We start from the raw sequence: 72,089 nt of genomic DNA on the forward strand, positions 1-72,089 counted from the left end.
CTGAACCAAATGCTTAGATTAAAGGTTTAGGAGACACCTGTCATACACATTGAGTGGCAGCTCTAGTTTTCAACCGGGTTCTTTAAGTTTGAGTTCTGAATCCAGAAATAAGTTTTACAGTCACAGACTAAGGTTCAAATCAGTCTGAGTTTGTTACCCGTAGGTGTAAAATTACAAAGTTATTACATGGATATTTTTTGCAAACAAATGCATAAAAATACATAAGTAGTACCCAATAACAGTCACAGGTAGTTGTGTATAAATCCAGCCAACAGTTGATAGATGAAAATGTTTTCTTTTTTTAAAGAAAAAAGAAGAAGAAGAAACTTATATATATATAGTTAAAATCCATGTCAACATTTCCTCATCCAACTGAAAAAAATTTGGGAAGCCTCTACCCTTCCCCTACCCCACTCATTCAGATCTTACCAAGGATACAATGAATCTTCCAATTTTCTGATTGTGTGAAATGTTTGTTCCATTTCCATGACTACTAATAATAGGCCTCATATATATAAACTAAAAACTACATCACGACTACTAATAATAGGCCTCGTATATTGCAACTAAAATCTACATCACAACTGCTAATAATAGGCCTCCTATATAGCAACTAAAATCTACATCACGACTGCTAATAATAGGCCTCCTATATAGCAACTAAAATCTACATCACGAATACTAATAGGCCTCCTATATAGCAACTAAAATCTACATACGATTACTAATAATAGGCCTCCTATATAGCAACTAAAATCTACATCACGACTACTAATAATAGGCCTCGTATATAGGAACTAAAATCTACATCACGACTACTAATAGTAGGCCTCCTATATAGCAACTAAAATCTACATCACGACTGCTAATAATAGGCCTCCTATATAGCAAATAAAATCTACATCACGACTACTAATAATAGGCCTCGTATATAGGAACTAAAATCTACATCACGACTACTAATAGTAGGCCTCCTATATAGCAACTAAAATCTACATCACGACTGCTAATAATAGGCCTCCTATATAGCAACTAAAATCTACATCACGACTGCTAATAATAGGCCTCCTATATAGCAACTAAAATCTACATTACGACTACTAATAATAGGCCTCGTATATAGCAACTAAAATCTACATCACGACTACTAATAATAGGCCTCCTATATAGCAACTAAAATCTACATCTCGTTTGAATAATTCAAGAGATACATGTATGCTACTTCCCTAGATTTAAATTTAGTTGGGTAGTGATATTCAAAGTTCAAGTTGTAGGTATGATGGGTGTGGAAGATACGCTGGCTTCCTTTAAAAATGATAGCCATTATTAGCATTTTGATAACGGAACACATGACAATTTATTTTTTCAAAATATTTATTTGATACATTTACATAACTACAGTATTATAGTTTAGAAAGTGTACTGATGGAAAGAAATAAGGAAAAATATAAACAGTAGCAGTAAATATTGTCTACTACCAGAACCTGCATACACAGTGTTAGGAACAGAATAGAATAGATGTTTAACGACACCCCAGAACGAAAAATACGTCGGCTATTGGATGTCAAACTATGGTAAAGCCTCAGCCACACTGTCAAGGATCAGGACGCCGGGTTAGCCATGGATACGATCCAGCATCATTCGTGACAATCCGTTGTGGTCCGTACTAAATTGTACCGATCCTTAGCGACCCGTGGCGCTCCACATTGCCAACTAACACCTATCCTTAATAATCCTTGGTTTATCTATCGAAAACCGTAGTTAAACCGTGGCGCACTGTAGGGGACCGCGGACAGACCACTATCCGGGGTCATCCGTGAGGTTTTCATCCGTCGTGGATCCGGCCAGACGATCCTTAACAGTGTGACCGGGACTTGAATGCAAACAAATAAAATGATGATCAACATCAATATAAAAATTCAACAGTTGCATAGTGTCAGGAAGTTAACCACGTTACCAACATTCTGTTAAAACTTAAAAAACTTTGTTTTGTTTAACGAAACCAGTAGAGCACATTTATTAATCAATTATCAGCTGTTGGATGTCCAACATTTCTGAAGTCTCTGAGGAAATCTGTTCCATTTTTTTTCATTAGTAGCAAGGGATCTTTTATATGCACTTTAAACACACAGGACAGAGCATTTGATATACCAATCTTGGGGCACTGGTTTTGGATAGGGAAAAAAACAATGAAAGAATGGGTCCATCGAGAGGATTCGATCCTTCGATCCTTCGCTCTACCGACTGAGCTAAATCTCACTCCTTGTCTGATATTCAGTGTCACAATACATCTCTGTATTTGATAGAGGCGTGACATAGCCCAGTGGTAATGTGTTCGCTTCATGCACGGTCGGTCTAGGATTATTTCTCGTTCCAGCCAGTGGTATATCAAAGGCTGTGGTATGTGCTATCCTGTCTGTGGGATGGTGCATATAAAAGATCCCTTAAAAATAATGGAAAAATGTAGTGGGTTTCCTCTCTGACTATGGATGTCGAAATGACCATTGCTCAACATCCAATGCCGATGATTAATAAATCAGTGGGGCGGGATGTAGCCCAGTGGTACAGCATTTGCTCGATGTGCGGTCGGTGTGGGATCGATCTCCGTCAGTGGGCTCATTGGGCTATTTCTTGTTCCAGCCAGTGCAGCACGACTGGTATATCAAAGGCTGTGGTATGTACTAACATGTCTGTGGGATGGTGCATATAAAAGATCCCTTGCTGCTAATCGGACAGAGTAGCCATGAAGTGGCGACAGCGGGTTTCCTCTCTCAACATCTGTATGGTCCTTAACCATATGTCTGACGCCATATAACCATAAATAAAATGTGCCGAGTGCATCCTTAAATAAAACATGTCTTTCTTTTTAATAAATCAGTGTGCTCTTTTAGAGTCGTTAAACAAAACAAACCAACTTTTTAACTACTTTAAAAGTGAATTAAATTTGATCTATCAGTATAGTCGTGTGTGATGTCTTAGGAATATTTTAGCAGATAGATGTAGCCAACTGTACAGAATAATATAGTAAAAAGAAATAATTTATCTCACAGTTAACGGTCACAAATTTACATTTATTAAAGATTGTGTTTACTTTACCACCAAAACATACTCACTTTCAATACTAAAAGTCCCATCTCAGAAATATATCTTAAAATATTTTAGCAATTGGAAGGAAGGAAATGGTTTAATGACGCACTCAACACATTTTATATACGGTTATATGGCATCAGACATATGGTTAAGGACCACACAGATATTGAGGGAGGAAACCTGCTGTCGCCACTTCATGGACTACTCTTTTCAGTTAGCAGCAAGGGATCTTTTATATGCACCATCCCACAAACAGGATAACACATACCACAGCCTTTTGATGTACCAGTCGTGGTGCACTGGCTGGAGCGAGAAATAGCCCACTGACGGGGATCGATCCTAAACCGACTGCGCATCAAGTGAGCCCTTTACCACTGGTCCATGTTAGCAATTTTAATAATAAATCCAGTCTTAACAGATAAAAGTAGTTTTCCCCCCAAAAAAACTTCCTAAAAGAAGGCTGCACCACTGGGGTTGGGTTGGAGGATATTTAAAGCCAGTAACCACCATCATGGTAACAATAGAATTGGTTCAGATACCCACATGCCTTAATTTGTCTATTAGGCTAAAAATATTCTTGGTTTTCCCATGTGAATATTGTTGTATGGTAATAAATATGTTTTGGTAAATGTTATGGTTTTGTTTTTACTCCTCTTTGGTAGCCCCCTCCCCTCATTTTGAAGTGGCGAAAGGAGCAAATAATAGCTTTATTCTGTAAGAAATGGGAAGAAGGGATTGCTGCTGGAAAGCCCCCTAACCCCTAACCCCTGCCTCCTGCAGGCCTGAAGATAATCAAAGCATGATAAAACAATTAAAAATTAATATCTAGCATTTGACAATTGCGTTGATTTACAAAAAACATAACCCCCTCCCCTCAAAACTAAAACTAAAATAATAAAGAAAGAAAGAAAAAACCCAAAACCCCAACAACAAATCATAAAGGATCTTCTTGAGCTACTCTATTAATTTTTTTTCAAAAAAAGAGAAAAAGTTTGTTTTGTTTAACGACACCACTAGAGCACATTGATTTATTAATCATCGGCTACTGAATGTTAAACATTTGGTATTTTACATGTAGTCTTAGGAAACCCAATACATTTTTCCATGAATAGCTAGGAATCACCATCCCACAGACAGGATACCACATACCACAACCTTTGATAACTTCTGTTGTTAGGCCAAGACACTGCAGGCCCATAACACAAAAACAAGACTTCAATTTAAGCCAATCCCACCACCCACCCCCTAATAAGATGAACATCCACGGATGCAACAACCAGTTTTGCCGAATCAGCAGAATTCTTGTTTATAAAGAGACATTCTGAAGCAACAAAAGATTAGAAAACACAAAAGACATGATTACAATATTTATTCTTTATAAAATGTCTCGCTGATTAAAAGTTGATTCTGAGCTGAGATTAATTATTTTAAGTATGCATACAGGAATACATGAAATCATTATGCTGAACTGAATAAATACTGTAGAAATATTATGCAACTAAAACCAATGTAATAACAAATGTAATTAGTATTGATTAATGGAAAACTTTGAATGTGTAATCATACTAGCAATACGGGATGATCTCTAAACAATTTTCTAACAAATCATATAAGACTACATGTAGCTAACGTAACAGATAAGATATACTGAGGGGATTCGAACCAGAGACAATCTGTGTGAAAGTTTTGTGCTCTGCCAGCTGAGCTAATAAGAAAATTCCAATAGCTGCTGCCAGTTGTAGCACTTATAACAACACTTCTACCACAGACACACATGAGTTACTGTACTTCATATGGCAGTTGAATGTGTTCATAAAAACACTTCAATCTGATCAAAATTAGCTCTACTGGTCTACCAGTAGATCTAACAGCATTGCGTGGACTCCCATGTCCAGGTGACATTTCATCTATAAATAACAATCTAAATATCGACCAATTACACTTTGCCTTTTATAGCATTATTCGGGAGCATACAAATTCTAAAAATATCGAGCGAGACTATTTATGCAATAGGCAAACTTGTTGGTCTATTACAACATTAAAAAAACCCAGAAGGGAAAGTGCAGTAATAAACTCTGGATTGTATATTAGTATAAACAGATTTTATGGCTATACCATCACGTTTTTTTTATTTTTTCATCTTGAAACAAATTTTCCAGCACTTCGTAATTCACCCGAATCATTTCGTGTACCCTCGGCATAATCCCAAATGTTTTCAAATTCTTTTCAAATCACTGGCATGATTTTGCAAGTAAGGTTTTGATTGGTTGAATGAAAGGTCAACTGGACATAAGCTCCAACAGGGTGCTGTTAGATCCACAGGTAATAGTAATTAACCAGTGGAGCTAATTTTAATTAGATTGAAAAATACTTGTATATACAATCACCTAAATTATAATCTTCTATTTACTAATACTTACTATAAACAAAAATGTTCTTGTAAAATGATAATATCGGTCAGCACACAACATCTACGACCATTCATCTGTTACTTAAAACTATCACAGTTTACTAAAAACAAAATCAGAATGTTAACACATATTATGACAAAATGAAAACTGTAAAAACATACATAAGATGCATTTCTATAATCCAAATACTGGTAACATAAATCTCTTGCTATGGAAAAGAAAAAAACCCCCCAAAACCCACACCCACCGATGGGTAACAAATATTACAGCATTTGAAAAAGAACCTAAACTACCGTAATTACCTGCATATTACCCATGGACTATAGGTTTTAAAACATATAAAAATAACCACTATAAATAACCGCTATAGAACCATCCAATGATGTGGGCTATGTGACCATTTCTCAAGGCTAAAACAAAAAACCATGTTGGCAAGATGCAATGCTTGTTTCGGACAGAAATTATAATAAAATAAAATTAAGTAAACAATGGTATGTCAACATTTATTTGAGGGGGAAATTACAGAAAAAAACAAGCATTCTGAGAGTACCAGGCCCAACAGATTTTGTATCTCCTAAGTTCTTGAGCTGTAACTGTACAATATAAATCTATACACAAAATTTCAGCTTAATACCTTGAAGCATTGCAAAACAAGGACTGGAAAACGATATGTGGGATAGACGGACAGACAGACAGACAGACAGACCAGTTGGACCGGTAGGGGACTAAAGACTCATTAGCAGTCAGATTATGTGATACAGCGGCCCATTTTACTAAACATGGTAAGTTTACGTCTGCTGCTAGCAGTTATACCGGTCGTGCATTTTTACACGTGTTTGGCATCTATTTCACGCAGAAAATCAAATCATTACGGAAGCTGAAGTATTTTAAAGACAAAAGAAAATTAAATATGTGTTCTTCTGACTATATTTGTTGAACTATGATAGCAATAAGAATTGTGGGTCAGTCGTAGATTTACGTTTATGTGCAAAACTAGGCTTATGAGGTTTTTTCGTGAAATTGAGCCCTGGTATGCAAACAGCATTCATGTTGGTCAAGTGATCGATTATCTTCATTCGATGTAGTGAACAACATGCAGGAAATTACGGTAGTGTCAATTCAAACAATCCAGATATTATGTTTACTTAGCCAACCATGTAAAAGGATTTCGTACACATCTCATCACTATTACAACACAATATAAGGCAGGATTTCAGACTTGTTATTAAATTCACTTTCATAAATGGGAATCAAACTTACATAAAATAATGATACATATACTACAATGGGTATTATATATATATATATATATATATCAATATATATAATATATATATATATATATATATATATATATATATATACATACACACACACAGTTGAATCCTGTTGGCTCGAACCTCGTCAGCGCTTGAGAAAGTGTTCGACCCATTGGGTAGTTCGACCTAACCATTCGGTTAACAACGTTTAAATGGACATCGGGTCTTCATTTTTGGATTGAGCAATGCAGTGTATTCGACCGTCCCAAGTTCGGCCCAACAAGTTTCCACTGGTTATATATATATATATATATATATATATATATATATATATATACCCAACCCAACAATTATAACATTCATCTCACATCAGTCAAATGTTCTACCACTACAGGCTTTAAGTTATCGCCAGCAAAATTGCCAAAAAGTGAATTAAAGTTGAACTTGACAAATATATTTCATTACAAATTTGCTAATTTCGAAAATTGTTTATCATTTATAGATATAGATATCGATATAGATATATAGATATTTGCTGTTTGGCTAAACGAAACTTGAATTTGGTGACAGATTTTACAAGCAAATTTACCAAATTGCTAATATTTCATTGGGTTCAGGCCAAACCTGGTCACTGAGGTTCATGTATGACCCATGCCATTTTGTACTGTAGAAAATAATATTGGTAACATTTTAAAGCACAACTTATCTGAAGACAGCTAAGGCAAATTGTTTATCTTAATGAGCACACTGTAGTATAGAATGTAGTATCTTGTGGATTTAAAAAAACCAAACACCCCCAGATAAACATTTAAATAAGCAATATTAACATACTAAAATTATAAGGATTTCAAACCAGAATTGAAACAGGAATTTGCCTTGTAACACAAACCATGTACATGTATATTTAAACAGATAAAATTTAATCATTAAACCAATAAGGATTTCGATACAAGATTAAAACAAACCATGTAAATATTTAAATACATATAATTTACTATTTATAACAATAAAAATGAAAAGAGAAAAAATTAAAACAGTAAATGTGTTTATAAGGCAAAGTAAAAATTTACTGTAAATAAATACACATATTTCCTCATAACAGCAAGGATTTCCAGACATAATAAAAACAACCTTTCTGTTTGTAAGGCAAATCAAGTGAATATTAAAACAAATACAATTAGCGACAAAAAAAAGCAATGCACACATTTTGGGTGATGCAACTGACAAGGCACGTTTCAATTTCAAAGTAACAGAAGTTTATCTTCCTTTAAAAAACCCAGTCTGGACAGAATCTGATTCACAGGTCACAAAAAAACAATTTACATTTAACAAGTTATCTGAAAAGATGTTATCACAAAACGTTGTCCCTCATCAAAAGTGTGATCGTAAGTATTGATACATTTCATTACAGCCACATGTAAATAGTGTGACCTATTTCTTCCTTCAAATCTACTTAAGCTGTAAAATGGACTATAGGCTGGTAGGTACAGGGTTCGCAACCCGGTACCGGCTCCAACCCAGAGCGAATTCTTAAGGGCTCAATGGGTAGGTGTAAGGCCACTACATCCTCTTCTCTCTCACTAACCACTAACCAACTAACAACTAACGAACTGTCCTGGACAGACAGCCCAGATAGCTGAGGTGTGTGCCCAGGACAGCGTGCTTGAACCTTAATTGGATATAAGCACGAAAATAAGTTGAAATGAATGAATGTAAAATGGAAATCAAATCAAGTTACACAATATGCATCTTATTACATGCCATCACAATGTTACTATAATGCCTGGAATTAACTAATGTATTCTATGTACATATGTATAACAAATGATCCATGCTAACCGTATTATATCTTTGAGTCAAAAAACTCAAATCTTGGAAGGCATGGTTACTCAAAGGTTTGTGCACTGTTTATCTGTTTCTACAGCAACCACACAATGATTGAATGAACACTCAAGAATTAACAGACATTATTTAGTTTTTATCGTCTAATATAGTGATTTAGTGTACCATTTCAGATGTCGCATTCTAAAAAACTACTCTTTCATGGGCTGTGGAATGGGGAGGAATATGGGAGTCATGCGTGGTCAGGGGTGGGAATTGGTGAACTGTAAAAAAATGAGAAAATCTAGAGGGGTCTCGGAAATTCTTGAAACCATAGGTTAAAATCTGTGCCATCTGACGGATTTTGGAGGAAAGGACGATTAAAATGCGAGGAAATGCAATGTTCCATGAGAGGAAAACAGCTGATTCGAGGAGAATTCCCACTCCTAATGGTACCTCATTTTACCCTGTTATTGTGCTGAGAAGACTGGAAATGCTGTATTTGAACACCTGAAATTCAAAATACTCTTGGAGGAAGCAAAACAAGTTCGGGGAAGCAAAAAAAAAGAAGATTGATCCCCTTGGCCACTGCACTGAGTCCCCCGCCCCTCCCCGCCACAAGCTCCCACTTTTGAATACACTCTGCTCGGCCCTGTCAATGGGCACTTTCAATTCCTGAATAAGATAGGTGACTAACTTTGTTACTTACAGGCATCATAGAACAGACAAACGATGATGGACAAATTTTCTGACTGACAACACTGAATATACATGTATGCATTAGAAATCTGGACGGCGTGTTAACTATCACGAACCATTATGCAAATGTTGATGGTGTCAACCTATCACGGTCTCTATTATGCAAACGTTTAACACACTGAGTGCATGAGTTACAAAGATTCATATCGCAGTAAAAAAAAATAATGAAATGTTCATGTTCATGTTCAAATTCACGAAAGGATACTGCATGTTAATACAAATTACAGAAAAGTTTATGTTATTATATAATCAAAAACATATGTCGCAGAGAGAGAGAGAGAGAGAGCATGGTTCATACAGACAAGAACCCATAAAATTCAAGCACTTTTCAAGGACCTACCTTATGTTTTCAAGAACCATAAATACAAACCTTAACCAGCCTTTTCAAACAATGTTTTAACTTGAATAACTGAGCTATGCTGAAGCTTGCAGTATCCACTTTGTTTTTTCAGTGTTTTTCGCTGTTTTCGTGCGATTTGAGTGTGCTCTTGCCCATGGCGCCAATGTTAATATCCTTGCGACAACAGGAACACACGGCCTTTGACACGTCCTTACTCTCTCTGATCCACGCATATTTTCAACACCACATTTTGTTAAAAACACACTTTCCACTAGGCATGTTTAAATTTGAACATGTGCTTGCAAAAACTTCAAAATCTAAGTGATTCCATGTCGTCTCGCCTAACTATTGTTTGCAGTTCTCAAAACAAGGCTATTACGCTCGTCAATAATCGGTAAATCTCGGCTGAGGCATTCAGAACATAGCATTTGTCGCGGAATGGGCCGAGTACATTCGGGTCGCAGAACGTCGCAAGTGCTGGAATGAAAGTGCGAACACGGAAGTAAAAATGCTAAATTTCTTTCGAGATTGTTCCGTAATGTCTGGTTAAAATGATGCGCTAGTCGCACTGACACGAAATTCAAGCACTTTTCAAGGACTTAATAAGAACTTTTCATTTCAAGCACTTTTATAGACTGTGTGAACCATGGAGAGAGAGAGAGAGAGAGAGAGAGAGAGAGAGAGAGAGAGAGAGAGAGAGAGAGAGAGAGAGAGAGAGAGAGAGAGAGAGAGAGAGAGAGAGAGAGAGAGAGAGAGAGAGAGAGGGTGGGTTAGGGAGGGAATGTGGGAGTGCAGAGAGAGAGGAGAGACAGAGAAAGACAGACAGACAGACAGAGAGAGAGACACATATTAGAGAATTCTTTATATTTCTAGTTAAACCACAGCAGGTTGTTAATGGATGGATATAGGTAATCTTATATAAACACATTATTCTTAAAATATGAAAGCATTTAAATATTTAAATACATATAATTTACTCTTTATAACAAACAAAAAAAAAAGTCAAAAAAAAGAGAAAGAATTGAAACAGGAAATGTGTTTATAAGGCAAAGTAAAAATTTACTGTAAATAAATACACATTTCCTCATAACAGCAAGGATTTCCAGACAGAACAAAAACAAAAAACTCCAAGGATTTCCAGACATAATAAAAACAAAAAACTCCAAGGATTTCCAGACATAATAAAAACAACCTTTCAGTTTGTAAGGCCGAGGACTGCATAACACTACATATACCTGTATAAACTATGTCAGTTACACATTACCCAGTAAATTACTGGCAATCCTTCGATATGCTCAAATACGGGACGGTTCTTTTGTATTATGTAAGGAGTGTAAATGCACAAAAACAATTGTAGAAAGTTACTAAAATTATGCTATGGATAATATGTGAAAATAAAACACTTAAAAACATAATAAATTATGCCTTTAAAAAAAAAAAAAATAAAAAAAGACGACCTCAAAATCCAAAACTTAATATTCAGTTCTTCAGCATCAATAATAAAATATTAAAGTATTATCAAATAAGTACCACAAAATTATCAAAATAAGCTAAAACTGAAAAAAAAAAAAAAAAAAAAAAAAAAAAAAAAAAAACACAAACATTTGAGACAACTTAAAATAATAAACATTCACTTTGTATTATTTTATAATGCAACATATTGGAAAATACTCTCACTAATATAATACATGTATATAAAAATTATGCAAATGGACGGTACAGAATAATTTCCAACGATAAAAACATTCTTTCTATTTCAATGAGTCTTGTATCACCATTTTGATGTATAGACAGAATAATATGCAAATGTTAACACCAAATTCATTCAATGATACAACTGTTAAAAACATTTTGATTCAAGTGGGAAAACAAGTAATTGTAACCAATGATTGAATAAAATATGTCATAACAATATGTAAAAATCTAAATGTATATACAATTTTAGTTAATAATATATTTAAGTAGGAACGTATTTCATAAATAACATTTAAAATTGTGAGTTTTAGTGTAAATTGGAATTACTTATTTGGCATTTATTAAAAATACCCCATAGCATCAGTTAGAAACTATTTCTGGATTTCATGTTGTCAGTTCTAATTTACAAAAACTCAAAACCAATATGTAAAAGATCTATTCCTTAAATTATAGTTACTCATCTCCTTGAAATAAGGTAGTTACATAAACTTTTACTAGATTCCTTAAAATAACATAATTAGTCCACTGCTTGAAAAAATGTAGTTACTCTATTTTGTGAAATAATGTTTTTGCATTCCTACAAATAATGCAGAAATATTAATTTTATTCAATGAAATAATGTTGCTAATTGATTCCTTGAAATAGTGTACTACTCTAATTAAAAAAATAATAATGTAGCTACTTGATTCCTGAAAAAATCAAGTCTATTCTTAGTGAAAATGTAGCTACTCGATTCCCTGAAAGAGTTTATTCTATTCTTTGAAATAACGAAGCTACTTGATTCCCTGAAAGAGTTAATTCTATTCTTTAAAATAACGAAGCTTTATTTCCTGAAAAAGTTTTATTCTATTCTTTGAAATAACGAAGCTACTTGATTCCCTGAAAGAAGTGGACTCTATTCCTTAACATATAATGAAGCTGATGAGGTTACTTGACTCCTTAAAAAATACAGCCGCTCCTCAATGTTTCAGAATTAGTGTATTTACTAGCATACAAATTTGACCACAGTAGTACACATTGTTATCCATGTAGATAAACACTACTGGAACCCGTAGACGTGTATTTCTGTTTCATTAAATGTTTTCCAAGTTGAGATCGTCGTCCTCGCTGACATCGGTAAACGAATTTCGACCTGCTAGTTTCTTCTCCCCAGATCGATCAACCGAACTCGCCACTGAGGAAGAAATAAATAAAGTAATTTAAAAATCCAGAATTAATTGAACAAGCATTCTGAGAGTACTGCTAAAGCAATACATGTCATCCTAGAGGGCCCAACACATTTTCGTATCTCCTAAATTCAAGGGTCATAACTCTGAGAAAAATGGGTAAACCTGCCACAAAAGTAAAACTTGATATGTAACAGAACATGATAAAGCTATACACAAAATTTCAGCTCAATAACTTGAGGCATTGTAAAAAAAAAAAAAAAAAAAAAAAAAATGTTCAAGGGCCATAACTCTTGTCAAAACTTTCAGCTCAATATCTTAAGACATTGTTAAAAAACCATGTAAAACTATATGTGGGACAAATGGACAGATGGTCAGACAGAGAGACGGAGATAAAACCTACAATCCCATCCATTTGGACCGGTAGGGAACTAATAAGTAGCTGCTAGATAGAGCCATTAATGATGAGTAAATTTAAGTGTAAAAAAGAAGCTAGGTTTCCATATGTGTGCAAAACATACCTAGAAGACTCATGCATTATGTGACAAAAAAACCAAAAACAAATTAAAACAAATATGTATGATTCCACATGTATGGATGCATGTGCGTCTTCATATGCAGCTGCTTTGAGTGACACGTTCTATCACACTGTGTAGTCATTTTCACACTGTGTAGTCATTTTCGCTAACCAAGCACACAAATTACATTGGTATCATCATCAGCAAAGAAAAAAGCATGTTGCATTAAAAAAACCCAAACAAAAACATGTAGTTTACCATATACGAATATCTGGAATCTAACAAACAGATCGTAAAAGAAAACCAGTAGATATTACCCCCTCCCCTTGTTTTGTTTAAGGACACCACTAGAGCACATTGATTTATTAATCATCGGCTATTGGATGTCAAACATATGGTCATTTTGACAGTCATAGAGAGGAAACCAGCTACATTTTTTTCCATTAGTAGCAAGGGGTCTTTTATATGCACCATCCCAGACAGGATAGTACATAGCACGGCCTTTGATATACCAGTCGTGGTGCACTGGCTGGAAGGGGAAATAGCCCAATGGGCCCACTGAAAGGGATTGATCCCAAACTGACCGCGCATCAACCGAGCTCTTTACCACTGGACTACGTCCTGCTCCTTACTGAAACAATGTTTAAAAGATCAAAACTTGCTAAAATAATATGACAGTAGCCCTTAACTAATTTTGTTGAGTACATTAGCGGACTAAAAGCTTATCGATGCCTCGGTGGTGTTGTGGTTAAGCCATCGGACTACAGGCTGGTAGGTACAGGGTTCGCAGCCCAGTACCGGCTCCAACCCAGAGCGAGTTCATAAGGGCTCAGTGGGTAGGCGTAAGGCCACTACACTCTCTTCTCTCTCACTAACCACTGACCCACTGTCCTGGACAGACAGTCCACATAGCTGAGGTGTGTGTGCCCAGGACAGCATGCTTGAACCGTAATTGGATATAAGCACAAAAAATAAGTTAAGATGAAATGAAATGAAAATTCTGAAATGAAATTCATTACCTTCGGTAGTCTTTGGTGTCATTTAATTAACTGTGGCTGTCAATCACCACGTCGTGCCCATTTGTTATTGATTTAACATGTTATAAACTAACATTCTGAGAGTATGGCTAAAGCAATGCGTGTCCCCTATCAGGCCCAACAAATTTTCTTATCTCCTAAGTTCAAGGGCCATAATTCTGTGAAAAATGGATAAATTGCCATGAAAGTTAAAACATGTTCTGTAACTGTACATGATAAAGCTACACGTATACACAAAATTTCAGCTCAATATCTGGAGGCATTGTAAAAAATAAGTATAGAAAATTTTTTCTTCTTTATATTCAAGTTCAAAGATCACAACTGTGAAAAATAGATAATTTGCCATGAAAGTCAAACTCAATCTATAACAGTATATATGAAGAGTTCAGATGCAAAAACAGACAAATCCATTTTGATCATTTTCTGTAAAAGAGGTTTTTTTGGTGTGCTTTCTAGGTTAAGCATATCAATTTAGTATAGGGTCATTCTGAATTGTTATAAGTGAAGTAAACCAAGGACAGAATTTCAAAAATATTAATTTATTAATAAAGTAGAAAAATGTAGTTTTTGATTCCGTTTTACGGCAAAAACAGACAAATCCATACATTTTTTTTCTTCAAATAATGGTCTAAACATTATATGTTTCAAAGTACACAAATATGTTAAAAATGGCAAATATTATGACTGTTATTCAATATTCAACATAAATCAGTATTAATCTAACAAAACAAGAGGTCCTGGGGGAAACAAACATTCATATGACTAGAAATCTAATCAGATTGATATTAACTACAAAGGAATAATCACCGCCACGAAGTTCCAGTAGGATATAATGTAGCACTAGCTTGAAACCAACCAATGACAGTTCAGTCCTCATCACTGCTTTCCTCGAGGTCCTGTCTGCCAATGTCACGCTGGCCGACATCGGCGAAGATATTCTCATAAAAGATCCGGACAGTGTCAGCTGCACCAATCTCATCAATAAGTTTGAGGACATCAACTTTCTTGGCAGGCTTCACACAGTTGACCATGGGAGTGATGGCTGGCTTGAAGTTCTCCCATTTTCTACCCTTCTTGAGAATAACGTGTTCACAAAAGTCACCACCACAGACTTGCTTGAAACCAACTTGATCCGAATTGATGCGTAGGACCTTGGCGTCGCTGATCTTGAAGGACCTCTGGGACTTGCAATGCGCTGCTGCAGCTGTCTTAAAATCGCGACATCGCCAATCTGATCAATACTCATGTACTTTGCCGTGTTTGTTTAGAATAGCAACATACTCATCAGGTAGGAGAATAGTATTATTTTTCCTAATGTCTTGCTCGATCCTCCCGAATGCCCTATCTGCTGGAAGAAAACTGTGGCCTCGGACAGGGAATGTGTATTCGATGCTCAGCTGTGGAAAGTTCTGTTTTCGCATAGCACACAGCATCGACAAAACATTGATGTTTTTATTTTGGCCATAGCAGGCGTCTGAAAACAAGCGCAAGTGTTGATTCCTTTTCAGTTGGTCCCCCACAACAGAAATGAAAAAATGGTTTAAGGCTGAAGCCACCATATTGCTATCCTTGCGGTTCTGGCTTTCTAGCGATATGTATAGGTGAATGTCATCTTTTCCCTGTGGAAGACCTCGGCCGCGGTGGTGAACTACACCAAAAACATAGAGGTAGAGCTGCCGAGAATAGAAGGTTTGTCCTATGGGAGATTTCGGAAGAACAAGATTCTCCATGATATCAAAACAAACGGTGAATGAATCCTCGACATTATTTAAACTGTCATAGAATCTCCTTGCCATACGATCGCCTGTGAAGAATGAACATGGCCGAACAATTCCGTTTATTATCATCTGTGATGAATGGGTCCTTCAGCTGTAGCCTGAACTTCAGGCATGTGCTGCATATATCCACAGCAGGATGACCAAAGGCCAAGTTGAAATCGTAGACAAAAACACTGTAGTATAGTGAATACGATATCTGTAAATTATTCTGATCCTGAAACATTTGGTGCATTTTGACGTTCAGGTCGGCTGGTAAGTATTTCCGGCCAGGGGCGCCACGCCGAGCATAATGGCTAGCTCGACAAGTGAACGTTGTGATGTGGTCACGAATGGCATGCTTTATGGCAAGGTTCCTCTCCACATTTCGCACACCTCCACGATGTTCTGGTCTCGCAACTCCATTCTCTGACCAATATTTGGCAATATTCGCTAACCGATCTGTCTTGACACCTGAAACAATAAAATGGAAATGAAAATAAGAAAATTATTAAAATAACAATACTGGAGCACATAACAATAAGCAGTTATCATTCGGCATGCAATCTGGGGAAGATCCACGATTTTATGAAGGTGGGTCCCACCTAAAGGCTCCCCCTGCGCACACGCCTGCCATACCAGGAAATATGGCCGTTGGAGCAAACAATTACATAGCCTTGGTCAGTTGGTGTGGCTAGCCACTGTCTGGTTCGGGGGCTAATATTAATTATCTCGCCTGCATGTAAAATACTTGAATTCCATTGATCATTTAGCCTTTGACAAAACCATTATACACTGGAAGGCAAAGCCAGCTTCTCTTATTGAATTGTATTCCCCGCCGAGATATAAATGACGTCATTTTCTAAGGTTTGACATCATTTTTGTTTTAGGTTTATGGAAGGAAAACATTAAGTTTTTCTTAGAAAAGTGTAAACCTTTAATCGCGGAAATTTGTAAATACATCATCATAATATATAGTCAAATGTCGGCCAGATAAATCCGTTGAAGAAGTATCTCTCGGGGTAAATGGATTTTTATGTACCGTACCCTCTGTGTGCTCTTTTACCCCGAGTCGAAGCACACAGAGGGCACATAAAAATCCATTTGCCCCTCGTGATGTTTCTACAACTTATAATACTTTTTTTATTTGCATGGCATTTTGATACTAATGAAAACTAGATCATTTATGGCCTAGGGTCTAGAACTTTATTACGCTGGGTACTATACTCACCGAAAATGCTCATGAATGAGGCCTTGCACACTGGTATCTTCTCTTTGTTTGCAGTCAAAGTGAAGTACTTCACTGAAATTTCTCTATTCCTCTTAATTTTAGAAAAATCGTCTATCCTTGGTCGCCTCCGCACACATTTACCGATATCCATGTAAGAAAGCAGGGTGGCATCCAGAGTAACCTTGTTTTCAGTAGAATATAACCGATCATGTGCGTAGGTTAAATCATCATTGGACAGGGAAGTCGCCAAGCACACATTACGTACATTATGTACACACGAAATGCTAGCAAGTTTTTCAGCACCACTATGTCGCGCGTTTTTTGCAAGGGAGCGTCCAGAATTGCCTGAATTGTTCTCCCGTTTACGCCCAATTGGTGATAATACCACTGTCTCGTCAATGTCATCAAAGTTCTTCATTATTAAAGAAAATGTTCGATAAAATACGTAGAAACTTTAGTGAGTAATGAGAGGGATCCTGGGCGCTGCCATGTTGAATCATGTGACTAATTACGGCGTATAGATTGGATAAATGGAGTTGTCGGTATTTGCGAAAAATGATACCCGTCACTTGTCAGTTTCTGAAACGAATCATGGAATTGTTGTGGGTTTTATGAAGTAGGTGTCGGCTTTTGCAAAGAAACAGATATGCTGTCAGTAAATACGCCACCAGTACTATAAACCGGTAAGTGCATGAGAAAGGTCTTAGTAGTGCAAGGATTTGTTCCGCAGAAAAATGTAGTACAAGAAAAAGCGTAAGCGAAATAGTCGCAGGCGATTTTCGGTATTCCGTGCTTTATTTTCACTTTCATGACGGAATATTGGAAGAATTGTTTTACTATTCCGTTTTGAAATTTACTATTTGCGGAATAGCGTAAAATTCGACCCCTGATATGACGTCAGACATATGGTTAAGGACCACACAGATATTGAGAGAGGAAACCCGCTGTCGCCCCTGGTGGGAAGGACTATAATTGTTAGTAAGAAAGCAAACCTTTGGAGGAAGAGCCCCAAGCACTAGTTCCGTAAGTATTAGTGGAATAGTCCGTCTCACCGTGACTCTGGCGAGTACCTGGTCTCCTGCAAAGATAAAATACAACATGAAATAAGCACTCTGGCAGTACTGCTAAAGCAATAAATGTCACCTACCGGGCCCAACACATTTTCATATGTCCTAAGTTAAAGGGCCATAACTTACGGGCATTTGTGGCCAGCTGTCCAGTATTTATGTCCATTATTCCCAAGGACAGTGGCTTTCTGACCTGATTTTTAAAAAAACGAACTATGATTCATATCCCAATATATGGTGATTTTCTTTGTTGATAAAACGATCAAATTTATTATCAAATTAGCTGTCACAATCAGCTACTGATCCCTGAAACTGACCGCGACGTGCAGCCATTGTTGTCAAGCGGAAATACTTGCCGAAAACCACTTTTTCAACTCAAAATTTCCTTGGAAAAACTTAAATCTAAAGACACAAGAAGCTGAGTTGTCTTTCGATTCCTGTTAATAAATCGCTTCTGGTGAGTGTCGTGTGCAAAACTGCGGGAAATATGAATTGGGGAATGCACGGTATACAGTGTACAGTATGTTGGGCGAGATATCTCACCTGCAGTAGCCAGTAGGTTAACTACACCACTAGAGTACATTGATTTATTAATGATCAGCTATAGGATATCGAACATTTGGTAATTTTGACATGTAGTCTTAGAGAGGAAACCAGCTACATTTTTCCATTAGTAGCAAGGGATCTTTTATATGCACCATTCCACAGACAGGATAACACATACCACTGCCTTTGATACATCAGTCGTGATGCACTACTAACCAAATAGGCTCACAGATGGGGATCAATCTCAAACCGACCGTGCATCAAGTGAGTGCTTTATCACTGGGCTGCGTCCTGCCCTCCAACACAACACAGATGCAGATGTGGAAATGAGACAACTACATCACTATTCATAGGAGCTGATTCACGGTCATTCCCTTTTAGGGCAAACGCAATTTCAATGCAGGATTTTCACCAAGTTTTAAAAATAAAAGTGTAGTAGTCACTGAAAATGAAAACATGTAATGTCATATCCTGTTATCCGACACCAACTTGACAAAATATTTTTATTATAAAGTTAACCTGCAAGTCATTATTACCAAACATCCTTTGAACACTGAGCTAGAATGATTTAGAGAGAAACACTACTGTACTAACTTGGGTGGTGACTTCTCTTCATCTGACGAAAGCAAGAAATCACTGTCGTCAAAATCCTCCTACAAAAAAAGGAAAAAAAAAGAAAAAGAGAGAAGACAATAACTGATTAAATTTTTAAAATCTCTGATTGACCCTTTTTATGGAGGTAAAACAAAAAATCAAAATGCAGGATGAAGCAAAATATCAAGTGCATGCAGCTGTAAAAGATATCATTGCTTTGACTATGATTTGTGAGAATTTAAAGACTTTTAAAGACTTTTATTACAATTAAAGACTTTCAAAGACCTAAAAATATATTTTTTTAAATTCAAAGACTTTCAAGGAATTCAAAGACTGCTACAAACCCTGTACATAGAATATTAAAAAAAAAACCCCAAAAAACCCCCAACAACAACAAACAAAAAAACCCCAACAACAACAAACAAAAAACCCCCAACAACAACAAACAAAAAAACCCCAACAACAACAAACAAAAAACCCCAACAACAACAAACAAAAAACCCCTGTAAATAGGAGATTTCATAAGGAGAATGTCTCACCAGTACATCTGAAGTTGGTTTCTTGGGCAGCTTTGTGGTCTTTGCGGTCTTCACAGTGTCTACTCCTCCAACGGGCTTCTTGTTCTCGTTACGTCTCTAAAACAAGAGGTTTCAATTTTCAATATCTCTCAATCCAATCTTACTCTCTAATCCACAGTGGATGTCTCCGCTTGTAGATCTGATATGAACCAATGCCAAATTGTGTCCAGGTGACATACCACTGAAAACAGTTATTCTGAATGCATTAAAGCTTCCCTTAGCTATAGGCACAATCACAACGCGCATTCTGAGAGTACTGCTAAAGCAATACACATCCCCTACTGGGCCGAACAATTTTCATAGCTTCTAAATTCAAGGGCCATAACTCTGTGAAAAGTGGGTAAACCACCATGAAAGTTAAACTTAATCTGTAACAGTACATGATAATGCTACATACAAAATTTCATCGCAATATCTTCAGGCATTGCAAAACAAAAGTCAGGAAAACAAGTTTTCATATCTCCTAAGTTCAAGGGCCATAACTCCATCAAAAATGGGTAAATTGCCATGAAAGTCAAACCTGATCTCTAACAGTACATGATAAAGCTATATGAACAATTTCAGCTCAATATCTGAAGGCCTTCTGAAAAAAACTTCCGGAAAACAAATTTTTATATCTCCTAAGGTCAAGGGCCATAACTCTGTCACAAATTGGTAAATCGCCATGAAAATAATATTTGATCTGTAACAGTACATCATAAAGCTATACAAAAAATTTCAGCTGAATATCTCAAGGCATTCTAAAAAAAAAGCATCCAGAAAACTATGTGGGACAGACAGACGGTTGGACGGATGGACAGACAGACGGACAGACAAACAGACAGACAGGACGGATATGAAACCTATAGTTCCTTCCGGTTGGACGGGTAAGGGACTTTTAACAAGGTTTTGATTGACTGAAATCAAATGGTTCATTGTAAACAATAGTTCCAAATGTTGTTATGGCTTACTTACAAGTAGTTATTGGCAGGGTTATGCCAGCATTGGTCAAATAGAAAGTCACCTGGACACGTACAAATAACACTGGTTTTTATCAATCTACTAATGCACATTTTCATGTTGAAGGGGCAAATAAAATCAGAGTTCATTTATTTGTTTATTTATTTATTTGTTTAAACTGAAGAAAACTGGGATCGTTTTCTCTTTTCATGAATACTTGAAGGCACAGACTCTAGTTTCAACTCGTAAAAATGGACACTAAGTTTAGTTAATCTACAAATCTGTAACACATTAAAAAAAAAATTGATAAAGTTACAACAGAATGAAAGCAGAGTCTGTGACGTTAAAACCTGAAAATATCCTAAAAAAATAGACTAGAACTCGAATCAATACCGCTACTTCTCAGACGCACATGCGTTTTAAAAAATATGATAAATGCATTTTGTGACATTAGAAACAACATGATGACCAGAAACACTTCAGTTCTACGGAAATGGATAATCTAAACAATAAAATATAAGTAATGTTTGATTTCAGTTATCATAAACGGCTCTAATAGTGAAAAATATGCCTTAGTGTTTAAAAACTAGGATCTGTCCCTTTAATGTGACTTCTGACCAATGAAAGCTTTTAGCCATGTGATTGGCTATTGGTATGTTCGGGTTAGTTCATGGGACAAGGGCAAAAATGCCATAGTTCAGAGGTCAGGTAATGTATGAAAAGAAAAATCTCCAGCATGTCTCAAGATTGATTCACCCTTTTAGGAGAAGAATTTAAGTCAGTAATAGTGAAAAAACACAAGAAGAGAGAATCAATTAGAGATCAAGTTCACGCTATAACACTCGATTCCCATTAACAAAAGGTAAAACACAATCAACTGGAAAACTCTGCAAGGAGAAGGACAGGAAATATTTTGGGGGTCACTAGGGTTTTATTTCAAAAATTTGACTTAACACCCATGGCTGCTTTAATCTATACCTGTACATGATAAATAGAGAATACTCCCCAAGTGTCTTGTGATATCATAATTTATCGGCACGAGTTGATAAAAGTATTCTTTTCTCAACGAAAAATAAAGTAAAGTTTGTTTTATTTAACGACGCCACTAGAGCACATTGATTTTTTATCTTATCATCGACTATTGGACGTCAAACATATGGTCATTCTGACACTGTTTTTTAGAGGAAACCCGCTGTCGCCACATAGGCTACTCTTTAACGACAGGCAGCAAGGGATCTTTTATTTGCACTTCCCATAGGTAGGATAGCACAAACCATGGCCTTTGTTGAACCAGTTATAGATCACTGGTCGGTGCAAGTGGTTTGCACCTACCCATTGAGCCTTGCCAGTGTTTCCCCTAAGATTTTGTTCAGAGGGTTGGCAAAATAATTTGACGTTAACTGAGCCCCCAAAGGGTGCGAAAATGCTAGTGAAGTTCGGGAGCATGCTCCCCAGTAATGTTTTTTTTACATTTTCAGTTGTTTTTAGATGCATTATCGAATACATGAGGGTGTCATGTACACTTATAGAAGGAGATAGTTTAAGATAGATTTTAATAATAATGTTTATTATTATTAAATATTTGCATAATGTCAAAACAATAATTTGAAAAAGAAGTATAAAAGTATTAGACTAAGCACAAACAGATAATACATGTTCCTGAATTACTGATTGTAATATGTATTATCTGTTATCTATCTATTTATCTAAAAGTAAAACCCAGGTCTTCTAGAATTTAAAAAAAATCCACTAACCATGGGATTGGTGATTTTAAAAATTAATTATCCATGATTGAATATTCATTAGCTAGCCCTACTTCTGTATGTATATCGGGGGTTCTAGAATTTAAAACAAAATGACTTCCCATACTGACCAGTGGATAAAAAATTTACTGGTCATGATAAAAAATTCACCTGCCAAATTGTAATCACTCAGTGACTGATAAAACAAATGAAAGTAATTTTTTTTTTATATATGTAGGTACATTTTAAAAATTGTGTTAATTCATCATATAATGCGCTTAAAAATAATTTCTTTCAAGTTTTGCAAATTTAATTAATGTAATGTTTAAATATAATTTAAAAAACAACAACACAAAAACAAAAACAGACCAAAAAACAAAAAAACATTTGGAAGTTCGTAAAACAATATGGTTATATACAACCTTTCAAAAAAAAAACCCTGATCTGACGAGACTGGTCACCGTTTATTTTGTTATGCCTGCACTGTGTTAGAGTAACACCTGTTTGGGTACCAGTCACTTAGTACCATGGTGCCAAAAAACTGCAACATTTTGTTAACTTGGACTTTAATAAAATTACATCTGTAAGTATATTCATTTCAGGGATGGGGCATAGATTACTGGTGATCACATATTCATTAGTGAAAGGAAGTCGAAAGTATTGACTTGTAGATCCGTTTTCCTTTTTACCTATGATCGATGTTGGTTGATTTTTTTTTTTCATTTGATCATCATCATGATGGTTTATTTGTTTTCCCCTCACTGGCCACCTGGCTCAAACAATGTATTTTTTTTTTTTATAATATCGGCGAATTAATCACAGATGTGAACTCGTCCCTTTTTTTAATAATTACAATTTTTACGGTCCCGGTAAAGAAATTCACGGGGTTGGTGCGGGGGTCCTTCTGGCCCCTAGGGGAAACACTGCTTGCACAGCACTCTCTCAGGGTTTGGAGTCGGTATCTGGATTAAAAATCCCATGCCTCGACTGGGATCCGAACACAGTACCTACCAGCCTGTAGACCGATGGCCTAACCACGATGCCGGTCTTTTTTCAACGAGTGCTGATAAATTATGATATCACAAGACACAAGGGGGGTATTCTTTTTATTATCCATCATCATAATTTTCATTTGCGACAGTTGTAAACAATGTCAGTAATGTGGGTTGAATGTTACTATATTTGGCAGAACAAGCAGAACGACAGTGGCGTGACGTCACTAATGATGGGTTTAGTGCTTAAACATACACAGTGACGTAACGAAAAGAAGCTATATCTCCTAGGAGAATATCACAAATTATAGTGCCAGCGAGGTACAGTGAATAAAAGCCTGGAAAACTAGATGTGGGACTGACAGACAGTTAGACACACAGTCAGTCAGTCAGACACACAGACAGACAGAAGGACAGAGACGAAACCACAGACCCTTCTAGGTGGACTGATAGGGGACTAATAAGATGGGAGTTCAAAGGAGATGAAGGAAAGAGGGGAATGGGAGAAAAACACTCCCAACAAAACAACAAACAACTTACACTCAACTGTAGCTCGATGGAACGTGTCAGTTTGGGAACAGACATGATAACCTTATGATTGCTGGGCTGTGGTTGTCCCTTCCTGGGACTCACTGTGCTGCAAAACAAACACCGCTCAGAGTTAAACAAAATTATTGTTGGTTTAATGACACCACTAGAGAACCCAATGGCTCTGCTGAGCAGGAATGGGACGATTCAGTTTTTTTAATTTTCGATTTGATTTTTGATATTTGGTCCACGGTTCGATTTATTCACGATACTTACCACAAGTAGTACAAGTATGCCAGCTATTATATGGTGCAGGATCCAAACTGGACCTACACATGTAGGGTCACCGTTGCCCATGCAAACAGGTGTAAGAGAATCGCGTGCTATGATTGGTAAAGTATTTTCACTGGTATCACCATCAAGGTGTGGAAACATTAACAAAAAAATCTGAATAAACCGCGGAACACAAATTGGAAAACGGTGCATCGAACCGTGGGCCTGAAACTGCAAATTTTGTAACCCGCGATTAATCGTCCCATCCCTTACTGCTGACGTGGTTCTCTGTTTAAAAAAATCTGCCACATATCCCATTACATAGAGAGAAACCTACCGTACTCAACTGGCTGTATTAAAGTTCCATAATGACAAAGATCATTTGTTATACCCAGCGTTGAAGCTGTAACTTGCCAAATCAACCAAATGGGAAATAAAGTTGAGTTGGGCAAATATGTTTCATTACTAATTCGCTAATTTGACAATCGTCTGTTGTTTATAGATATACTGTCATTTTTGCCATTTGGCTAAATGAAACTTGAATTTAGCGACAGATTTTGTTAGCAAATTTGCCAAATTCAGGGGTGGGAATTGGTGAACTGTAAAAAAGAGGAAATCTAGAGGAGTCCTGGAAATTCTTGAAATCCTAGGTTAAAATCTGACACATATTGGCAGAAAGGACTATTAAAATGCGAGGAAATGCAATGTTCCATGAGAGGAAAACAGCTGATCCGAGGAGAATTCCCACCCCTGCAAATTGCTAATATTTCACTGGCTTTAGCCTAAACCCTGTACACTCATTTAGAAATATAAAGCTGAAACGATCTTTTAACTTTAAAAAGCTGATAACGCTATACCATGTTTAAATAAAAAGTAATTTTTCAGCATTTTAGATCAAATCCAGTCTACTTCGTGTGAAAAAAGTTTAAATCAGCTAAATGTGTGAAAAAATCATATGGATCAGTGGCAATTAAAACTGTTTTGTTCAACGACACCATTAAAGCACATGGATTTATTAATCATCGGCTATTGGATGTCAAACGTTTCATAATTTTTACATAATAGTCTCAAGAGAGAAAACCTGCTTCATTTTTCCCATTAGTAGCTATTAGGGATCTTTTATATACACAGACAGAACAGCACATACCACGGCCGTTGATATACCAGTCATGAAGCACTGGCTGGAACAAGAAATAGCCTGATGGGCCCACCAAAGAGGATCGATCCTAGACAGATCATGCATCAAGTGAACACTTTACCACTGGGCTACGTCTCGGCCTACTCCTGGAATATGTGAAACCAAGAATCACCTTTCGGAATCAGATCGGGAAGAAATGACATGGAATTGAAAGGAGTAAAAGGAAAGGGAAAAGTTGGATAAAAAATATATATAAAAAAAACCTTTCGGAATCATCAAAGTCATCGTCGTCATCATCATCGCTGTAGTCTTTGAGGGGTTTTGCCTTGATCAGGGTGGGCTGGCCACGAGTGCGGGGTCTGGGACTGGGCGTGGGGGTCCTGGGTCGACTGCCGGGTCGCGGGGACGTTGCGGCGGATGATGGAGAGAGCCTGGCGACAGTGACGACGGGACCGGAGCCGCGAGGCTGCTTGTAGTCGTTCTCCTCTGAGTCGTCAGAATCCCAGTTCGTACTCGTCCACTCCGTGGTCGACCTGGCAATCAGAAGAAAGGAATGTAAGAAAGAAAGAAAAAATGTTTTGTTTAACGACACCACTAGAGCAGATTCATTTATTAATCATCCATGAAACATTTTGTTCAGTATCGTGTCGCGATTCGCTATGCAAGTTTCAGAGATCATTACACAATTTTAAAACAATAAACAGTAGCTGTCAATCAATTTTCAAATGAGCAGAAATGTCGATAATCAAAATTTTAAAAACAAAATGTTCCCTGTCATCAGCTATTAGATGTAAAATATTTGGTAATCTGACATACAGTCTTAGCGAGGAAACCCACTACATTTTTCTATTAGTAGCAAGGGATCTTTTATATGCAGCATCCCACAGACAGGATAGCACATACCATTGGATATACCAATAGTGCACTGACTGGAATGAGAAATAGCCTAATAGATCCACCAACAGGGATCGATCACAGACCGACTGTGTATCAAGTGGGCGCTTTACCAGTGGGCTACATCCCATCCGTGAAAGGAATGTAAGACTCCATAATATGCGGACATGTGGGATAGAAAAAGTACGCCAGAGGCGGTAGAAGTTTCCACCACCGACGGTGTACTCTTTCTATCCCACATGACCACATATGATGGGAGTCTTTTTCTCTTATCCATTCTGTAAATAAACTATTATTTTATTCGAACAAATATGGCTGAATAAGTAAGTTCTTTATTAAACAAGCATTTTGAGAGTACTGCTAAAGCAATACATGGCCCTAACCAGGCCCAAACATTTTTCATACATCCTAAGTTCATGGGCCATAACGCTGCCAAAAATAGGTAAATCGCCATAAAACTATAACAATACATGATAAAGTTAGACACAAAATTTTAGATCAATATTTTGAGGCATTGGGGAAAATATGTCCAGCAAACTATATGTTGGACAGACAGACGGGCAGAAGAACAGACAGAAGGACAGAGACAAAACCTATAGTGCCCTCCAATTGGACTGATAAGGGATTAATAAAAGACATACCCATGATATACTGTCTGGGACGGGGAGCGAGTGGGGGTGCTGAAGGGACAAATGAGTCCACTCGGCACAGAAAGTCCTTTGACCCAATTGGAAAGAAAGTTTGTTTGTTTTGTTTAACAACACCACTAAAGCACATTGCTTTATTAATCTTCGGCTATTGGATGTCAAACATTTGGTAATTTTAACCAAGTCTAAGAGAGGAAACCAGCTACATTTTTTCATTAGTAGCAAGGGATCTTTTATATGCACCATTCAACAGACACAGACTGGATAGCAAATACCACGGCCTTTGATATATCAGCCGTGGTGCACTGGCTGGAATGAGAAATAGCCGAATGGGCCCATTGATGGGGATCGATCCCAGACTGACTGTACATCAGACAAGTGCTTTACAACTTATATGTTTATCCAGTAGAACGTAATGTTGTAAGTTTACCTTGAAGAATGTAATGTTGTAAGTTTACCCAGTAGAATGTAATGTAACTTTACCCTGAAGAATGTGATGTTGTAAGTTTACCCAGTAGAATGTAATGTAACTTTACCCTGAAGAATGTAATGTTGTAAGTTTACCCAGTAGAATGTAATGTAACTTTACCCTGAAGAATGTAATGTTGTAAGTTTACCCAGTAGAATGTAATGTAACTTTACCCTGAAGAATGTAATGTTGTAAGTTTACCCAGTAGAATGTAATAAGTTTACCCAGTAGAATGTAATAAGTTTATTTAGTAGAATGTAATAAGTTTAGCCAGTGGAATGTAGTGTAATAAGTTTACCCAGTAGAATGTAGTGTAATACGTTTACCCAGTAGAATGTAGTGTAATAAGTTTTCCCAGTAGAATGTAGTGTAATACGTTTACCCAGTAGAATGTAGTGTAATAAGTTTTCCCAGTAGAATGTAGTGTAATACGTTTACCCAGTAGAATGTAGTGTAATACGTTTACCCAGTAGAATGTAGTGTAATACGTTTACCCAGTAGAATGTAGTGTAATACGTTTACCCAGTAGAATGTAGTGTAATACATTTACCCAGAAGAATGTAATTTAATAAGTTTATCCAGTAGAACGTAATGTAATAAGTTTATCCAGTAGAATGTAATGTAATATGTTTACCCAGTAGAATGCAATGTTTTTGCCGGGGACGCTGATCGCGGTGCTGGCCTCGGACCACCTGGACTTGACACTCGGATGGCTGGATTGCCAGCCGTCGTACTAGGGTAGCTTAAATTTCCAGCTGATGCACTCTGGTGTCCGAAACGCTGCGAATGGTGTCCGTGGTGAGGTGACGGAACCACAGGAGGAGTTGAAGCACTCAATGGATTAGGATCTGTAATATACACACATATATATTACACATGTACAAATGTAGTGACACATTTTACAACAGGGATTTATGTCTTAAAGGGACTGTCCTGAGTTTACAGCTATTGTACAGGAAGGAAGGAAGGAAATGTTTTATTTAACGACGCACTCAACACATTTTATTTACAGTTATATGGCATCGGACATATGGTTAATGACCACACAGATATTGAGAGGAAACCCGCTGTCGCCACTTCATGGGCTACTCTTTTCGATTAGCAGCAAGGGATCTTTTATATGTACCATCCCGCAGACAGGATAGCACACACCATGGCCTTTGGTATACCAGTCATGGTGCACTGGTGCCCACTGACGGGGATTGATCCCAGACTGACCGCGCAGCAAGCAAGCGCTGTACCACTGAGCTATATCCTGTCCTGCTATTGTACAGACATTTCCGACTAACAGTAATACTGATACTGTTATTCATTCATATCACTGTTCTTGTTGTACTTACACCCATGTGTGTGATTTATATTTAAACAGCACACAGCAGAACAAAATTTAGGTGGTGGTGTTTTTGTTCTAAAATGTTTGTGGAGAACAAAGTACCATTCTCGACTTTCTTGATACGTGGTAACACCCAGGTAACCAAAACGACTGTTCTCGACTTATTTCAAAGCATGTATAGGCAGTGTAAAATATTTCTGGCTACTACAAAACATTTGACCTTTTAACTTACACATTACTTGCATATGTTTTCTTAAATTATCAATTCAGGCAAATATAATGTGTTTCAGGTCATCCTGGAGTTTAAAGTAATTCAAAATTAATTTTATAAATTAAAAAAAAAAAAGGTTTGTGTATTTGAAACTAAAGGTCAGCTGCTTTAATGAAAGAAAATACTGTAGATCCCTTATGTATGGTGTCATGAATGTATTGCGATATGCCAACAGTAGCCCAAACTGCGTGTAGAAAGTATTGCGACATCAGATGTAGCTTACACAAAAAGTGTTGCGACCTTAGCTGGTACTCAACGATAATAAAAATAAAAACTCTCTTCAAAAGCAAACGCTTTGTGTCAAGTGTTGAACAGTTCTTACTGTTACACACCGCGTGTGGCATGTTGTGTTGCACCGGTGAGTTCCAGCCCATGGATTTATCAGTGAACGCAGATTTTAAATTAGCAATCAAGTGAAAATTTACAGAATGGTATGCTGACATTATGGCCAAGAACATAAAAGAAAACACCAACAAGCCTGCTGAATTAAGAATCAGTTTGATCAAACCGTTTCACGTCCGGTGGATTGTGGCATGCATTGACCCCGTTATCGAAAGACAAAGGTCTGCTTGCTGTGGTGTGAACTTTACTCTGAAGATAAACATTAGTGTAGTTTGTTAATTACACATGGTGATTGACAGCGATTCCTGTTTAGTTTTGTTCATTGAACGATAGATTGATAATACAATAAACCAATGTATTTAAAACTTTTGGTTGTTTTATTTGTAAGTAAAATCTCTATATTATTGCGTGGATAAAGTACTGCAATGATTAGTTGTCAGTTTTTGCAATACTTTGTTGTTTGCAAAACTTTCATCTTCTACAGTATATTTTGTCAATACTTACTGCCAGGCCGTGGAGATCTTTTCTGCATTCGTAGTTGTTCTTTAGCTCTACGAGTGGACAGTTCATCGAAATGATGACGCAGAGCCATAAAATCAACGTATTTCTGAAATTAAAACATCATAGACTATAACATAAACATTGACTAATCTTGGACCAATTTTACAAAACTGTCAGCCTAGTTTAACAATAGCAAAGTAAATATATCACTTCACAACAATTCTTATAATTACAAATAGTACAAATAAAAAAAAAAGTATTCTAATTCACTCTGCATATAAAGAGAAATTTGATTGGCTAATCAAATCCATTTGCAGCAGAATAACGAGCATGTACCTGTCGGAAATTTGGGGGATTCCCCAAGGGACTATTTGCATATTCATACACTACTTCTCTCTGTTTAGCACCAGTTGTTGTGATGAGTATTCAGAATAAATGAAATCGGTAATAATCGTTGGTATACATGTAGTTGTTAATAAAACAATAAAATATAAAAACGATATTAGAAGAAGCAGTTGTACTACATGTAAAAACATATTTTTTAGTCTGCTTGCGTTTTAATTATTTTATAAGGCGGATGGCTTCAAACACGATAGTAGTGACCAGGTTTTTGCTGCATTCATTCCGAAGAATAATTGTTTAAACAATTTTTAAAAATAAAACGCATTAACTGAATTAGAATGGGGATAACTATGTTGTATTTGACCATTTGCAGACGTTCATACTGGTTATACAGTTACAAACTCAATTTGCGACTGTATAACTAGCATGAACATCCGCAAATGGTCAAATACAACATAGTTATCCCCTAAATATAGTCTGAAATATACAAAATCATATTCTTTTTTCCTTCCTGTCACTGACCTTCCCTAATGATGTCATTTTCTCCATGAAACAGATGCCAAACACACGTAAATGTACAACAAGTTTAAATGCTAACCTTAAATGTAAACTAATGATGTTTTGTGAAATTGACTCCATCCACACTTACATCTATTGGCATGAGTTGGACCTGTACCCACCTTTCAATGGTTAAGGTTAGGTTTAAGGTTAGTCTTTAGAGCCCTGATATAGAGGGTAGGGGTCAAACTCTTTCCCATCTATTATGATGATGTAGAGGATGGCATTTGTTTTCATCATGAAGTTAGTTTCCATTGAATTTTATCGTTTCAAGTTAACAAGTTCCAGAACAGAAGTGTGAACCATGTAGGTGTTTTCAGCATACCACATTTTCTTCTTCATTCGATGGGGGGTCTCAATTTGGTTTACTAGAATGGGTTAATTTTAGGTTTTGATTGTATGTATTAGTTGAATTGATTGGAATATATTCAATTTGATGTAGCATTATTGCAAAATGTATGTAATCCAGAGTTCTTGCATTTTATTGAAGGGGTGAGGGTGGAGTTATTAAAAGAAAGAAACAAAAGAAAAAAAAGAAGAGTATGGTACATAATATTATGCATGTGAAAATGTGGATAATTGTGAACCGCCATAAAACATAACTAACAAAAAAGAAATGCAATATTATTGTAGTTTTCTTAAGTTTATTTTTTAAAATTAGTTTGGAGTTCCATTAGTTTGTTTTGTCTATTACAATTATCATTGTCTTGTGAACAGTTCAGGCCCATTTTGAAAGTCTATTTACCAAGTTAATAAGATCATGAAAATATATACATCAGATTTAAAATATTTTTCTCTTGTTGGTCAATATACTTTGGTGGGCCATTTAGTGCAAAAAAATGTTGGTTTTGTTTGACGACACCACTAGAGCACACTGATTCATTAATCATTGTCTACTGGATGTCAAACATTTGGTAATTTTGACATATAGTCAAATTAGAGAGGAAACCCGCTACATTTTTCCATTAGTAGCAAGGGATCTTTTATATACATCATCCCACAGACAGGACAGCACATACACAGCCTTTGATATACCAATCATTGTGCACTGACTGGAACGAGAAATAGCCTAATGGGGCCTCTGTCGATGGGCCATTTAGTTGATGAAGTGTCCTTATTTCAGGTATGTGTGCAGGTATGTGAGTCATGATCCCACAGAAAATGTATTGAAATAAAAGAAGAAAATGTGCTTGCTCAGGGTTTGGTTTTGACCGCCAAACCCCCCCCCCCCCCCCCCCCCCCCAGCGAAAGCACCTGTATTTGGTAAACGGGTTTATAGGGGGCAGTGAAACATGTTCCCAAGAAAATATGTTGAAAAAAAATAGAACATTTGCTTGCTCAGGGTTTGGTTTTGACCACCAACCACCCCCACCCCTGGCAAAAGCTCCTGTATTTGGTAAACGGGTTTATAGAGGGCAGTGAATCATGTTCCCAAGAAAATATGTTGAAAAAATAGAACATTTGCTTGCTCAGGGTTTGGTTTTGACTGCCAACCACCCCCACCCCTGGCAAAAGCTCCTGTATTTGGTAAATGACTGCGTGCATCACGTTACCTTCATGTAGGTCTGCCTCTGAGTCTGCAGCATCTGCAGCTTGTGATCCAACACTTGTCGACTGACCACCAACCGATCCTGCCGACAGAAAACAACATTAGTAAAACACTGTACGGGAAATCCCATAACTCACAATGAAGGCAGCGGTATATGCTGACGAAAGGTAGGAAACGAAAATTGTAATGAATGTGTTTTTAACATTAGTAACTTTTAATTAAAAAGTAGGTTTTGTTTTTAACAACACCACTAGAGCACACTGATTTATTAATTATCGGCTTTTGGATGTCAAACATTTGGTAATTTTGACTGGCCAAACGGAGCAACACTGGCTGTCAAGCTTTGGGGTTCCAAAGAAGACTTGACAGAGACAGCGTTTTTTATCACCACAACCAGACTCCAAATCTAAAGCATGATCAACTATAGCTTGAACGCAAAAGAAGAAGGTTATTTTGACATATAGTCTTACAGGAAACATGTTGTATCTTTCCATCAGCAGCAAGGGATCTTTTATGTGCACTTTTCCACAGTCAGGCAAGCACATACCCCGACCTTTGATATACCAGTTGTGGTGCACTGGTTGGGAGGGGAAAAAAATACCCCATCAAAGAACAGGTCCACCAAGGGCATTCGATTCACCGAGCGCTCTACCAACTAAACCAAACTGGTGGTGGATATACAAAACACCCCAACTTGTTTCCCACCTCCCACCTAGTGAATAATTCTAGAACTGGTCTGAAGTTTTGCATTTAGATTCTAAAGATTCATAATAAGGATGGTCCCCAATAGCAACATTTCCTCAAAACATGTCTAGTTAAAGGTAGGGTCAACTCAAACAAGAGCCTTGTGTGTTGGAAAGATGCATACCCGGACCACCAATACGTACTGACTCTTTAGCAAATGAAAAACGCGTAATTTTAGATTTAATAAAAAAACATGATTATTCCTGCTAACTGGGGGCAGCCATTTTGTTTTGTTTTTGTGACGTCCGGTGAGATAGCTTGGGGCGAAGTGACGTCAGCTCCTGAACATCTCCTGTATGTACAGTGTAAGCAAAAGCAGTAATTTTCGACAAGGCCTTCTCTTTGATCAACCTGACTTGTAAAACAGCACAAATGACGTAATAATATAATAAACTATTTAACTAAATATATTTCAAGTTGCATTAACGGAACAAAATGGGGATATAGTATTTTTCTCTGTTAAATAATCCAAAGGAAAAATGGACACTATTAGGCCTATTGATATGCTATGTTGGAACAAAAACGACAACCCACGATATCCAAGTGATAATTTTCTTTTCTTTGGGACTACGTAATTGGTCAGTTCTGTGGTTTTAGATGGAAAAGTCTACTTAATCAATAGTTTTACATAACTATTTACAGTAATAAACTATGTCCATTACCATTTTAGGGGTGACAGGTAATATTCCACCATACTGGTATGTATTTTTGTGTCTAGACAGAGTCAATTAATTGGCTTGTCTGGTTACCAATCAAATACACACCTGCCAATCAGGAATCACAAATAGAAGCAACTAACAGCATAGACCATAGATCATTTCAGTGCGTAGGTTAATACATGGACAAAATATTGTTAATTATTTCGACTTGTTGTGTAGCCACTTTGACAATGGTATTTTATTTTGTATTGAAAAATAATATATATAGTGCTGGATATACTTATTACTGGCTTACTGGGATGTGTATTATTACAGAACATTGCAATGTATGACTATTTATCATCTCTCAAAAAACAGGTAGATTGTGTTTCTCTAGTTCTAAGGCTCATTCCTGACGCCCCCCCTGCGTGTGCTGTAACCTCACCGTGGTGCAGGGGTGTAACATTCTCTTTGAGAATGGCCAATACAGCACAAAATTGAAGTTTTGAGTAAAATTCAGTATCCGTAAAATTCTGTGATATTTGTGTTTTTGCACAGTTCTTTACACTGTTTTTGTTTAAGTCTTGAATTTTTATATTGATGTTGATCATCACTTTATTTATTTGCATTACCATAGATTGACACCCAATAGCCGATGTATTTTTCGTGCTGGGGTGTCATTAACATTCATTCATTCATTCCTGACGTTACGCGTTAAGTATTACGTAACCACCAGCTTGCCAGAGGGCGTATTCACTGGGGTGGTACAAAATGGCTGTGCCCGTTATATATAATAGCCGTCACATTTAACCGTTTTATTAATTAACTATACGATTATACTTGTTGATATTAAGCAATAATGCGCATTATATATCGTTGAATATGCATACCAGGTCAAATGCCTTAATTGTCCCTTCCTTTAAGAGTTTGTTTGTTTAACAACACCATGAAGGCACACCGATTGATTAATTAATCATCAGCTACTGGATATCCATCATTTAATAATTATGACATGTGGTCATCAGAGGAAACCCGCAACACTTTTCCATTAGCAGTAAGGGGTCTTTTATAAGCACTTTCCCCACAGACTGGACAGCACATACCACGGTACTTCAAAACGTTCTCACCGGCCTCGGTGGCGTCGTGGTTAGCCATCGGTCTACAGGCTGGTAGGTACTGGGTTCGGATCCCAGTCGAGGCATGGGGTTTTTAATCCAGATACTGACTCCAAACCCTGAGTGAGTGCTCCGCAAGGCTCAGTGGGTAGGTGTAAACCACTTGCACCGACCAGTGATCCATAACTGGTTCAACAAAGGTTATGGTTTGTGCTATCCTGCCTGTGGGAAGCGCAAATAAAAGATCCCTTGCTGCCTGTCGTAAAAGAGTAGCCTATGTGGCGACAACGGGTTTCCTCTCAAAATCTGTGGTCCTTAACCATATGTCTGACGCCATATAACCATAAATAAAATGTGTTGAGTGCGTCGTTAAATAAAACATTTCTTTCTTTCAAAACGTTCTCGGCCTCACCCGGAAACAAGGGGCGTAACTCCCATTTTGGGGCATCCCTGTATACTATACTCGTACCATGGCTGCTGATAAGCCAGTTATGTAAGCACTGGTTGGGATGTGTAAAACTCTTTAATTGGTTGTCTGAAGGGATTCGATCCTATGCAGGACTCACCCTGGATAAAAAAATACCTGGAGCCAAATAAATTAGACAAATGGGATTTTTATGAGCACAGTACTGCATAGGCTATCACTGAAACACAGACAAATCAGGGAACATTTTGTTCAGTATCACGTAGCAATTCGCTGTTCAAGTCTCAGAGATCACTACTCAATCTTAACACAGCAAACAGTAACTGCTAATCAATTTTCACTTGATTAGAAATTTCATTAATCGAACTTTTAAAAACAAAATGTTTCCTGCACATGCTTTACCGATTGAGCTAGATCCAGCCAGTTAGAGTTTAAACTTACTTGTGGAATCCCCTGCCGTATGATTCGTTCTTGTAAATCGGTGGCGTACTGCTGTCGTAGCAGTGTCAGTGCATTGTTACCATGCAATTGGTCGAGGAATTCAGCTGTTCCCAATGGCATCTCCCCCAGAGTACTTCTGCAATGTAAATCAGCATCAATCACAGTGAAATTTACCATTACTATCACCCCCAAAGTACTCCTACAATGTATCAGACAAGTCAGCATCATTAAGAGTGATATTTACCATTACCACCCCCGTAAGTACTCCTACAATGTATCAGACAAATCAGCATAACACCCAGTGAAATTTACCATTACCACCCCCTAAGTACTCCTACAATGTATTAGACAATTTAGTATCACTCACAGTGAAATGTATCACCACTACCACCCCCAAAATACTCCTACAATGTATCAGACAAGTCAGCATCATTAAAAGTGAAATTTACCATCACTACCACCCCCAAAGTACTCCTACAATGTATCAGACAAATCAGCATCATTAAAAGTGAAATTTACCATCACTACCACCCCCAAAGTACTCCTACAATGTATCAGACAAATCAGCATCATTAAAAGTGAAATTTACCATCACTACCACCCCCAAAGTACTCCTACAATGTATCAGACAAATCAGCATCATTAAAAGTGAAATTTACCATCACTACCACCCTCAAAGTACTCCTACAATGTATCAGACAAATCAGCATCATTAAAAGTGAAATTTACCATCACTACCACCCTCAAAGTACTCCTACAATGTATCAGACAAATCAGCATCATTAAAAGTGAAATTTACCATCACTACCACCCCCAAAGTACTCCTACAATGTATCAGACAAATCAGCATCATTAAGAGTGAAATTTACCATCACTACCACCCTCAAAGTACTCCTACAATGTATCAGACAAATCAGCATCATTAAGAGTGAAATTTACCATCACTACCACCCTCAAAGTACTCCTACAATGTATCAGACAAATCAGCATCATTAAGAGTGAAATTTACCATCACTACCACCCCCAAAGTACTCCTACAATGTATTAGACAAGTCAGCATCAATCACAGTGAAATTTACCATCACTACCACCCCCAAAGTACTCCTACAATGTATTAGACAAGTCAGCATCAATCACAGTGAAATTTACCATCACTACCACCCTCAAAGTACTCCTACAATGTATCAGACAAATCAGCATCATTAAGAGTGAAATTTACCATCACTACCACCCTCAAAGTACTCCTACAATGTATCAGACAAATCAGCATCATTAAGAGTGAAATTTACCATCACTACCACCCTCAAAGTACTCCTACAATGTATCAGACAAATCAGCATCATTAAGAGTGAAATTTACCATCACTACCACCCCCAAAGTACTCCTACAATGTATTAGACAAGTCAGCATCAATCACAGTGAAATTTACCATCACTACCACCCCCAAAGTACTCCTACAATGTATTAGACAAGTCAGCATCAATCACAGTGAAATTTACCATCACTACCACCCTCAAAGTACTCCTACAATGTATCAGACAAATCAGCATCATTAAGAGTGAAATTTACCATCACTACCACCCCCAAAGTACTCCTACAATGTATTAAACAAGTCAGCATCAATCACAGTGAAATTTACCATCACTACCACCCCCAAAGTACTCCTACAATGTATTAAACAAGTCAGCATCAATCACAGTGAAATTTACCATCACTACCACCCCCAAAGTACTCCTACAATGTATGAGACAAATCAGCATCATTGTCACAAGTCAAATGTATTTTGTAAATTATTATTATTATTTTTTGTATTGAGCTACATTGTCACTGTTCACTTTGTCAGTATGTTTTATGTAGCTGAGGCAATGTAGCATTAGAAGTCAGAAATAGCTTGGTGTATAATTATTGACAGCCTTGTGCGTTACTATTAATGCAATAGAACAATAGAGCTGTAGCTTGGCTTGTAGTTGTTGAGAATGACTGTAGAGTGTGGGTATGAAATACTGTGTGGTGCATGCTTTGGGAGCTTGGGTGTGAGTAGTTTTGGTGAATAAAAGCAGTGTGGTGTAGTGTACTGGTCACTGGTAACACATTCTTTGGTAGAGACGTTTGGAAAAATATATTGGAACGAGATATGTGGGTGTACATTAAAAGCTGGTATAAGAGCGTGAGTAGAATCATGTGTATATGTTTTACATTAAGCTTAAATGTTAAAGCTTGTAAAATATGTGGTATGAGATAAATGTGGGTTTGTGGATCTTTATGTATTTAAACATTGTATGCATATTATGAGTTTGTGTAAACGAAGAAAGGAATGGATTATTAATTGAATGTATTAATAACTGAACTAGTTTATGAGCGTGTAATACATGTATGTATGTATCTGAACTAGTACCGGGTATGTGGTTAAATATGGATGTGGTACAATGTGGTGATTTCAATAATCTTTTGTTGTAGTTTTTATGCTACGTGAGATGTGCCCCAGGTGTGGTGGAAGTTATAACAAGAGGTGCGTCACGGGGTCAGGGCTGTCTTTCGTGATGTTGAGGGGTCTTAGTTCGTAAGAGATGATGCAATGGAAAACTGGATGGAGAGCTGAGAGAGGTGGTGAATTCGGTGTTTGGTGTATCTAAGTAGATACTACCACCACTACCATCCCCAAAGTACTCCTACAATGTATTAGACAAGTGCTCCGTGGACGGAGAACTGGTTACTTGTGTAATAACATGACTTTGCAACTTGTGTGATTCATTGATAGTTTGTTAGTGGACTATTATGCAATATTATGTGACGACATAATATTGTAAACTATTGTTGTGAATTTGGTGTGAATGGGATGCGGGAATGAATGATTGTGTTAAATATGAAATCGATGGGTGGTATGAAAGGGTATGGTGTGTTATATTTGTGAATATTTATGAGATTATTGTAAATTAAAATTATTGTTTATATCCTGAATTATGTTGTTCTTCATAGTTGCTGGTACGTGACAATGATTAAGAGTGAAATTTACCATCACTACCACCCTCAAAGTACTCCTACAATGTATTAGACAAGTCAGCATCAATCACAGTGAAATTTACCACCACTAGTGCGTTGTTAAATAAAAACATTTTCTTCCTTCCATCAGTATATAATGAAATTTCCGTTGCATTCATTACAATTCAATGTCATCCCATTGGTCCAGCAGTAGCAGTGCGAGTTTGTTCATTTCTCGATGAACGTAAAAATAATGTCGTCAGGGAATATCATATCTGATTATCACTTTATACTGGCATTTTTTTCTTCTTGAGCATTATTATTTAGAATCCCAAAAATAATTCAAAATAAAATATGAACTTTTAGTGTTATTTATAGTAAGTATGTTTCAAATTTAATTATTAAGTATTGTCTGTTATTTCTTTTATGTTCATCAGGATATGAATTTTTTTTTAAATCATCCGCACACTATGTGTGAAGTTTTGCAATTTCTACCATTAATCAGGAACACTTCTGTAAGGAATTGAGAACACAAAGATACTGACCCCAGGGTGCTTTGAGTGGCTTCCTTTCCAGTCATATGCAGACTACCAGTGTGTGTGGCTGTACCAAATGCTGTAATTAAAATAAAATAAAAAATAAATAAAAATAAACCCTCTTTAAAAGCAGTACTAGAAAGCATGCAGATTGTCAAAGTGAGTGGTTATCCTCATGCTAAAAAAAAAAAACCCCACAAAAAATTAAGGAAAAAAACACCTCTTAAAATTAGTAAATACTTAGAAAGCACATCACAACTGTCTGTTTACATTTAAAAAAAAAAAAAAAAAAAAAAATTAACATTTTAATTTAATTAAAAAAACCTGTTTTCACATCTTAAGCTGAACATTCATAGATGCAACTACAAACCAAGTTTCATTGACCTAGGATCGACAGTTTGTCAGAAATGGAGATAGATGTGAACATTTAGCATTGAGCTGCACACAAAGGTAACATCTATCTTATAATTCACCTTTCAACTCTGTCACGTTGCCGTAGCGGGCTCTAACTCCGTCAATAGAGAGAGCATTCTCGCCTGAGGTGCTTGCCTCATAGGATCGAACCACATCAGGGAACCCACTCTCTGATTGGGTTTTTTCTCTGTCCCAACCAGTGTGGTATATCAAAGGTTGTGGTATGTGCTGTCCTGTCTTTGTGAAAGTGATTATATAAATAATCAACCGACCACGCAACAGGCTAATGCTTTACCACTCGGCTACAGCCCACTTCTCAATGTCCTCTAGTAGTGTAGTTAAACAAAACAAACTTTTAAACTTTTTATCGAGGCGAGACAGAAATACATTACTTGTACTCTCATCATCCTCATCGCTGGGCATCATGCTGAGATGCTTTGGAGACGTTGGTCGTCGTGGAGATTTGGGGGCCCTAAACGGCATCACAGGAGCTTCAACCTGTCACGAGAGAAAACGCATAATTTAAAGACCAAAAATACAAACATATGCTACACAATGTTAGCAGCACAGGCTATCATCTTCGATAGCAGAAAAGATAAATATTCAGTAGCTTCTAGTAGTGGGTCAGTTACCAGTGTATTACTTCTATTTATATCTTCTTTTTTAAAAACAAAACATAATTAAAAAAAATAAACGTGTATCTATTTTTTGAAATGTATGACAGCAAGTTTATCAACTTGTTATTTAAATTATTTGCAGAAATTAAAAAACACAACAAAACAAAACAAAACAAAAACGCCCACATCCAGAGGCGGATCTAGGGGGGCCCAAGGGCCCGCCCCATCCCCTCCCCCCTAAATTTTGCGATAGCTATAACTGTTTTATATATTAATTTTTTTTTTTTACAATCCCCGTCCAAAGTTCCCTTGGCATTCCACCTCATGTCATTGCCCCCCCCCCCCCCCCCCCCCCCTGGATTTTCTGGATCCGCCACTGACACCATTTCTGTGTGAATGTGTCATAACCTATTGCTTACCAGATCAGTAAAAATTTTAATTACCTGCATACAATGCTTACTGTAACGCCTATTGAAACACTGAAGATGCTAACACAATGACCAGAACCGTCACCAATTAAACTAAGGGGCCGTCCATAATTTTCAAAATTTTCACGAGCGTACAAACCGTATGCAGGGGGGAGGGGGTTAAGGGGCCAGCGTACATTCTTTCTGAAAATGAAAAATGTCGATCAACATTTTTCATTTGGGGATGTACACTTTTGGGTGGGGGGGGGGGGGGGGGGGGGGGGGGGTTGGTCAAAAGTGTACTCTTTGTACACTTGTGAAAATGTTGAAAATTATGGACGGCCCCTAATATTGGAGTGCAAATCAAGGTTATGCAAGTGCAGACGTAGTGTATTAGTAGAAGTGAGCCAATAACAAAACCAAAAACCAAGATTTATACTACACCACAGCATTTATTAACTCAAAAACCTGTAGCCAAATTAAAAAGAAACAGAGAGAGAGAGAGAGAGAGAGAGAGAGAGAGAGAGAGAGAGAGAGAGAGAGAGAGAGAGAGAGAGAGAGAGAGAGAGAGAGAAAAAAAAAAAAAAGACAGTTACAAGCACTAGTCTGGAAACAAAGATCAGAATGTTAATTCAAAATATGGCAAAACGTTCAAAGGTATCCAAACTGAAACCGCAATAATTTTTTGACAAAGCATACCCAGAGTTATTTTTGCACCAAAAATGGGTACGCTTTGGTTTGGTTAACTTTCCTTAAGGATATCTTTCGACTCGTATCCTATTTCTAAGATGATCAAACAGATTTAACTATCTGCATGTTGCTGTTACGTCTTCCAGAGCCACTACCAGCAGGATGTACATGTACCGTCCAATATCTCCTCACTATCATACTTATAATTAAAATCACTGAAACCCATCCTAGATACTGTAGATTCTGAAGTTAAAGGGACACACCCTAGTTACGGCTAGTTGTTAACCATTAAGGCGTTGTTTTTCGCTATTAAACCCATTTTTTCACAAATAAAATTGCACTTTACTTACCGTTTATTATTTAGAATATACATTTCCATTCACCTGAAGTGTTTTTTGGTAATCCTGGTGTTTGTAATACCACAAAATGCATTTTTCGTATTTCTGAAAAACTCACGCGCGTCTGAGAAAAAACCATTGAGCAGACAAGGTCTAATCTACTTTTAGAGGGGATATTTCCATTTCAATGTCACAGACGTTGGTATATCACGTGACTGTTATCATTTTGGTTCGGTTTGTTTTCTCTTGCACGATTCGCGCAATCAACATCCGATTTGTTGTTGTTCATTTGTGAGATTTTTCTTCACAGTTCGTGAACATTTTCAGTAACAATAAAGTTCAGACAAGTAAGTATCTCAATACAAAACATTACAAACCCTTAAAACCAATAATTTTGCTAAGTCCTACGATAGCTGGAGAGGGGATACAACCAGGACAGAACAGTTGGAACATGTCCAGGAGAGGTGAAAAGAACGCACCCCAAGTCTGTGAAATTTGTCGTGACGTAGGCATTGTTGTGCTTCGAGCGACATCTACCAGTGACATCAGAATACAAACTTTCAAAATTATTTCAAGCAATTGGGACATGGGGATTCCCATGGTAGTTATCGATATAAAACCTGCTTTTTCACCCCATTTGATAAAAACGTGATCTAAGTGTGTTACAGGTTTGTAGATTAACCAAATTATAATTTATTTTCGCTGGATGGAACTAGGGTGTGCGGCTTTAATGCGATCATAATATTAATGCAAAAAATGCGAGATCGTATTATTCGCATTAATAATATGACACATTTATTTCTGTTTTGTCCAGCATGCTATGTGTCACACGCTATTAAAATAAACAAAGATTAAAATTCTAATACATTTATAAAACAACTGAAGGACAAGTCATCGTAGGCAAGACAGACTAATTGTCCAATCGTCAAGCAAAAGCCGACATGATTCATCGCACGTGAATGTGTTTTAGCACGCTAATTCTGAGGTTGACCATTTCTTTGTTTTTACTGTTCTTGTTTTCTGCAACTTTCTCGGCATATCTTGGTATGCTAATGTTTAGCCAGATTTAGGTAACTATACACGTTAGGTAAATTATTGCTGCAAAAATATGCTTCAAGTTGATCTCATTAGGGACTCTAGGGACTAAACAGAACAGAACTTTATTATGCTCAGGCCATTACACAACGGCATATGAGGAACAGGTTAATTGATGTGTACACTGACATGTTAGTGAGTTGGATCTCATTGAAGATGCCTATAACTCGGATTTAACAAAAAAGTACACATACGTGTGTTGTTAGGAAAGTAATATTTCATATGGAGGTCACTCGCATTAATTTCATGTCACATTTTAGTCTGCCCACCAACACTCGCATTAATTTAGGGACGTGTTAATTTCAGGATCTACAGTATTTAAATAATTTCATAAGTAGCAAGGTATTAGGGATCTTTCTCTTTGTCTGTCTGTCTGTCTCTATCTCATTCTCTCTCTGTCTGTCCCTCTCATATTTCTTTTAACAGTAAGCAGTGCTATACTGAAGCAATGAAGCTGTGTGTGTCTCTCTCGGTCAGTCTGTCTGTCTGTCTCTCTCTCGGTCTCGCTCACTCTCCTTTTTCTCTCTCTCTTTCTTTTCTCTCTCGTTCTCTCTTTCTCTCTCCCTCATTTCTTGCCTTCCATCGTAACAGCGAGCAGTCATACAGAAGCAACAACAATAACAAAAAATAGATAGGTTGAAAACTAAAATACACATACACCTTTGTACTCTACATGAAAAGCAAGTCATAAGCATTTATTACATTGTACGCAGAAGGAAAACAGATCTAGAGAGAAACTGTCGACAAGGTGCTGTAAAACTAAAGCAGGTTTTGCTTTAGGAGGATCAAGCTTTGCAGAGGAGCTTAGTGAGTGAAAACAACTTTACTGATTTTGTCATTTCTTGCAGCATGACCTCTTCCTGTGAACCAAGTAATTTTTCTTTTTCTCTGGATTGCTAGAAAAATAACAAAAATCCCATTCACACAACAGTTACTGTTACAGCAAACCGTTGTGACAGTCAGTGATGTCTAAAAATTTTCTTCATAAATTCTGGATATAAGAAAAGAATCTTTTGTTTAGCAACACGCTTGGTCAAGAAAAACAAAAATCTGATGCTGCCACATACATTACTCCTGAAACATAAGCAAATACTTTATCTCATTCAACATTTTAGATTTCGAATCATAACCAAATATTTCACCTAATTGTACATTTTAAATTTTAATATCTTGGATTATTTTTTTCGGGCTGTACCATACATGTTTTGTGAATCGTAACAAAATATTTTCTGTAATTCTAGTTTAATCAACTCTTTAACCAGCTGTTGATTAGGAATATATACATTTTTTTTGTGGAGATATTAGACTTTGAATCTCGGAATAATTTTTACAAGAGACCCAGTACATGTATAATGTACGTAACAGAATATTACGTCCAGTTTAAAATTTTAGATTTTGTTTTTAGATATTTTATTTCAAATCTTGGAATATTTGTTTTACGGGACACCCAATACATGTACTGTGATTTGTAACAGAATATTTTTTTCTAATTCTACATTTCAAACTGAAATACTGGACTCTGCATCTTATTATTTTTTTTTTTATGGCCACCTGATATGTGTATGTTGAATCACAAAATGATTTCAATCGATGTCGATAATACAAACAATTTGCAAAATTATTTGGGAGTTTTATCCGCGACATGTCTCAGGTCTTGCTAGATTGGCACTGGGTCACTATACATATCTGCAGAAATGTCCTTAACTCTTTCACCACTAAGTTTTACAGTCTTGACCTTCCCTGCACACTGAGTTTAAATAGCAGATTTATGATCATGTTTGTTAAAGGATAAAACTACTTGTTTTATCATTAATTTTAGTTATAGGCTATACATTTCCAGAAAGGTGAATGGACGGCTGTCTAGATAAAAAAATAATACTTTCAAAATGTTAGATTCAACAGGTATATATCTGGTAATTACAGGTAAACTATGCATATTACTCGCCTATTTGAGTAGGTAGGACTGGTAATTTAAAAAAAACAACAGTACAAATGTTTTTCTTGTTGGATAATTAATTAATTAACATTCCAGTTATAATTTTAAAATATATATTTACAATGCTTTTGCAAAATTAAGCTTTCATTTCATCAACAGAAATATCATACCACACACCTTTGTTGTTAGCAGGATCTGTATCACGCTTTTTTTTGGCATTCATGTTGGTAAATTACACAATTTTTCCATACACTGTATTGGAATAAAATAGCGAAAAGTACTCTATGGCGTTTGTGTTGACGTCAAACACTTTTACGGGCCCCGGATTTTTAGTAAACGTTGATCTACAGGTAACCGAATATGGCTCATGTGTCCAGGTAAACTCAGGCGCGTGGTAAAACAGTGGCAAGTCATCTTGTAACTCGTCATCGGTATCATTTTCTTCTAAATTGCCATGTTTAATGACATTTCGTTCACGATCGCCAATCTCGATTAAATCAAATGCACCAAAGTCCATAATATCCCACATTTCATCATCGGAAAACCCGTCATCTGAATCGCAACCATTGTTTTCAACAGACGAAATTTCGTCACCTCGGTTCATGTTTAATTACAGTCGAATATCAGTATAAACTTGGAAAAACTCATTCAAAATTCGCTAGAACATGGCCGCAGCCATTACAGTGTGTCACATGGCAGCTATGGTCGCGCGAGATTTTGTCTAATTATAATATTGACGCGTCACTCGGCGCCAAATATGAACAGGTGTTACAAGCCGCTAAACCGGCCTGTCGTGGTGAGAGGCACTGGTATCGCAAGCCGGTATACCGGCCTGTCGTGGTGAAAGAGTTAAGGGGCGTTCTAATTGTACAATTAAGTCGCATTCGATTGAATCGTACTGTGAGAACACCTGAAATCGGAACGACCTTAAGTCTTACACGCTCAGATTTTTGTAGGGACGACAAATAGCATCATGCGACATGTCAGTGCGATTAATCGCATACTGAGAACACCTCTTTAACGTGGTTTTTGTCAAAAGTTAATCCAGTAGTCTAAAGGTTAAGGAACATTATTTCTTGACTCCAGAATTACGCCCACAGTATCGTTTATCTCTAACTGTACTCACTCTGATCAACTCCTCCATCTGTGATTGCTGATGTTTCATTTCGGGTGACAGGGGTCGACCGCTGCTCGACAGTTTCTTACTCGTGTCTTCCAGGGCATTAGTCAGCTGCAACCAGGTTATATCGGAGATTACAATTACAAACAGTATTTGTTTAATGACACCCCACCTCGTTTTGAACTACAGCTATTTGGTGTCGTATGGTTATTTTGACACGTGGTTGGGAGAGGCCTTGATATAGGCATTTTGCCTGTTTGCCAATCCCCAACCAGCATTATAATTGGGAATAAATATTGTTTAAACCACACATGGTTGGGACAAAGAGAACGAAAAACTATATGCCACCGCTTAGGCTACTCCAAATGAAAAAGGAGCAACGGATCTATTCTAATTGGGTAATGTGAGCAGTGTGGGGACGGGACGTAGCCCAGTGGTAAAGTGCTCACTTCATGCACGGTCGGTCTAGGATCGATCCCCGTCGGTGGGCCCATTGGGCTATTTCTCATTCCAGCCAGTGCACCACGACTGGTATAACAAAGGCCGTGGTATGTGCTATTCTGTCTGTGGGATGGTGCATATAAAAGATCCCTTGCTGCTAATCAAAAAACAAAGAAAAAAGAGTAGCTCATGAAGTGGCGACAGCGGGTTTCCTCGCTCAATATCTGTGTGGTCCTAAACCATATGTCTGATGCCATATAACAGTAAATAAAATGTACTGAGTGCGTCGTTAAATAAAACATTTCCTTTCCTTTTTTTCCCACCAAGGCAGTGTACACGTGGAATGAAACTCAGTGCTAGAACACTCGCCTGAGGTGCAATGGGCTGCAGGATCGATCACCTTCAATGCACTTGGGTTGTTTCCCATACCAGACAGACTGATACCTAAAATATTGCCCTGTCTACAGCATGGGGCACATAAAAGATCCCTTGCTGCTTTATTGGTAAGAGAAGCCTATGTGGAAGCTGCAGGTTTCTTCCTTTTTTCTCTATCGACCAAATGTGAAAATATCCACATGTTTCAACTACAAATAGCCAAAGTTTAAAATGTGCCGAAATGTCGATAACACAAAATTCCTTTCGTTTTAAAGACAGAGTGGCCAGTAAGATTTGAATGTCCACACAATAAAACAATATTAAACTCTTTTTTTTTTTTTTTCAATTAACAGCATTCAGTTACGACTATTATTAGTACAACAAAACAATCCCATTAAAAAAACAAAAACAAAAGACATTATCATCAAAAAGTGCTATGAGCAAATAGTAGAACTAATTGCTGAATAGGTTAATAGAGTCATTGTTTGTTTTTAAAAATTAACTGTTAGACCACAATAAAACAAATGCTAGACTTTCATCTCCTTTTTTTTTCAAAATGGCGACGGGAGTGACATTTTATTTTATGTATTATATTTTCAGGACATTTGAAATACGACAAATCGAAATAAAAAAACTTTGGTCAATGAAACAAATGGCAGCAGGTTGTGACGACGAAATCTAGCATTTATTTTGTCATGGCCTTATGGCTAAACATTTGCAAAACTTGCATCAGATATGTGAAACACGTGAAAAATCAGTGAAATGAGAAGTCAAAACACCAAAAACCAAGAAAAAGAATCTGCTCCAGGATGTTACCCGTTTGACGTCTTCGTGATGAGACGTTGTCATCTGCTGCATCTTTTTCTGCAACCGTCTGTCATTGTGGGTCATCTTCACCTTCATTTCCTCTATCTGAAAAACAATTAAATGCAAAACTAAACTAAACTTGTTATACTCATTCACAAATCGACAATTTGAAAAACACTTGTATATTGTTTTCTCTCAAAAATACTTACTTAACCTAATCTTTACAAGTGAGGGGTGGGATGTAGGCCAGTGGTAAAGCGCTCGCTCGATGCATGGTTGGTCTGGGATCGATCCCCGTCAGTGGGCCCACTGGGCTATTTCTCGTTCCAACCAGTGCACAACAACTGGCATAACAAAGGCCGTGGTATGTACTACTCTGTCTGTGGAATGGTGAATATAAAAGATCCCTTGCTGCTAATCGGAAAGAGTAGCCCATGAAGTGGCGACAGTGGGTTTCCTCTCTCAATATCTATGTGGTCCTTAACCATATGTCTGATGCCATATAATCGTAAATAAAATGTGTGGAGTGCGTCGTTAAATAAAACATTTCCTCTACCATACCCATGGCAGAATTTGATAAATCCACTAGTTCTCGGTCCCAGACTAGTGAATTTTTGGTTTGGGCTATTGGAAATTATGAACAGTCTTACTATAATTAACAGGGCACTAACCAAAGCTTCTATGAGGGATAGTGACTTCCCCCAAGCATCTGTCAAACACTGCCAATGGACTGGTCTAAGCATCTCACCAGCCAATCAAATGACTATGATCTTTTTGAAAATGTTTTTAAAGTTTTTACCAGCCTCGGTGGCGCAGTGGTTAAGCCATCGGACCAGTAGCTAGTAGGTACAGGGTTCACACATGAGCACATTTTAAATTAAGGCTCTTTGGTGTCTAACAAATAGTTCTTCCGTCATATGATCATGAGTGAGAAACAGAGGACACTTGCTGCTATCACATAGGCTACTCATATCAAATAAGCAGTAAGGGATCTTTTACATGCAGCAGGAAAAGTCACATAAGAATGAGTCTTAAAATAGTAACCCGCACCACCCATCAACACCCAAGCTCTTACCTGTTGTTGGAGCTGTTCGTTCAGCATGGCTACTTGACTGCGCTGCTGTAGCAGTAAACTCTTATCATTTTCAAGATCATCTTCTAGCTCACCCAAGATTTGACCGTTTTCCTGAATTGTGAAAATATAAAAATCATTCCACATCAACTGAGCACTATTTTTTTATTTTTAAAGTGAGTAAGAAATGTTAATCCGACACCAGACTCCTTTAACATTTTGTACTATTAGCTTAAAATTGTTTCAAAAGTAGAAAGAAATGAAAAGACAAAAATGTTTGATTTCACGACACATTTAATTATGGTTATATGGAACTGGACATATGGTAAAGGACGACAGTAATAATTAGAGAGGAAACCCACTGCAGTCACTATATGAGCTCTTTCCAATTAACATCAAAGGATCTTTCATATGCACAATCGCACAGCCTTTGTTACACCGTTGTGGAGCACTGGCAGGAATGAGGAATAGCCGAATGGGCCCATCAACACTGATTGATCCTAGACAAACCACAGATCAGGCAAATGCTTTACTACTGGGATACATCCCACCTAATTCCCCTCAGACAAAAGTTCCTTTCTATTTCTTAACAAATTGCATATGGAAACTATTTTCAGTCAGAACATAAACGTAATCGCAGATGTTAACTAATTTATTACTGTCCATGTAGGAGAATAAATAAAAAACAATTTAAATGTGAAAAAAAAGAAGCTTACCACGTTGCAACATTGCTATACTTCGTTCGTAAGCTCGATTTTCTTCTGTCAATTCATTGATTTGTTTCAACAGTCCCCGAATCTGGCGGTCTTTCTCCTAAAACAACAGAACAATGCAGACAATTAAAACAAGAAAAAAAAAGAAGTTTGTTTTTACGACAGAACATTTGATGCAAACCTTCAATCTGTTCACATAATTTACTTAATTTTACATTTGGTATGTGTTTTAATGATGCTTTTTAAAAGGTGTAGAACTCTCCATAAGCGTACAGGCTCCCACGTTTGAAGGGGGTAGGCTGGCTTTTGTCCAAATTAAATGGAATTGCCCGAATCTGGATAACAACATTTATTTATATTAGCATTACTACCAAACAGCTATAGATTATAAGGTTACAAATGAATCACTACACATTTTAACAACTAATTTTGAGGGTAGAATAATAGAAATACCTGGTAAAAAGGTCTCAGGTTAGCACATTTTGCCCGAATATTGGTATTATTTTTTCCCAAATTTGAGGTTTTACTCCAGCACAAGGAGCCAGTTGTCCCCACTGGCCCCATCTCATACACTTATGGAACTCTCCTTATAAGAAATTCCTCACCTGGATCTATTATCGGGAGAGCAGTGGATTGCTCCTTGTTTAAAAATGTATCCAATAACTCGTAAAATAAATGGTCGCTAATGGCCACTCATATAGTATTCTCTATGTAAGCATGAAAACTTGGTAGCCAAATCTACTGAACGATGTGACGTATATAATTGTAAGCACTCACCAAATTCGCCAATTTCAAAAACAATTGGCAAATTTTATTTTCATTTGACGGGGAAAAAAAAAATTCATGTATTAATTTACATTTTGTTACAAAATAACTAGGTGTCCTATAAAACTTGGAACTTTAACAGATAATTTGGTGAAATTTTCTGCTGACCCAGAGCTAGCCCTGAGCAGGCAGCCATATGTACTGAATCAACAGTCGAAATACTGCCATCCCAACTGGTTTTGCCGGCCAGGAGATGTTTTTGCCTGTCGACAAGTTTATATTCACACATTAGTCCGAGTTGGTCATGCTTGGTCCAGCAGGGATTTCAGCCAACACTGACCCTGTGAATACCGACAGATTATTATACGAGCTTGTGTGTCATACTGATTTTACGAAATGAGTGTAAGGATGTTTGTATTGCCCAAGCGAGAGCAAGGGTAATACATAAATCCTGACACAAGTTTTGTAAAATCAGTACGACTCACATGCGAGTGTAATAATTTCTTTTATTATCAATATTATAATTGTTGTTTTCTTTATGAATAACAAGACCCAGCTCAAAATGTTTCAGCCACAACAAGAAGGAGACGATGAAATGATGTCATATTTCAAATGCACAGTTTGAGCTAGGACTGGAGAAGCAATGTCATGTTATGACGTCGCTTCCCAAAATTACGTCATTACACTTGTTATTACACATGTGCTTTGTATGATTATTATTAAATTGGTTATGTTGAACCATATGGATAATAACTGTAAGTATGAAAAGTAAGCAGCTGGGCCCTTTAGCTTTGAAAATAGGAGACCGTTTGCGAAAAGTAGGCGACTACATATACTGAGTGCAGTGAGGTGTATAAATTGTAAGCATGTCAGCTGTAGCAGCAACACTAGACATGGAAAAATTGTTCTTTGATAGGAAGAGGAAGTGTGATATGATCGAAAATATGTACCCTTGACACAACCCTCAGTATACTGGTTTTGGCATCGAACATTAAATGTATGTGCTGTGATAGAAGACGTTAGTATCAGTCAATATGTTCACGAGTGCTTGACCTCCTGAAAATGACAGACTGGTTGTCAGTATGTTTGAACTAGTCTATGAATGTAAAAGAGGTGAGATGCACTTGGTGAGAGGTCAGGTTAAGGAAAGAAAATAAAATATAACACTGACTGACCTCGACATCATCTTCGCATCTGTCAGTCTGGATCTCTGCGTCATTCATTAGTACCATATGTTTACCCTGTAAACATTACAACATACAGTTAAAGGTGCATCACGGTCCACTAAAACTATTACTCTGCATCATTCATTAATACCATCTGTTTACCCTGTAAACATTACAACACACAATTAAAGGCGCATGGTTACCTAAAACCCATTACTTAGGTTAAAACTTAGTTTGTTGCTTAGAATATTTGTGTGTCTGTGTGTACATTGTGTTGGACAGGTAGGGCACTTATAAATAAATACAATCAATGTTTTTCATTCCGATTATATGTAGAGATTTTGAATTAGGTCATGATTTATCAAGTAAGATTCACAAATTAACAAGCATTCAGAGAGTACTGCTGAAGAAACATATGTCCCGGCCATAACAATAAAAAATTGATAAATTCTATTTCCAACAGAGTTACAGCCCTTGAATAAATTACCACGACACTCAAACTTGATCTGTACCTCTACATAAAGAAAGAAATGTTTTATTTAATGACGCACTCAACACATTTTATTTATGGTTATATGGCGTCAGACATATGGTTAAGGACCACACAGATTTTGAGACGAAATCCGCTGTTGCCACTTCATGGGCTACTCTTTCCGATTAGCAGCAAGGGATCTTTTATTTGCGCTTCCCACAGGCAGGATAGCACAAACCATGGCCTTTGTTGAACCAGTTATGGATCACTGGTCGGTGCAAGTGGTTTACACTTACCCACTGAGCCTTGCTGAGCACTCACTCAGGGTTTGGAGTCGGTATCTGGATTAAAAATCCCATGCCTCGACTGGGATCCGAACGCAGAACCTACCAGCCTGTTGACTGATGGCCTAACCATGACGCCACCGAGGCCGGTCTACATGATAAAGTTATGCATAAAGTTACACCTCCTTATCTCAAGGCTTTGTGGGAAAAATTATTATGTAGGACAGACAGAAAGATGGAGATGAAACCTATAGTCCCAGAAGGAGCGGTAGGGGACTAATAACTTAATGAATGTATAGGAAGAAAGGAAGGAAATGTTTTACCTAACGACGCACTCAACACATTTTATTTACGGTTATATGGCGTCAGACATATGGTTAAAAGCTACACACATATTGAGATCCAGGAAACCTGCTGTCACCACTTCATGGACTACTCTTTTTGATTAGCAGCAAGGGATCTTTTATATATATACAATCCCATAGACAGGATAGCACATAACATGGCCTTTGATATACCAGTCATAGTAATAGCCCAATGAGCCCGACGGGGATCGATCTCAGACCGACCAAGCATCAAGCGAGCACTTTACCCATTGATCCCAAACTGAACATGCATCAAGCGAGCACTTTACCACTGGGCTACGTCCCGTCCCCGGCTGGAACTGAGAAGACCAAGACTTACCGTGCTTCGGAGTGAAGTTTCCAACCGACTCTTTCCCGCCTGCTGCAACATGCTCACCCGCAGCTGTTCTTCGAGCTCGTACACCCGTGCTGCGAGTCTCTGATTGTCCACGGTGTGGTCACCGGAACCAGAGTTCTGTCGGGAGTCGGCATGGCGACGGGTGATGTGCGACTGCAGAAACGAGTTGTTGAGGAACGCCTTTGCGCAGTACGGACACTGGAAACAAACAATGACAGTTGCAAAATCGACATACATTTCTACACCGTCTTTTTTTTTCAGTACATAGTTATTATCCACAAGACAAATGGAGTTATTGTTACTGTCTGATCCAGAATGGATAAGCTGCTGTTGAGCTATAAAGTAAACCTTACTGTTACTGTCTGATCCGAAATAAATAAGCTGCTGTTCAGCATATGTGTACGAGCTCCCATTTTTGTAAGGGGACAGACTGACTTTTGCCCAAATTAAATGAAAATGACCAAATCTGGATAACAACATTTATTCATATTAGCATTACTATCAAACAGCTATATAGGGTTACAAACAAATCACAATACATTTATACATGGATTACAACTAATTTCAAGCGTAGAATGATGGAAATACAGGGTAAAAAGGTATCAGATTAGCATATTTTGCCAAAATATCTATATACTTTTTACCTAAATTTGAGGTTTTGCTTCAGCACTGGGGGGGGGGGGGTGGGGGGGGCAGTTGCTTATGCTATTGAGTTATAAAGTATACCTTATTGTAACTGTCTGACCCAGAATGGACAGGCTGTTTATAAAATATACCTTATTGTAACTGTCTGATCCACAATGGACAAGCTACTGTTGAGTTATGAAAACCCCGTATACCTTTATTACTGGCTGACTGTATGACTGCTGCGGAATTGTATTAGCCTGCTGCTGTTAGTTAGAAAAGTATATACCTTATTGTAACTGTCTGATCCAGGGGGGGGGGGGGGGGGGCAGTTGCTTATGTTTGAGTTATATAAAGCTGTAACTGTTAGTTATAAAATATACCTTATTGTAACTGCTGTCCTGATATGGACTGTATCAGCTGCTGTTGAGTTATAAAAGTATACCTTATTATAATTGTCTGACCCGGAATTGATAAGCTGCTGTTGAGTTATAAAGTATACCTTATTGTAACTGTCTGACCCGGAATGTATCAGCTGCTGTTGAGTTATAAAGCATACCTTATTGTAACTGTCTGACCCGGAATGGATAAGCTACTGTTGAGTTATAAAGTATACCTTATTGTAACTGTCTGACATGGACTGTATCAGCTGCTGCTGAGTTATAAAGTATACCTTATTGTAACTGTCTGACCCGGAATGGATAAGCTGCTGTTGAGTTATAAAGTATACCTTATTGTAACTGTCTGATATGGACAGTATCAGCTGCTGCTGAGTTATAAAGTATAACTTATTATAACTGTCTGACCCAGAATGGATAGGCTGTTTATAAAATATACCTTATTGTAACTGTCTGATCCACAATGGACAAGCTACTGTTGAGTTATAAAGTATACCTTATTATAACTGTCTGACACGGAATTGATCAGCTGCTGTTAGTTATAAAGTATACCTTATTGTAACTGTCTGACCCGGAATGTATCAGCTGCTGTTGAGTTATAAAGTATACCTTATTGTAACTGTCTGACCCGGAATGTATAAGCTGCTGTTGAGTTATAAAGTATACCTTATTGTAACTGTCTGATATGGACTGTATCAGCTATTGTTGAGTTATAAAGTATACCTTATTGTAACTGTCTGATATGGACTGTATCAGCTGCTGTTGAGTTATAAAATATACCTTATTGTAACTGTCTGACCCAGAATGTATCAGCTGCTGTTGAGTTATAAAATATACCTTATTATAACTGTCTGACCCGGAATGTATAAGCTGCTGTTGAGTTATAAAATATACCTTACTGTAACTGTCTGATATGGACTGTATCAGCTGTTGTTGAGTTATAAAGTATATACCTTATTGTAACTGTCTGACCCGGAATGTATAAGCTGCTGTTGAGTTATAAAGTATACCTTATTGTAACTGTCTGACCCGGAATGTATCAGCTGCTGTTGAGTTATAAAGCATACCTTATTGTAACTGTCTGACCCGGAATGGATAAGCTGCTGTTGAGTTATAAAGTATACCTTATTGTAACTGTCTGATATGGACAGTATCAGCTACTGCTGAGTTATAAAGTATACCTTATTGTAACTGTGTGACCCGGAATGTATCAGCTGCTGTTGAGTTATAAAGCATACCTTATTGTAACTGTCTGACCCGGAATGGATAAGCTGCTGTTGAGTTATAAAGTATACCTTATTGTAACTGTCTGACCCGGAATGTATAAGCTGCTGTTGAGCTATCAGAAGTTTCTTTCTCTTATGACTCTCCTTTTTGACATCAGTTAGTTCCTGCTGCAGTTTCTCTATCTGGAGCTGAAGTTCAGTTTGTATCTAGAAGTAAGTGCAATAAATATTAATAATTGAAAATACAGAGAAATACTGTTGTGTTAAAATCTGGTGAATAAAGGAAACAGAATATCTCTTTTAACATTTTAAACTCAGAGCTGGCTCTGGCACTCGCCAAATTCGCAAATTGCGAATTACAAAAACAACTGGCGAATTTTATTTTCATTTGGCTAAATAATTTCATGTAACAATTGATATTTTGATACAAAAGAACTTGTTTTCTGCAATTTTTAAAGTTTAATAGATAATCTGGCGAAATTTTCTGCTGACCCAGAGCTAGCCCTGAAACTAGTATTTGGTGCCCAGGAGATATTTTGACACTTGGTCTTGAAAAAGAAAGGAAACCATCTGCTGTCCAATAGCAAGGCTCCAAATTAACAGAAGGCAGGCACAATGTACTGTACACATTAGAGCTGGGCGTTTCTAAAATTTCAAGTTCAGTATCAGTCTATTTGGGGTGATTTACCTCGGTATCGGTACGGTATTCGGTATAAATACAATACAGATAACGAGCGGTATTTACGGTATACTTGGCTTTAATTTTAAATGCATGCCCGAGTTAAGTCTCATCCGCTAATTTCATCTGAATTAAATTCCACACACAAGACCCTCATCTCTTTTCAGCTATTTTGCATTCGTCAGATATATTGTTAGTGCTTTACTAAATGGCGGATAACATTTTTCAATATCAAAATTTCTGTATTTTGAAATTTGCTTGGTATGGTAAATTGCCAAGATACCGATACCAAATGGCATATATGGTATACCGCCCAGCCCTAGTACACATTCTGATAATCAGTTTCATAAGCAGGTGTTGCTTTCCATCTTACTTTCGACAGGATATCAGATATATTAAGAATTCTTGATTTTCAGAAGCAATATTAATTATTATCACAATCTTATGCTTTTATCCATGTATTATGAGTCTAAAAACTATTAAGTAGCACTGATGTACCCATCAGTTTGAAAGTTCACAATAAACACTCTGTCTGTCTCCCTCCCTCCCCCTCTCCCCTTCCTCCCTCTCTCTCTCTCCCTCTCCCCCTCTCTCTCCCCCTCCCCCTCTCTTTGTTGAGGTATCCTATAAAAAAATTCATTTCAAATTATAAACATTTACATATTGTTTCGGAAACCCCCCTTACCTAAAGCATAATCCACCCCTGGAATATTCGGTCGAGTATGTTACAAATTCTGCTGGCCAGAATAAAAACCTACTGGGCGAAACAAGGTTGACTCAAACTAGTGTGTGAATATAAACATAAACTAAGTGCCGGTCCGACAGGCAAAAAATATCTTCTGAAGAGAAACCACACATCTTTTATATCTGCTTCCCCACCAACAGAATAGCACACGCAACAGCCTTTGGTATAACCACTGATCACTGCATCTCCATAAATAGTCAAATGAATTAATAACAAAGAGAACTGTGCATCTTCTACCTGTTTTTCGGCTTTTGTTTTTTCTTCATTCGCTGCAACAAGCCCGGCAAGATAGTCTTGAGAATGCTACAAATAAAACAGGCATAATTAATAAAACATCCCACCCGGCAAGATAGTCTTGAGAATGCTACAAATAAAACAGGCATAATTAATAAAACATCCCACCCGGCAAGATAGTCTTGAGAATGCTACAAATAAAACAGACATAATTAATAAAACATCCCACCCGGCAAGATAGTCTTGAGAATGCTACAAATAAAACAGGCGTAATTAATAAAACATCCCACCCGGCAAGATAGTCTTGAGAATGCTACAAATAAAACAGACATAATTAATCAAACATCCCACCCGGCAAGATAGTCTTGAGAATGCTACAAATAAAACAGACATAATTAATAAAACATCCCACCGGGTAAGATAGTCTTGAGAATGCTACAAATAAAACAGGCGTAATTAATAAAACATCCTGAAGTACATGTATGTGCACTATCTTCATGTCTTTTTAAGCAAGATAAAAATTGAAACGTTAACACCACCACCAGAGCACTTTGATTAATTATTGGGTATTGGATGTAAAAAAAAAGGGTAATTCTGACAGTCTTAGAGAGAAAAAACCTGTTACATTTTTTCCATTAGAAGAAAGGGATCTTTATCTGCACTTTCCCATAGACAGGATAACACATACCACAGCCCCTGATATACAAATCGTGGTGCAGTGGATGGGACTGACAAAAAAATAATAAATCAGAAAATGGATCCACTGTGGTGAATCGATCCTACGATGCAAGCACCTTAAGTGAGCACTCTACTTGACTGACATAGATTTAAACAAGAATTACACGGAATTAAATCTCTCGCCTACATTAAATTTATTCAGTGTCACTGATAGTTGCATCCATAAAAATTATCATCTCAATGCATGTTAAAAACATAAATTATACTTTAAAAAAACACCTAATTCAGTTAAAAACATTCAATTGAAATTTTAAAGGGACACGCCCTAGTTACGGCTAGTTATTAACCATTACGGCGTTGTTTTTCCCTATTAAACCCATTTTTTCACAAATAAAATTGCACTTTACTTACATTTTATTATTTAGAATACACATTTCCATTCACCTGAAGTGCTTTTTGGTAATCCTGGTAATCCTGATGTTTGTAAAACCACGAAATGCATTTTTTTGTATTTCTTAACAACAGGCGTGCACTCGAGAAAAAACCGTTAAGCAAATGAGGTCCAATCTATTTTTAGAGCGAATCTTCCTGTGTAAACGTCACAGACGTTGGTATACCACGTGACCGTTATCATTTTTGGTTCGGTTTGTTTTCTCGTGCACGGTTCGCGCAATCAACATCCGATTTGTTGTCGTTTGCTTGTTGTTCATTTGTGAGATTTTTCTTCACAGTTCGTGAACATTTTCAGTAACAATAAAGTTAAAACAAGTAAGTGTTTCAATACAAAACGTTACAAACCCTTAAAACCAATAATTTTGCTAAGTCTTACGATATCTGGAGAGGGGATACAACCAGGACAGAACAGTTGGAACATGTCCAGGAGAGGTGAACATGTCCAGGAGAGGTGAAAAGAACGCACCCCAAGTCTGTGCGCACTCTGTGAAATTTGTCGTGACGTAGGCATTGTTGTGCTTCGAGCGACATCTACCGGTGACATCAGAATACTAACTTTCTAAATTATCTCAAGCAATTGGGACATGGGGATTCCCATGGTATTTATCGATATAAAACCTGCTTTTTCACTCCATTTGATAAAAACGTGATCTAAGTGTGTTACAGGTTTGTAGATTAACCAAATTATAATTTATTTTCGCTGGATGGAACTAGGATGTGCAGCTTTAAATTAATATTTTGGTGTTTTTTTTTTCACAAGTACTTTAATGGACATCAATAGGTACAACTATAAACCAAATTTCATTGATCTAGGACTTATATAGCTTCTAGGTTATGGTAGCCCCACTTCCATGACTAGTGATATTCAATATTGGGCTAGTATATAACTACTATTGCCATGGCTAGGAAAAATACAATGGTCAAATGGTGCAATTGTCTATTTTGTAAACATGAATATCCCACCCCAAGTGCAAACACACAATGTTAGTGTTTTTAAGATGTGTCTCCCTCTTTAGATGACATACATGTGTATCTGATTATTACTAATATATAGTACAATTGTATTAACTTAAAGTAAAGTAGGGTTAGTGAATTTTGAATTCGTGGCTAGTAAATTTTTAAAATCACTGATCCCATGGCTAGTGGATTTTATAAATATTCTACAAGCCCTGTATATGATCAATAGTGCTAAACTTAAAACATTTTAACGTTAAACAAAACACATAAGTTTACCCTACAGCCTTACTTTATAAATATACTTTGCACACAAGTTTGTATTTTTTATTCTTCTAGCCAACCACCTGTATGTAGTTGACTGTAATACTGATTTGCTATAGACACTGCAAAATGTTTTCATTGGGTAGCTCACCAAGAGATATTCAATGATCAGCTGCGCCAACCTGAAGAGCTTGATGAAGTTTGGATCCACCATCCGAACATCCTGAAATAGTAAGAACAAAGGAAAGGAATGTTTGATTAATTTCCAACACCTCAGCATAAAGTTAAACTTTGGCTATTTGGAAGGAAGGGATTTTTTTATGTAACGACATACTCAACACATTTTAATTACGGTTATATGGTGTTGGACATGTGGTTAATGACAACACAGATAATAAGAGAGGAAACCTACTTCTGCCTTGCAATGGAATACTCTTTTCGGTTAGTAGCAGTTGTAGAGCACTGGCTGGGATGAGAAACAGCCCAATGAGCCCACTGAGAGAGAGAGAGAGAGAGAGAGAGAGAGAGAGAGAGAGAGAGAGAGAGAGAGAGAGAGAGAGAGAGAGAGAGAGAGAGAGAGGATGGGGAGGGGGAAGGGAGAGGGAGAGGGAGAGAGGGAGAGGGAGAGAGGGAGAGGGAGAGGGAGAGGGGAGAGAGAGGGAGAGGGAGAGAGGAGAGAGAGAGAGAGAGAGAGAGAGAGAGAGAGAGAGAGAGAGAGAGAGAGAGAGAGAGAGAGAGAGAGAGAGAGAGAGAGAGAGAGAGAGAGAGAGAGAGAGAGAGAGAGAGAGAGAGAGGAAACTCATTGCCACCACAAAGGCTACTTGTACCAATGTTACAATGGCAACAAACTGAGGACAATCTCATTAAACATAAATTAACATTTACAGTTCTTCCCATCTCTCCTGTGTGATCCATTCTGGTCTTATTTTTCAAAAAACCAAACAAACAAAAAAACATTCATGATTTCAAAATTAATTTTGTGGAGTGGGAAGCACGCTTTGCTTCTCTGATTTCCAGATGGAAGCAACTACTACAAACTGAGAAGTATTTCTAGAAATAGTTCTGAAAATTAGACTTGTTGTTTAAGTTTTTTAAGCTTGTGGGAGAACTTGAGACAAACGTCGATGAAGAATTCTTGATATATATCTGAAACACTGTCAAAAATAAGATGGAAGGCAAAAGCTGGTTGTAAAGCTGATTATCAGAAAGAATACTGAGCATTTTGCAGGCCTGTAAGAATGATATCTGGAGGGGAGCACAACCTCTAGTGGAGGAGTCACAGCTTCTATTGTGGCAATGGAAGATGGGCACATTTTTACCTTAAAGTTTATTTATAATAGAGAGTTGAACAAAACAATCTCCATTTTCATCCACATGTGCGTGTTGGGTGGGTAGGTGGAGTTCTGAGTAATACTTGCTGTCTGCTCCGTTAATTTCGAGCCTTGATACTACTCAATGACTTCAACTGCCATGAAAATCAATTATAACAATTGCAGTACTCACCACTTCTGCTTCTATGTTACAGAATGTGATGTTCATGACATTTTCTTGCAAACTATTGAAGTCCAAAGTTCTCGATATCTGATCGACATCCACTGATGCAATTTTCCGCCAGTCCAGTCTTTCAAATCTCTTCCGAAATGCAAAGCCACCATTTTTGCCATACATGGCGCTGGAGTCTTGTCTTGGTTGCTGGCTACTGTAACCATGGTAACTAGGCACCTGGGACGGCATGTACTGGGTAGCCATACTGTGAAATAAAACGGTACACCTTACATTTTGCAAACATTCTTACATTGACTTAACACTCCTGCCACTCTAATAATATAGTTTGGTTATTCTGTCTTGAAGAGGTTAATACCTATCAGTAATGACCGCATCTACATGCATATATATACATACATACATACATAATTAGTCTTTTCTTATACATATGCGTTACATTTTATGTTATATACTTCTGTGCACCATTCATCATTATGGGGTTATGGAACATTGCGTTATGGGAACAAATAAAAATATTTCGATTTGATTTGAACACTCTGTATTGTAATTTGTAAATATATAAATTTATGACAATGTTGACAACCCCAAAAACATTACATATAATTATAAATAATATGGTATGAATATGTAACGAACCAGTCAGTCCCTAACTTTTATTCGTCAGTGTACGAGTATTTCGGTGCTTGGTGTTAGACGATTGCGCATATGATTTTTGTATTTCACGTTAGTCGCATAAACCATACTGTGTGTACCAATACTTGGCCAGTGGTGATTGATTATGGGTTAGATTAGGGTATAAAAGGCAGGGCTAGCTCTGCCACTCGCCAACTGCGAATTTTCTAAACAATTAGCAAATTTTATTTTCATTTGACAGAAAAAAAGAGAGGATTTATTGATTTTTTGTTGGAAAATAAAATGGGTTTTTACCATTAATGAAGTTTTATGGATAATTTGACAAAATGTTCTGCTCAGCCTGTAAAAGGGGAACGTGTTCTCTGTTTAGTTATCTTTTCATTGGGAACTCTAGAGGTTTGTAAGGTACTTGAGTAAATGTGTATATCTTATTATCAGAGGTTGGCTATAATTTTGAAGGTATATACATGTGACTTTTCAATTTGAACAATGTTTGGAAAGAAGGAAAGAAATGGTTTATTTAACGACGCACTCAACACATTTTATTTACGGTTATAAGGCGTCGAACAATGTTTGCAGACAAACATGTACCAGGGTTCATACACTTCAAATATTTTCATTTGCCAGGACTTTTAAGCACTTTTTTTTACATTTTTCCGTGAGTCTGAATACATTACCTGGAAAGGATTTTTTCTTTAACGACAACCCAGTACACTGTTCTCTTAATATTTTTACCTTAATACCACTGAAATGTTAAACTTAATTTGACTGATATAACTTAAAATGCATTTCAGCAACATCTTTACCAACTGTTAATAACATACAAGATTTTAGAGTGCTCGGAACAGACAAAAAAAAACAGTTGTGGCCAAATTAATGAGAGCTGAAACCCTGATAGAATAATCCATCATAGTATTTTTTTTTAAAGACTTGTAATTCACTTACAAATAAACAATAAATAAATAAATAATGTACTGTGGTGTCGTTATATAAAAATTAAAAAAAATTATGATTTTTAAAAACACTCTTCTACCTAAAAATATAAACAAAAAACAAGAGTAATGTTTAAATACCGGTATTATTCAGATTTAATATTTTGAAAAAAAGAAGACAAAATGTCTAAACATTAATTAATACATTTACGGTATTACATTTATAGGTCAGTGATTATAGAGTATATATACTTTAAATCATCATTTATTTGTGGGTTTAAACGTACCTAATGACAAAATTCTATAAATCATATAAACATGTTTTATTTTCATAATTCATTTAAACTCACTAGTGATATTTTGTTTCAAATGCGAAATTTACCGAATTACAACCATTTCCGTGAGTAACTAAATGTCAAACACATTATTTATTGATAGCACAAAAATAATCTCTTGAAGTGGACTCTTATTACCACCAATATACATCACAAAAAATTTATTCAACCAATCACAAGTTGTGTTCATTTATCAACATCTACATACTTTAAACGTGTCCACACCTTCTCATTGTATATGCAGGGCTCGAAATGCAGTGTTAGTACATGCTGATTTTTGCGTGTGCATGTAATTTTTAAAACTGGGTGCACGCGGTGCATGCTAATATTTTTCAAGTACTGTGTATTGCGTATACTAGTATCCTGTTGTCTACCAGATTCAGACTCAAGTTGTTGAATTTTGCGTATGCATTTCGTAATCTGTTCGCCACATGAAAACGATAACTTTTATCTTATGGGCGCATCCATTTTGTATCCCATAATCCTACTTACAACAATGGCGCCCTTTCGGTCATTTCCGTGAAATATATTTGCGAAAATTGCCAACAATATCTCGGTTATATCCGTGAACAGTATTAGGGAAGGTGGTCGAGACCGACTTTGGGGTATCAACGCGCATACCACAGTTGTCGTCACTGACAAATTGAACTCCGCCAGATCTGTGATCAATACAAAGTACTGTAACTGCCTTGAACATTTTCGACCTCAGATATGGGCACTTGATCAGATGATTGCGAACGTGCAGGTGCGTTACTCGCGTAGTTGACTCGAAGTCAGCCAGTGATTATTTCAATCGCAACTTCTCGTCGAATTCCGCAGGCTAATTTATATTATACCATCAGATCTCATAGAGTTAAAAAAGTTAAATTAAATTAAAAAGAAAATGATAATCAACACTGTAATCAAGGTAATTAAAATAGTATTTTCCTCATTGTTAACCGGATTTACCTTATTTTTGGTGCATGCATAAGTTTAATGGTGCATGTAACTTTTATTTCAGCATGCACGTGGTGCATGTAGATTTTTTTTTTCATTTCTAGCCCTGATATGTATTTTAACATCTGATCAATGGCAGTCTCCTGTCCTAGACGGAGGAGCCGGCCGAGGCCGGCACCTGTGCCCAAGACAGGCGTACGCTACAACAGCTTACTCTGAATGTGCACGTTAAACACTCTGTCTAGGGAGAGACCTTAATATAGGCATCGCCTGTTGGTCAATCCCAAACGTTAAACGTTAATAAATATTGTTTAAAAAACCAAACAAAAAACCCCACTCTGACCTGACGGCAGTCGACCTCCTATAATTACTGTTGCATGAAGGATACAGTTTGGAACCAGACGTCAAACATGGATATTTATAAATATATTTTTAAAATAATTATTATTAAATGAAAAAAATAAAAAATTCCCGGACTTTTCAGGAAGTTAATTGATTTTTCCAGGTTTAAGCACTTTCCAGGATAAAATCAAATTTAAGCACTTTCCAGGATGTGTGCAAACCCTGATGACAGTGATGTATATAACTGTTTATTTTGTGTGTTTTCTTTATTAATCTAATCTTAGTTGATAATAAAATGTTCTTTGTCATCAGTTATCTCTTCTTAAGATTAAATATTTGACACTCCTGATTCATGTTAGTCTACTCTATGTTAATCATGTGACTAGTAGTACAATATAAATGATTATCACAGATTTTGGTTACATCACAAAATACTTTGAGGTATGAGCATGTTTTATATGAACATTGTACAATTTGTCCCCACAGTAAATAGGCTGACTGGTATTTTAACTATATTTATTATTAATAGTACTATACAGTATTATACTTTTCTGAATTTTCACTTAGTTATTAGTAACTTAAACTTAGTATTAAAATCAAGTCTGAACATGTCTTGCTTTTAAAATATTCAAATATATGTTTCTGATATACATCCATTTTTACATATTACATCGGGACACCAATACTAAAATTCCAACAAATTGAATGTTGGTACATAGAAATAGCAATTGTTTAGGATGTAACAGGTTATTTTTCCCTCGCCGTGGATTCGACGGCTTGGCCAGTGACAAACGTCAGATCATGATCGCGACAGACGCTAAACTCGAGAATAAAAAATAAACAAAGTGTCAAAATCAATTAAAACTCCATTCTAGTGCACTTTAATTGTATGTGGAATATAAAATGTCAAAAATCAATTACCGAAAGTACTAAAGAAAGTACAGTATATCTAAAAATATTTCAAATCTCGGTTGTCAACTCAAAACAGACTCCATTTTGGAATTTCGCGCAGAGGATCATGGTTAACTTGTTCTTCTTGTCTCCGTATTAAACCACCCATCCACAGGTGCACCAAGGACTGCGTCTTCGTTGATAAAATAAACAGTTTCAGAGAAATGTGAACAGATTTTCTATTTGGAATGATATTTATAGTCCGTCCCATCCTCCTACAAAAATGTTTGGGTTTTTTGGTACTAATTTCAGTTTTGTTTGACGTAAGAAGAAAAATTAAAAGTGTTTTGGAAATACCTCAACAAAAAAACACAAAAAAACAAACAAGCAAAAAAAAACAAAACAACAACAACAAACAATCGAACCCACCCGTATTTTTTGTATCCAAATTGAATTTAGAAAACAATCGGCTCAGAAATAAATAACCTGTAGTAAATTCCATAGCATGAAAAAAGGCATTCCCTGTGGGATGGACTATAAATTGGGAGTACAGGCATCTAGTAGGCCTACACTCTTAATGCAGTGATTCTTTTCAAATGGATCATTTGCGCTCTAGACTACTTTGCATACTATCAATCCTGAAATTTTATAATGAAAAGACGAAATACTGTAAAAAAAACAAAAAGAACAAAAAAAAGCAATTGCCAAAACCTGCCTTTGCAGTAAGAATGCAAATAACCATGCATATGACTCGTAAGTTCAGGCAGTAACTTTAACTAATATTATCCGTGTTCTCGGCAAATTTATAAATATACCTAAATTTGTTGAATATATAGAGTGAAACCTGTCAAAACCGGACCCTTTGTAAACCGGAATTACCACCAAAACGGAAATTTTTCACGGTCCTTTTTTAAAAATCAGTACAGAATGTAACCTCTCTAAACCGGATACCTCTTACATCGGACATTTTACTTAGTCCTGAGGGTGTCTGGTTTAGAGGGGTTTCACTGTAAATATCTATTATATATAAATGTATATATATCCAGGGGGCAAAAACCTTTTTGTTTTTCGAAAAATGGACCCGGCATGCTGTAAAAGATTTGCCACCTACAATCATAACTATATATATATATATATATATTACTCTTCAAAAAAAGTAGGGGAACTCTAATAAGAATTTACAATTGCCAAAATTGCAAGGTATATTAGCTGTGGGGAATGGTTATATGATAATAGTGAATTAATTGGGCAAATAGTACAACCGGTAGTTCAGTATTACGGTAGGTTTTATGACCACCAATGATCTTGAAGGACGATTGGGGTCAGAAGTGAATTTTTTTTTTTTATCAGTAAATCGCAAATTCAAACAATAAAAATGACTAAAAACAAAACTATAACAACTGTATGATCAACAGAATGAAAAAGATTGATAAAAATAATGTTCCACAGTGATTAATCGACCTTCCTGAAAATTGTCAAAATCGAGAATGACACTCCACGCACGTGTACGGGGCAACTGCGTGATGCATGTGCAAACCATGGAATGTGTTCCGGTGTGTTGATAAACAGACCTGAACGTTCTTTACTAGAATGTCTGTGGTCAAAACGTATGTTTTAATACTTCATGTTCGCCTACTTGTTTTGAAGAGTATATATACATGTATATAATATTACCAGAGTGTTTTTCAGTATCGTCAATATCATAGGAATAAAAATTGTATTATGCAACTCTGTTTATTCCTAACATATGATATTGACGATACCAAATTACATGAGAGTAATAATCTCTTTATCATATAATCTCAAGCTTAAAGGCATATTGTCACAGACCTATTTAATGGTCTAATAAAGTATTACCTGAGCAAAAAAAAATTGATTTGTCCCTAAATGTACTTTATTCATCTATCTTTATAACCACCATACTCCATTTATTAATGATATTTTATAAAAATAATTGAATTATGGCAATGGTCCATAATTCAAAAACATATATTCCCATTTGCGACTGGTACGCATACGCGCGCGCGCGCGCACACACACACACAAACACACACAAACACTTGCTCCTCTCTCTCTCTCTCTCTCTCTCTCTCTCTCTCTCTCTCTCTCTCTCTCTCTCTCTCTCTCTCTCTCTCTCTCACACACACACACACACACACACACACACACAATGTGCAAGTGTTAAAAAAAACCCCACCCACAAACATTATACATATTATCTTGACATGCATAAAAAAGAAATTATAAACGTATAGACATACATACATACAAATATACATATCCAAACACAGACATATATCGAATCAAGAACTGCTTATCACCAGAAATATCTGATACCAAATTGGTAATATGGTAATTGTCACGGGGATTCTATAATTCCCGTAACTGAATAAAACACGATTATCAAAATGTCTCTCCTACTTGTATATCTATTAGATCTCTCTGTAACAGGCTGTTAACCCTAGTATGGCTCGTCTCTAGGTATGATCAGAGATACGATCTTATATAAATATATATTATTATAGCACGTTAGTTCTCTAGAAACACAACAAAAACACAATACACTTTGGAATCTGTATTAATCTACGCTGACAAATGTACAGCCGTAGTAGTAAATTAATAACAGCAATAATAACAACCCAGAACTGATCACTTAATTAGTTAATCTCTAGGTGTCTAGTTACACAATATGCGAATCACTTCACCGTTACACCACACCCACACGTGTGATAATGGAGAAACGCTTACAGGAGAAGTTAATTAATAAAGGAATTACAACACCATTCCTAACTGGTTAATTTTTAATTAACCCTTACTACTCGTTCGGTAACGTGTGATAATTGAGAAACGCTTCTTGGGGAACTTAATTAATAAAGGAATTACAGCTCTATTCCTAACGGGTTAATTTTTAATTAACCCTAACTACTCTTTCAGTAATCTTGTGACACAGAATTAATACTTATCACAATAAAGACAATAACCTACAGTGTACCTAGGTCCGCTAGGATGACTGGCTAAGCTTTATATTACCAAACTCATATAATGTTAGAACAAGAAGTCTACGATTTACTTCGTCAGATGACCGAAGACACTGTCTAAAGAATATTGGTATAATACAGTATTAAAATATTTAAGTCACATCAATCACATCAAGGTTATACACAGAGCAGAAATGATATTTACCAAGTCCTAACGGACTACGTTCGTGATCCCCTGGAGCCGTCCTAATTCGTTCTCCTAGATATCTCTAAATCCTAGCTATTTATTCCAAAATCAGAATTGGCCTGGGGGAACAAGGCGGTACCTCACGTATCATCTCATATTCTACATTTACTAGAGTCGGTATATTTCTCTCTGATCGTCCGTCTGGCTGTCGCCAGTCGTCGCCATCACGGTTGTAAAAACCGCACTCGCAGAGGTATTACGTAACTACTCGCCACATGGCCTCCGCAGCTGGACTAAGTGCATATTGGAATGTCCGATCGTGCGAAGTATTACGTAACAAGTTGCCCATCTGGGCTACGGGCAATAACTGCACACGGCCCTCTAACACAATTAAAATCGCCACAGGCGAAACAAATTTAAGAGCATGTACCGTGACAGTAATAATAATAATAATAATAATAATAATAATATTTTTTTAAATTTAAACAATTTATGGTAATAAACATAATAGTAGTAAAAAGAAAGAATAATAAATAATAATAATAATAATAATAAATAAATAAGAACTCGTATATTGATATTTAAGTATAAGTAGCACAAGTGTTACGCTTCATTACACGGACTGAACTATTAAAAAGCAAATATGAAGCAAAATATCTTAAAATAGCCCCCCCCTTACACCCCCCCTCCCCCGCTTCCTACGCCAGTGTGTACTATTATTCATTTGAGGACATACGCTGACCCATTTCCATTTAGCAACGTAGCATCATATCGCCTACTTGTCTCAACTCCTCTACGGGTGCAGTCTCTGTGTATTTCCATACACCCATCCGTGATCCTTGTCCTCTGCCGCCAAAGAAGCTGATCTGACCCACGGCACTAACGACCGCCAGTAGTAATAGTGTATAGTAGGTGATTTCTTAACAATGCCATAAGTAAAAGCAAAAACTGAACACTCCTCGGCCTCGATGGCGTCGTGATTAAGCCATCGGACTACAGGCTGGTAGGTACAGGGTTCGCAGCCCGGTACCGGCTCCAACTCAGAGCGAGTTCTCAAGGGCTCAATGGGTAGGTGTAAGGCCACCACATCCTCTTCTCTCTCACTAACCACTAACCAACTAACAACTAACCCACTGTCCTGGACATACAGCCCGGATAACTGAGGTGTGCCCATGACAGCGTGCTTGAACCTTAATTGGATATAAGCACGAAAATAAGTTGAAATGAAATGAACACTCCCTGAAGTGGTCAGACTAAGCTAAAAGCTGATGGGGAAATGGCAGGTGTATGACACAGATAGCCACAAAAGACAAGTACCTGTCACGGTTGGAGAGACAAGGACTGGGATGTGGAGGTGGACAGCGAAAGAAGTTGAAATATAGGAGGAGCTGTCAGATCGGGAGCAAATAAAATGGATTTCAAAAGAGACAAAGGAAAGGGGGCATAGGGATAACAAACAAACAAACAAACAAACAAACATCATAGCATCATTGATCTAACCTGTATACCTAACTGTGAATGTCTTTCTTGTACACCACAGTAATTTTAAAAATAAGTCACATATAAAAATATTTGGGTTTTTTAATACTCAATAAACAAAATAATAAACTTCTTTTTATTTGCAAAACTTCAATGTTCTGTATTACATACATTTTTCGCAATTCAACTGCTATTGTAAACTGATAGCGAGTGTGTTCTGTATTGTGATTGGTTAATTAAATTCTTTTTCCGGGATCAAATGAAAATGACGTCATTAGCAACTGGAACAGGCCAAGTTGACGGTTTAAGGGTCCACAGTTAGATTGTAGCCAGGTAAATTTTTTTCAAGAAATACCAAATATACAGTTAGTTCCGTTTGTTGTGGACACATGACATGGGATGCTGTAAAAGGTTGTGTGGTATCAATGTGCTCAGAGACCCTTCCTTGACATCCTCAAGGTGCACAACCCGAAAAATGTGCTGCTGAAATAATATTATAGTAATTTTTCATAATGGCCGCCATCCGAATCCGTTTTCAAGCATATTTCGGCACTCGATGCACACAGTCATGATTTTGGTGGCTATACCCATACTTGTGGGGTGACAGAATCCATTGGATCAACCAGCCAATACACAGAGTCGTTATATCTATCAATATTCTAAAATGGCTGCCATAAATACAAAAATGACAATATTTTGGCATATATTTACCTACTAGTAATTTTACGATAAGAACCAAAACCTAATATATATTTATAGAAAACAGCTGTCATGTTCTTCTATTAAAAGTTGTGTGACATATATCAAAGTATGGATTATAATGATAAATTATGTTATGAATCAGTTGCCCTACTTCGTATGATTCATATTGCTGCAAGTGGTGAAAAGGTTGACATTATCCACTATATCGGCAACCATGAATGCAGCAAATTTCCACCATCAATTTTTACAGAAGATGGTCAAATAAGATCTGGTAATAAGGCAAACCTTGTCAAGGCCATAAATGCTGAAACAGATATGAGTGCGGTTACCGAGTTGCCAGAAAGCCAGCTTAAAACAGCAGTCGTAGTAGATGCCCTCTTTGCCATTCGTCATTGGTCTTTCCATAAGGATGAAACCTTTGGAGAGATTGTCCAGCGATTCAAACACCTACTTCTCTCAGATATACCAAGTGATACCAAATCGATTCACTTTTGCTGTGACAGATATAGGATAGGATGCCTGAAGTGAACTGAACGTCAAAAACGAGCTAAGACAACATCGGCACAGCCCAAAGTTTATGACATTCAGGAACAAATACGTGCCCCAGAACCACTCGAGTCCTTTTCGGTTTCTGCAAACAAAGCAGGACTGCAGCAGTTTCTATGTGACTTGTGGTCTGTGGAGGGAGCACAATATTCATCTCTGGGAAATATTGCTCTGTATCTAGGAGGAGGCTTTCAGGAAGAAACCAAGACTGTTAGGAACAATGAAGAATCTGTCACTCGAATAGATGAACTAGAATCCACCCTGGAGGAGGCAGACACTCGATTCATCCTGCATGCATGCCATCTACATGATTATGTTGAACGTTTGGTTAATCTATTATACATCCTCTCTGCTAAAAGATGTGTCAGAAATATGGATTAGGACAGACGGAGACACATACTTGCCCATTTCTGCATTAGGGCCATCTCGATGCCGATCTCTACCTTTCGTCCACTGCTCGAATGGAAAGGATACAGCAAGTTTCTTCTACTTCACCAGTAAGAAGGTATGGCTATCCACCAGCAAGAATCTCAATTTATCAGCCTTACAAGAATTTTGCTGAAATTGCTGGCTCTACTGATATTGAAGCCAATGTCACCGAACAAGCAAGACAACTTATGATCAGTGTGTATACCAAAAAAACCTTGATGCAGATCAAGCTCTTGCTGTGTTCAGAGCTCATAAGTTTCTGAATAACCGATCCGCACTGCTGAAGCTTCTTCCACCAACAGAAGGTGCCTACTGGCTTCATTTGAAACGTGCAGCATTGGCAATCATAATAGACAAGTCAGCCCATATTCCTAAGCCAAGTTTACCTTTATTTGAAGAATTTGGCTGGACTGCAAAAGATGATCCGTTTGTTCCTGCTACAACTTCTTAACTCGTAGGAAATGGCTAGATTTATTGCCTGCACCTGCCCCAAAGGATGTGGTAACAGATGTTCATGTGTCAAGAAAGACGTACGTACCGTGCTATATTGGTTGTATATTGGTTGGCACAAGTTGGTGAATTGAGTAGTGAAGGAAGTGACAGTAGCGATGCCGAGAACTAATTGTGATAACTGCACATGTATACAATGTTACAAATCATATCATAGCCATGTTTGTTGTTGTTCTAATAGAGCAGTATACTAATGGATCATTATATTATAATTGCTGACCTCCAACCCTTTTCCATACATTTGGTATATAACTATGCCAATATATTTCCATGTTTGCATTTGTGGCAGCCATTTTGTATTTATGGCAGCCATTTTGGTAGCCATTTTGGATTTGTGGTAGATATAACGACTCTTTATATTGGCTGGTTGGTCCAATGGATTCTGTGACCCCATAAACATGGATATAGCCACTAAAATCACGACTCTATGAGCATCGTGGGCTGAGATATGGTAGAAAACTGTTTTGGATGGTGGCCATTTTGAAAAATAGCTATAATATGTTTTTCAGCAGCACATTTTTCGGGTTGTGCACCTTGAAGATGCCCAGGAAGTGTCTCTGAACACATTGATACTACACAACCTTTTACAGAAATACTATGTCTTGTTTTATGTGACACTGAACTAGAGCAGTTCGGCAATTAAAGGGGCATGCTTTGGTTTCTTTTAGCAGCTTGGGGATTAACACACATGTAATTATGTTTTGTCGTTAAATATAATAATTATGTTTTAAATATTCATGTAATAAGTAAAGT

The 72,089-nt window shown here is 37.0% G+C and overlaps 2 protein-coding genes across 3 annotated transcripts in view; one reads left to right on the forward strand and one right to left on the reverse strand.

Annotated features, from left to right (window-relative positions):
• LOC121371737 (cilia- and flagella-associated protein 251-like) overlaps window positions 1-37 on the forward strand; it is a 2,967-nt gene extending 2,930 nt beyond the window's left edge. Inside the window, exon 2 of the mRNA XM_041497846.1 lies at window positions 1-37. This exon is cut by the window's left edge and continues 1,289 nt beyond it. The gene's annotated coding sequence lies outside the window, so the exon portion shown is untranslated.
• Window positions 38-10,718: 10,681 nt separating this feature from the next.
• LOC121371742 lies at window positions 10,719-49,386 on the reverse strand. Of its 2 annotated transcripts, XM_041497860.1 has the most exons (17): window positions 49,290-49,386; window positions 48,577-48,687; window positions 47,511-47,606; window positions 45,885-45,989; window positions 43,650-43,718; window positions 40,068-40,173; window positions 39,271-39,340; window positions 35,747-35,882; window positions 32,389-32,466; window positions 29,939-30,041; window positions 28,123-28,336; window positions 25,742-26,011; window positions 24,080-24,176; window positions 19,828-19,923; window positions 19,289-19,347; window positions 18,074-18,159; window positions 10,719-12,549 (listed from the first exon to the last, which is right to left on the reverse strand). In XM_041497860.1, exons 2-17 carry the CDS (start codon window positions 48,601-48,603, stop codon window positions 12,449-12,451), a joined length of 1,713 nt encoding a protein of 570 aa, XP_041353794.1. In that variant the 5' UTR covers window positions 48,604-48,687; window positions 49,290-49,386; the 3' UTR covers window positions 10,719-12,448. The 2 variants fall into 2 exon arrangements, with proteins under 2 accessions (XP_041353794.1, XP_041353804.1); XM_041497870.1 differs by lacking the exon at window positions 43,650-43,718.
• Window positions 49,387-72,089: the final 22,703 nt, after the last annotated feature.

Source organism: Gigantopelta aegis, chromosome 1, assembly GCF_016097555.1.
Source record: "Gigantopelta aegis isolate Gae_Host chromosome 1, Gae_host_genome, whole genome shotgun sequence".
In the NCBI taxonomy this organism is placed as follows: Eukaryota; Metazoa; Mollusca; class Gastropoda; order Neomphalida; family Peltospiridae; genus Gigantopelta; species Gigantopelta aegis.

What these genes read in the sequence shown, in the direction of transcription:
- LOC121371742 (XM_041497860.1), bottom strand. Translation starts at nt 48,603, where the DNA reads ATGCTGAACGAACAGCTCCAACAACAG. An exon ending in TACGGCAGGGGATTCCACAA is followed by an intron (nt 32,467 to 35,746) that starts GTAAGTTTAAAC and finishes TTCTGTCGGCAG; the next exon opens with GATCGGTTGGTGGTCAGTCG. An exon ending in TTGGGGCTCTTCCTCCAAAG is followed by an intron (nt 12,550 to 18,073) that starts GTTTGCTTTCTT and finishes TTTCTTCCTCAG; the next exon opens with TGGCGAGTTCGGTTGATCGA.